Genomic DNA, 57,956 nt, shown 5'->3' on the forward strand with positions numbered 1-57,956 from the left:
ATAACATATCAAGAAACACCTGGAGGGGAAGACTGCAATTTGTACCCAAGAGGTTTTAAGAACGCAAATACAAAAATAAAAAAAATAAAAACTAAAAAGAGGGGTGCCAGGGTGGCTGAGTCAGTTAAGCATATGCCTTCGGCTCAGATTGTGATCTCAAATTTGGTGAGTTTGCCGCTGTCCTCTTCAGATCCTCTGTTCCCCTCTCTCTCTGCACCCCCCCTCAAAAATAATAAATAAAATAACTAAATAAATAGAATGCAAACACACACTCTCACATACTTAAGCGGCAGAGGGTGGGGGGAAGTCTTGGGAATAACACACCAGTTACCACTAAGACATTAAGATAAAGTAATTAACCAGGTGAAGGTCCTGTTTCCATGTTATTTTTCTGTGCCATGAATTGTATCCTGGCTAGTTCACTGAGAAAGGCAAGAACTCCCCCTGCTTTTAATTACTCTTCTGCTATTCTCCTTTTGAATTATAAAAGATTTATCATCTCCTGTAAGATGTACCCTTGTCCCCCAGCTATGTTTGTTTTACACGTTTGTTGTATGAAATAGAATTTATCAGACTGCATTTGCGGTGGAAAATTGTTTTTGTTAGACTGTGTTTGTGGCTGGAAATTGGGTTTTTACATCTAAATTGTAATGTACCTTACAATTGGATAATCTTATCCAAGACCTCATTCATTTTAAATTTTTTTTTCAACGTTTATTTATTTTTGGGACAGAGAGAGACAGAGCATGAACGGGGGAGGGGCAGAGAGAGAGGGAGACACAGAATCGGAAACAGGCTCCAGGCTCTGAGCCATCAGCCCAGAGCCCGACGCGGGGCTCGAACTCACGAACCGCGAGATCGTGACCTGGCTGAAGTCGGACGCTTAACCGACTGCGCCACCCAGGCGCCCCGACCTCATTCATTTTATACCATCACCAGTATGTAGAAGTCCTTCCCCTTTTTGTTAGGATCTCTTTTTTTGTTTTTAAGTAATCTCTACACCCAGCATGGGGCTCGAGCTCATGACCCTGAGATCAAGAGTCACACGCTCCACCAACTGAGCCAGCCAGGTGCCCCCTGAAGATTTATTTCTAAAACACAATATGGAGCATGCTTTTTTGACAGATAACATTTGAATACTTACATGTGCCACATGCTAACATGAATCAGCTCATTTTACCCTTGCAGCAACCCTGTTATCGTTCCCATTTTACAGAAGAGCAAACTGAGGCTTCAAGGTGTTGAACCACATGCCTGATGACACAGCGGTAGCTGTTGGTGGAGGGGGAGCTAGGGTCCAAACAGCCTGACCTAGAGTCTGCACTCTAAGGCATTATTCTGTACTGAACTGCCCTCTCTGGTGTGGAAATATGTAATTAAAGGGTTGTCATTGCTATCGTCATTCTGATGAGATGTTAAGTATAGGACAGTGACACAAGCATATCTCACCCCGTGTCCCCAGGAAGTGGAGCCGAAGACCTACTCCATCCTATTTCTGCTTCCAGGCTTCTAGAGTTTTCTTTGAGAAATGCCTTCAAAACCAATTTATTAAAGGCTCATGGATCGAGCACTCCTGAGTTCCGGATGCTTACACATTTCACCCCGTCGATCCTACGATGCATTTTTATCCTCGTGTTTTAGATGAGGACATTGACTAGCACAGAGAGAAGTCATTTTCCTAAGATAATACAGCTATTCAGTAGTAGAGTCAGTGACGGTTGACATGGGGTTGGCCTGACCCCGTGGTGATACTCCCGTGTGGCAGCTGCCGCTGCTTGTCCCTCAAAATCCACTCTCCTTTCTTCCTTCGGCAACAGAACCCCGGAGTTTTATGTGGCCACACGGCTGCCCGGCTACACACTACATTTTCCAGTCTCCCTTGCAGCAGCCGGGCACGTACATGTGACTAAACTCTGACCAATGAGGTCCGAGCAGAAATGACTTGAAACTGCCAGATGGCACCTTGGAAAAAACGCAGGTTTTCCTCCACTTCCTTTTTCCTTCTTACCGGCAGGAATGAAGGTGCTATGCCGCGGGTGGGGCAGCCAGTTTAGGACATGGCATGGGAATGCTGTGTTGGGGACGGCAGAGCGTCCTGCCTGACTCCCTGAGCTCCAGGAAGCCACCGCCTCCATGGGGACTGCTTACGTGAGACAGGAGTAAAGTTCTCTCTGTTTAAAGGCACAGTTACGGGGCTCCTGGGTGGCTCGGTCGGTTAAGCGTCCTGCTCTCGATTTCAGCTCAGGTCATGATCTCACAGTTCGTGGGTCGAGCCCCGTGGCTGGCCTTGCAGAGCCTGCTTGGGATTTTCTCTCTCTCTCTCTCTCTCTCTCTCTCTCTCTCTCTCTCCCCATCTCTCTCTGCCCCTCCCTCTCTCTCCAAATAAATAAACTTTAGGGGCGCCTGGGTGGCGCAGTCGGTTGGGCGTCCGACTTCAGCCAGGTCACGATCTCGCGGTCCGTGAGTTCGAGCCCCGCGTCAGGCTCTGGGCTGATGGCTCAGAGCCTGGAGCCTGTTTCCGATTCTGTGTCTCCCTCTCTCTCTGCCCCTCCCCCGTTCATGCTCTGTCTCTCTCTGTCCCAAAAATAAATAAACGTTGAAAAAAAAATAAATAAATAAACTTTAAAGAAAATAAATAAATAAATGGTAGATTACATTGGACTCTGTTACAGCTGGTGAACCTGCATCCAAATCAAGACACCCCCAACACCTGACGGGACAATAAGAAAGGTGAGCGGCCGTGTCCCCAGTGTCCTCAGCAGCTCGTGGCATGCTGGGCATATGGTAGGCCCTCGGCAGATATTTTAATGAATCCTCAAAATCTCACGGTGTAGTGGAAACCCTCTTCTCTGACACGACCTGAAATGGGTTCTTTTATTTCAACTTAAAACAAAAAAATACATTCATCTGCCGTCTGTCAAAGTGTGGCCAGGGTCTCTTCTTGGAGAACAGGCCGCGGCTGACTTCTTCATCCTTCGCGCATAAATGGACCACCTGCGATTTCCAGTTTGCTCACGGGGGGCGGAACAGCGAGTGGCGTGGTTGAAGCAATCTAAGTGCAAAACTCATCTAGACTTTTATTATTTTGCAGCCAAATGTGATAATTGTCTTGGTCCCATCTAATTCAATAGTAGTTTTTGAATTGAGTCACCTTAATCAAGACTTCTAAGGATTCGACTTAGTTTTCATAGAAACGGTGCTTGTTTTCACACTTGGTTCACCAGTTTGCATGATATTTAATTAAATGACAAACTGCAATAACACATACGCCAGCATAAGCACATTTGGTACCAACACGGTCAGCTCTTGGTAAGCACCAGCACGACCGGGGCGGGGGTGGAGGTGCGGAACTGCACCGCGTTCTAGAAGGTGTTGACGGCCTGGGTTTGAGTCCCGGCTTCCCCACTGCCTAGTGGTGTAGCCTGAGAGGACAAACCCATTAACCCTGGTGCTGTCTTTTCCGCATCTGGGAAAGGGGGTCATCCACTGTGAGGACTGCAGGAGGAAGCACCGTGTGGTTTGTGCCCTGTGTGACCGCCGTGTGACCGCTCATCGCGGCTGTCCCACAGGCCTGCGGGGCTGCCTCCCAAACCCGCGACGGTGCAGCAGTGCATTCAGAGGTGTCCTCTCTCGGGCTATATCCCCATTTCCCCTTTCGAGAAAATAGACGTCTGGAGACGTCAGGGACTGCAAAGCCTCTTGGCCAACATGTCACAGCTTTTGGAACTGGCAAGGGCCTTAGCAATCATGAGGTTTGGATCCAGAAGGAAATTCACTGTCCATGTTCCTCCTTCCTTTAGCCCCCTGAGCCCCAAACTTCCAGCGAGGAGCAAACTGGACATCTCAGTGCCGAGACCGCCAAGCCCTTGTTCAATGTGCACAACAGCCCATCTGTCGATGGTGGCACATCACGTGTCCATGCAGCGCTGAATCCCCGGGAAGAGGCTTGGTCCCAGAAACCCGGAACGTTTGAGTGTTGCGGAGGAAGCACAGAGGCCGCGTTCCGGGCCAGCAGAGTGGAGTCACATGATCGTACAGAAGCCAGACTTGGTGAGTCTCCTCTGAGGGTTCCTGCTTGGGGTTTCCCTGGGCCATCCGGGCGACCTGCGAGAGTCAGGGAGGGCTTGCCAGGGGCAGCGGCCGGGGACAGAGCAGAGGGCAGCCTTCACCTTGGCCACTGGGCCCCAGGGCAGGAGGGGGCAAGCTTGAGCTTCACGCCCCCCCCATTCAGTGGGACTCTCCCTCTCTGGGAGGCCTACGGTCAGGCTGTGCAAGAGACAGGGGACGCCCAGGGCTCCAGAGTTGCGTGAGTGTTAAGAGTGTTTGAGGGCTTACAGAGAACAAACTGAGGGTGGACGGGGTGGGGTGGGGGAGAGGGGAAAGTGGGTGACGGGCATGGAGGAGGGCATCTGTTGGGATGAGCACTGGGTGTTGTATGTAGGTGATGAACCATGGGAATCTACCCCCAAAACCAAGCCTGTATGTTAGCCAATTTGACAATAAATTGTATTTAAAAAAACAAAAAAAAGATTGCTCGAGGGCAGACAGAGAGGGTCCAAGCACTATGCCCCCAAGTACTGGGGGCGTATCTCCCCCACCCCCCTTAACACCATCCAAAGCCACATCCTCTCCTACTCCTTTCATCCATTCCCCAGGCCTCTTCCCCTCCCCCGGGGACCCACCTATCGACTTGGGGGCCACTGGGGACCAGAATGCCAGGATGCTCCATTCGGAGGGGGCCTTGGCCTCCAAGCGGGAGATGGGCCCCGGATCCTGGACCTAGATGGAGAGGGATGGGCACGCTCATCACAGGCCTCTCTGTGCCAAGAACCACATGGTGCAAAGAGAAAACTTTGGGAGAAGAACAAGGAGGGTGCGTGTCGGGGTGCGTTCACCGGGCGCTGGCACGGGGCGCACGAAAGACTACCCTCCGTACGGGGCAGGCGCTTGGCAAAGCTGGGCCGCCCACCGCCCACTGCTGCCCGGAGGACGACACACTGAATGGAAGGCAAGGAGTTCAAGTGTGAATAGCAAGTAGCAAACAGCTCTGGCCCCAGAGGTTGAAGCCTTTGGGGGACGAGGCTGCTATACGGTGAGCTAGGGCAAGAAAATCACTCGGTCTCCGTACCTGGCACGTGGTAGGCTTTCAGTAAAACTTGGTGTTCTAAGATGCAAAGTTCTAGAAGTTAGGAAAGCCAAGGAAGTGGCCAGGAAGAGGTGACTGAGAAAGGGGTCAGGGAGACTGGGCCAGGGCCTTGAGAGGTGAGCAGGAAGGGGAGGGGGCTGGTCAGGCCTCAGCGGCAGACCCAGGGGGAGGAGGGGGCATCCAGGAAACCAACGTGGGGGAGAGACTGCTCCCGTGTCCAGGTAGGAGATGCACAGCTAGGGACAGCCTGCTGCCACTCACACTCCAGCCTCTGTGCCCAAGACGCGGGGGGGACATCCGGTGGGGCCTGGTCCTCTCTCTCCTCCTGGCCCTCCTCCAATTCCTCTTCCTCCCACCCGCCCGAAGACCTGGAGGGGTGGGGAACAGGGGGCAGAGCAGCACCAGGGACACGTCCCCCCCCCTCCCCGGGGTGCCTGCGTGGCCGCGGCCCCGACCCCACCAGCGTCCGCACCCCCGTGGAGCCCCGGAGCCCCGGCCCCACTCCACTCACCTGTGCCTCACTTCCACTCTGCCCCTTCCCGGCCCTCCTGGAGCCTGGGGCCTCCCTGGAGCCGAAGTCTGGGGATGGCGGGGAGTAAAGGGAACCCGCTGTGACATATCCGCGAGCGTATGTTCCCTCCACACGCAGCGGCCCCACACAGAGCGGTGCTAGATGCTAACTGGGATGGGCCACGCCTCTGAGAGTGGAAATCCGTGACGAGGTCCGTGCTAGTAACGCTCAAGTTAGAACTCGGGCTCACGGACGATCAGACATGGCCAGAGCCTGGCCTCCACCTCATCCTGCCTGGGGCCTCCAGGGGCAAAGTCACAGGAAGTCGGTGGCTGCCTTCAGACGGACCCCAGCTCTTCCCCAGTCCAGTCCTCTGCCCGGACCAGGCTAATTTAGTTTCACTTGCAAATGATAAATACAGTGTCCTAGTCTTTAAGAGAAGACATGAATCCCATTAAATAAATATAATAAATAGTCGAGTATAATTTTAATTCCTGGGTGGGAGGTTCCCCGAGGTTATCTGGAGGGGTGAGAGGCAGGGAGGCCGAGAGAGGGTCGGGGGAGCCAGAGAGCCAGGGGGTGGTGGAGACGCAGGGAGAGCCGCCCCGACCGGGAACCGCAGTACCGCCCCCACCGTGTGGCCTGTTGGAGAACTGCAGCCCGGGACTTGGTTTCCAGCTCCTCTGGGTAGGGCTCAGCCTCCGGGCTAGTGACCACCCAGGCAAAGGCCTGGCACTGCCCAGCGCTGGGAGACGGGCCACCCTCCCCCCCCGCCCACCTCCCTACCTGCAGGTGTCCTCGGAAAAGCGACACGTGTCCACTCTGCGGGCTCTGGGGCAGGTGAACACACACACACGAGCAGCCCGGGGCAGCAGCCCTGAGGGCCTCAGCTCTGCTTTGCCACCACCCCCTTCTCTGGGCCACCTGTCCCCGCCCCCACTCCTTGTCTCAGGTGTCACCTCACCAGGGCGTGCGTGGGGACGAGCCCGGCCCGGGCCAGGTGGGTCCTCATGGCGTCTGCCAGCTTGGCCACCAGCCGGTCCCGCACAGAGCCTGGCTCCTTCTGGAGGGAGGGTGGATAACGGGGGTGGTGGGGGTCCTCTGGGGATTGGGGAGGAAAGAGACAGGAGGCGGAGGAGGGAAGGGGGCTCGTCTTCCTTCTCTTCTACCGCAGCCCCGGGCCTCTGCCGGGATCCTGTCACCGCCTGTGCACAGTTGTGGACAGACGAACCCCTCCTGCCAGCAGTGTCCCGGGGCCCAGCACACTGTGCCCAGTGTGTCTGGTGGGTGACGAGTGGTGGGGGAGACAAGGCGAAGGCAGGAGTGTCAGCAGAGGAGGGGAGCAGGGAGAGTTGGGTTCTGGGGCGCGGGGTCTCACCTGACTCCGAGCCAGCGCCTCCTTATAGTACGTCAAGGCCTGGTCGTGCTGCCCCAGTCTGGCTGCGGCAGCCCCCAGCCCCTCGCAGGCCTGCCATTGGCCCTTCGTGTCCCCTGGGGAGAGAGGGGCTCTCTCTCTCTCCCCGGGGGTCCTCTGGCGGCTCCCCACGCGACTGACCCTCCCCAGCAGCCCCGGGGACCCTCCGCCCGTCCCCCTGCCACTCACCAGTGTCCCGGGCCGCCTGCAGGGCGTGTAGGTAGTTGTCTCTGGCCGCCCTGTGGTCCCCCAGCTGGCTCAGTACAAACGCCAGGCTGCCAAAGCTCCGGCCCTGCTCCCGCCGCTGCCCCCCAGAGCCTGACGACAGAGCCACCCCATCGTAAGCGGGGGCCTTGGCCTCTGAGGCGTATCCCCTGGCGGCCAAGGCCGGGCCCCCGGGAGTCCCGGCGCTCAGCCCCCGCGCGCCTCCAGCTGCACCGCGGAGGCCTCTCCTCAGGCCTGCTTTTCGGTCTGAATGCACCCCACCCCCCACCCCCGCTGGCCACCTTGAGCTGGGCAACGACCCTGCGACCTGACCCTGCGAAGCGGCAAAGTTCCCTTCCTGCACGTGCAGCAACCGAAGCTCGGAGAGCGACGGGGACTCACTTGCACACAACCACTTAATCAGAGAGGCACTGGCTTCCACGTCAGGCTCCTCTCCCGCCCGGGGCTCTGCCCTCTGCCCCCCCCCCCCGCCACGTGTCCCCCCAGCCCCAGGCCTCATCTCCGGGCCCTCAACCCACCGTCCTGTCTGGCCATCCCATCTCCTGCTCCCCCAGCCCTCACCTCCTGGCTCTGGACTTCCTGGCCCCATAACCAGTCCCAAAGGTCCGTCCACGCTCCAGCCTCGGGCCCCGGCTGGAGCCCCCCCTTAGTCCCTCGGTCCCAACGCAGCCCCCAGCCCCTGGTGCCCACCATGCAGGTCAGCAGCCTTCTGGTGACACTCCAGGGCTTGCCGGTAGTTGCCGAGGGCACCGTGGGCCGTCCCGAGGTTTCTCAGCACCGTGGCCTCCTCTCCCGGCCCGCGACACAGGGGCAGGGCCCGCAGGAAGGCCTCCGCTGCAAGCGGGAACAGCTGGAGCTGGCAGTAGCTCAGGCCTAGGTCGTTATAGAGATGCCCTGGAGGGCGTGGCCAGGGTCACGGGCAGCCAGGTCAGCTGCAGCTGTCCCGGTGCGGCCCCTGTCCCCCTCTCCTGGGGTCCTCCGGCCCTTTCCCCAGCCCTCGGAAAAGCCTCCGCTTGCACCCCACGTCTCAGAGCATCGCCTGGTCTGATCTCCCCAGACCCCGCTTCTCCTCTGCCCGCAGGCCTCACCCAGCAGTCTGTGCTCAGGGCTCCTCTCAGCGAGCCTCCGGCTCTCCTCCAGCACCCGCGTCACCGCGCCCACCCCATGCCGCCGGCTCTTCAGCATACACCCCGCCGCAGCCCCCAAGGCCAAGGCCGCAGCCTGGGGCTGCCCTGCTTGGGCGTAGGCCCGGCTTGCCTCCTGCAGACAGTGGGCTGCCAGCTCAGACTGTCCCAGAGCCTGGTAGCAGGCTCCCATTTTTGCGTGGACTTGCCCACGGTCGCCTAGTGGCTGGTAGTGACCCAGGGCCCTGTGGTACCAGGCCAAAGCTTGAGGCGGGTCGCCCAGGGCGTGGTAGGCCAAAGCCACGTTGAAACACTGGTCGCCGTGACGCCTGCCCTGCGCCTTCTCCTCAGGTCGGGCTCTCAGGAGCAGCTCGAGGCCCCGGGCTGGGTCCCCGGTCTCCACGTAGGCAGCCCCCAGGTTGAAGGCACAGGCCCGGAGAACAGGGGTGTCGCGAGTCTGCGGGGCCTCCGAGGCCAGGACGAAGGCCCTCTGGAAGCTGGTCAGGGCTTCGTGGTTCCGGCCAGCCAGGAGCGCCCCGTGGCCAGCCCTGGTGAGGGCGTGGACGCTGGCCGCTTGCCGTGGCCGCTTTCCCCTCTGTTTCTGCTTGGAGGTTGAGGGTTCAGGCTCAGACTCAGGCTCTCGGGGGGTATCCTCAGGGCTGGAGGAAGACATCGCGCTGACACTGGGGAGCAGGGGGGTCAATATGTCACCCTGGGCTTCCTCCAAAGCAGGCTCCCTCTCGGGTGATTCAGCTCTAACCCCGCCCCCAGGGCCGTAAGGACTCCTCGCTGCCGCCACCGAAGTCCGCTTCCGCACCCCTACTGGGCGCCACATCAGCCCTTACTCCACCGTCCCAACTGCGTTCTCTGTCCTCCTTCAGGACCCAGTTCAAGTAACAGAAAGCCTCCTCCCTCAGCCATGTGGGTCCTTCCGGACCCCACGGCACCTTGTGCCCGTGTCTTTTCCAGTGTTTATCACACCGGGTGAAAGTTGCTGACTTTCTTGTCTACCTCTCCTACCAGATTTGGAACGACGTTAGGGTCTGGCACGTAGTAGGTCCTCAATAAACGTCCATCGAATGAGATGGAGGTGGCTGGAGGCGATGGCTAATGCGTTAATGCGTGTGTACCCGCTGCCACTGGGCTGTGCGCTTAGAAACGGCTTGATGGGATAAAAAGGTATGTGTACCTTACCACAACACAAAAAACATTCACTGAACGAGCAAACGAAAGGGCAGCTGAACGGAGCACGCGCGGGGCCTCCCCTCCATCATCTGTTCTCCTCCACCATCACTGTTCCCCACGGACACCCTCGCACTCACAATCTAGGCGCTCCTGGGTGTGGGTCGGGTCAGCTCAACAGATGCTCGGTGAGCACCTGCTGCACCCCGGGAGCCATACAGGGCGCCGGGGACGCGGAGCTGAGAGGGCTATTGAATCGGCAAGGAGTCAGCTTTCAGGACGGACGATGCCGTCCGGCCATTCATGCCCACGCCCCACTTCGGGGTCTCTTGTTCCACAACCGGCTGGTTCTGGGCCCCCAGCCCCCTGCTCCAGTCATCACATGTGCTTCCCTGTTAGGATCTCTCTCCTAGAAAGGCAAAGCCTTTTCCTGAACTCTCTTCCCAGGAGACCGGGGGGAGGGTGGTAAAGACTGGGGCCTGCACGCTCAGCACCCTCTCCCCCCCCCATTTCTTTCCTTCTTTCCCCTCTTTCTTGGAAGAGGCAGGCAGAGATGTCTCTCTTTTCAAAGAAATTCCCCCTGCAACTAAGAACACCTATGAATCCTGCCTTCAAGGCCCTCATCCCTGGGACATTCCGCGTTAACCCCACCAGGTCTCGGGGCCCCAGCCACAGGATACCTTACCTCCCTCGATCCTCTCTGCGGCCGGCTCTCTGGAATGGTCCCTCTGGCTTGGGTTACCTCTCCAAGCCCTTAGCTCAAAGCCCCAGGGTTACCAGACAACCAGGCACCGCCCTCCACTCCTAGGGAATCTTTTGATGGACAGTTCAGACGACCTATCCCAGTGCTGAATCACTGATGGCACTTGGGCAGTTACCTGGATTCCATCGCCCCTCCTGCCCCACCACTGCCCACCTCTGCACACACCCCTCAAGTCCCTCACTTTAAGCAAGGAGCCAAAGCGTGACGGGCCTGTGCCTGGTTACAACCTCAGAGATCATCTGTGCCAAACTCTCATTCCGCAGAGGAGGGGACCAGGCTCAGAAAGCAGGTAGGACTTGCCTGAGGTCACAGAACCATGCAGCTGGGGTTAGAGCCCAGGTTTTCTGATTCTGGGCTGATTAGCCCAGGGTCCCTTCCACTGCACTGGGATTGCAAGCTTTAATGAGGCCTGGGCTGTCCTAGAAGTGAGCCCTTTCACACACGCACACACACACACACACACATACACTGTGCTCCTGTGTGGGTACATTCCACATTTGGGAACGAGGGGAAAGGTGATGGTCAGGAAAGGCCTGGAGATCAGAAGAGTCTCTCTGCCCCCGCTCTGATCTGCAACATCCATGTTCTGCTTAATGAGAGGACAGCAGGCCAGTGACAGCGGCCCCTACTGTGCTAACTCGCTGAGGGTGGCTGGCATTAGAAAGCAAGTGTCCTCATTTACCTGGGGCAGAAGCCTTTTTATTTTTTTTTAATTTTTAATGTTTATTTATTTTTGAGAGAGAAAGAGCATGAGCAGGGAAGAGGCAGAGAGAGGGAGACACAGAATCCGAAGCAGGCTCCGGGCTGTCAGCACAGAGCCCAATGCGGGGCTCGAACTCCCAAACTGCGAGATCATGACCTGAGCTGAAGTCAGACGCTTAACGAACCGAGCTACCCAGGTGCCCCCAGAAGCCTCTTTTAAAGTAGAGAGGCCTTGGGGCGCCTGGGTGGCGCAGTCGGTTAAGCGGCCGACTTCAGCCAGGTCACGATCTCGCGGTCCGTGAGTTCGAGCCCTGCGTCGGGCTCTGGGCTGATGGCTCAGAGCCTGGAGCCTGTTTCCGATTCTGTGTCTCCCTCTCTCTCTGCCCCTCCCCCGTTCATGCTCTGTCTCTCTCTGTCCCAAAAATAAATAAACGTTGAAAAAAAAAATTAAAATAAAGTAGAGAGGCCTTCGCCAGAAACCAAGTTACCAGGAAGTAGTCGGGCTCCCCCGAAATGGCTGGACAGTGTTTGCTGAACGCCTGCGGGGTGCACAGTGCCTTGGGCCACAGACGGGGCCCGTGCCCGCAGGCTTTCCCAGCTGCCTGCAGCTCCCACCCGTGGGCTGGCCTCCAGGACGCTCCCACAGCCTGGCCAGGGCCTGCCAGGCAGCTCCTCTGTGCCCAGTCAGCAGCCTTCCCTTAAGGGGAGAGGTTTTAGGGAGGTACAGGGACTCAAACTACTCTCGCCGAGGTTCCAACGACCTCTCAATGACCCAGTGATCATTTCCGAATCATTTTCTTGTTTGACCCCCCACTTTATCCGACATCTCCTTGCAACTCCGTCCTCACTAGGGCTTCCAGGACCCGTGTCCTGGCTCTTTCTTTTCTCTGGACAGTTCCTTCTCTGTCTCCTTTGCTGGGCCCTCTGTCCACCTCTTAAATGCTAACGGTCCCCCGTGCTCTGCCCTCTGCCCTTTTCTTACCTTACGCACACTTCCACGAACACTGCATCCATACCTCTGATTTTCACACCACTGATAAGCCAATAATTTCTTTTATTGTTTATTTATTTATTTTGAGAGAGAGAGAGAGAGAGGGTGAGTGAGCACCAGCTGGGGAGGGGCAGAGAGAGAGGAGAGAGAGAATCCCAGGCAGACTGCGATGTCAGCTCAAAGCTCCATGCAGGGCTTGATCTCATCACTATGAGATCATGACCTGAGGGGAAATCAAGACTCAGACGCTTAAGCTTAACCGACTGAGCCACCCAGGCGTGCCCCCGCCTCCCGCCAATAATTTCTACATGCCTATCTCTAGACTTACTTCGTCCAAGCAAAATTCCTGTTTCCTCCCATCTACTGACCCCATGTTCCCAGTGTTAGCTGCGCCACCACCAACCCAGTCCGTGAGCTGGGAACGCGGGGGGCATCCGTGACCCCTCTCCTCCGCTCTGGGTCATACGGTTCTACCTCTGAAACCTCTCCCCAGCGCGCCCTCCTCCGCTGTTTGATAGCCACGGCCATGGAGGCGGCTTAGCGCACAGCGGTGGAGAATTCAAGCTTGGGGCTGCACTTGTGTCTTGGTGCCACCAGTTTTAGCTGTGTGACATTTCTAAGCCTCGGTTCCCTCATCCCTCTTGTGAAGATTAAACAAGATAATGCTAAATATAGTACCAGGAGGCAAGAACACCGGATGCGTGTCATTCTTGTGTGTTGGTCCCTAACCCTGGTATGCGAGAAATACCTCTCTGCTCAGCCCCTGTTTCAAGCCCCTGTTGCACTGGGATGGTGGAGACAATATGAGTCGGGATCTCTGTCCCCTCCTTTCTCCCAGGATGCAGGGAGTATGGGACGCTAAGACTTGAGAGGGAAGGCCCGTTGGGTCCTCAGCCATTTACTTACTATCCACCGACACCTCCTTTCATCTCACGGACCTGGCTCTGACGGGGCCAGGGGCCCTCGTCCCAAAGCGGAAGTGAGGGTAACCCATCCGGGTACTTCCTTTCTGGCTCAGCTGGGGAGTTTCTGCACAACCTCATTATGCAACTGCTCCTTGTCAGGGTCCTGTGCTGCCCGGAAAGCAGGGAGTGCGACCTCCATTACCAGGAGCCTAGATTCTCTGTGCTTTCCTGCTGGTGGAGAGCAAAGGGGATCCCTTCTGATCTCAGGGAGCACCCCCTGTCTTCAAACCCCACATCTCCCAGTTTTGTCTCCGCCCTGAGTCTCTTCTGTCCCTCTGAAGGTTTGGATGTTTTCTGTTTCGTACCCCTTCACATCCCTCCCCTGAGGCTATGAACCTAGGCTGCCTCCTTGCTTGAATGAGGCATGGGAGTGGGGAGGGGGGGAGGGCAAAAGGAGAAACACCAGATGGGGAAGCCTGCTAGTTAATATAGGAAAAAAATTAAAAAAAAAATTCAGGACAGGTGTCAGAATTATTTTTACGAGTTCAGACTTTACTATCTCCACCTGTGTTACTGCCTTGCAGTCTCCACGGCCTCTGCCCCTAGCCTCCCCCCGCTCCACGCCCGGCTGCAGAAGGAGTCTTTATAAATTCGGAATCTGGCGCTGCCCTGGGTCCGAAGTATTCCTTGGCTCGTGACAGCCCCCCAGAGCACCTCCAGGCACGTCAGCGCCGCGCGAGGTACCGCAGCGCCGGCCGTGCCCCTGCCCCTCCAGGCTCTCTTCCCGCGTCTCCCCGACCGAGCGTTGTTCTCCGATAAAACCGAACCGCTTATTTCCTGAACTCACCTCCGGGCTCTTGCACATGCTGTTTCCACGGACTGAAATTCCTCTTTCAGTCTGATGAATTCTTGTTCCCTTTCCAACCCAGATCAGCTGCCGCCTCCACTAGGAAGTCTTCCTGACCTTCCCTGCCCTTAGCTTCGCGGCAGCAGTGACCTCGTCCCTCTGAGTATCACTGACCTCTAATTTCTTTGACTTTAGGTCTGTCACCAATTCCAGAACAGCGGCTTTTAAGGCACTAAGCATGTTGATTTACCTCTGCATCCGCACCATCTAGTTCAGTACAAGCTGGCCCGCAAGTTAGCAGGAACCAAGACTGCTACAGGAAGCGGAGCGGGGTCCGTGGGGACACCGGGGAGAAATGACGGCGGCAAAGGCAGAGGCTGCCTTAGCAGCGGAGGAGCCCTAGAGGAACAGGGGCCCACGGCGGGGCGGAGAAGGGAGGGCGGCTCCCCCCGCCCTTCCCCCACCCGCGGCGGCCTCCGCCTCCGCACCTGGCGGCGCTCCTGCGCCTGCGCGCGCGCGGCCTGGAACTACAAATCCCAGCGCCCCCCGCGGCCTGGCCGGAAGTGCGCTCCGGCCGCGGCGTCGGTGAGGGCGGTGGCCGGGCGGCGGGAGATTCAAACCTGGAAAGAGGAGGAACATGGAGCGGCGGAGAGCGGGCGCGGGCCCGGCGCCGTGTGAGTGCGGAGGGGACCGAGGAGGGCGGCGGGCCTGCGCTGCGCGGGGAGGGAGCCCCCAGTCGCGTCTCCGGCGGGCCGCAGTGGCACCGGGAGCGGCGAAACGCCGGACCCCGCCGCGCTTCCAAGCTTACCGACCTTTCTGCCGCATCCCCACGTTCCGGGGCCCTGGGGCTGAGCGGGTGTAGGTGGTCTGGGTGGCCGCGTAGAAAGGCAGCAGTTACGGATGGCAGGCTTGCACGCCCAGCGCTACGCGGGGAAAGGGGGGGGGGCGGGACGCCCAGAGACCTCGGCTTTTGATGCCGCTTTGAGATCAGGCCTCTCAAAGGTTAGGGTCAGAATTACCCAGGAGGCTTGTTTCGAATCCGCATTCCGCAGCCCTCTCCCAGAGCTTCAGCTCCAGCAGGTCTGGACTGGGGCCCTTCTCTGCGTTTGTAGCAAGCCCGCTGCGCTGCTTCCCGCACCCCACGTAATCGGGCAGGTAGTCCGTGGGCCGCGCTTGCAAATACACTGCTTGAGAAAGAGACCGGGGTCAGGAGGTGTGGTAGCAGAAAGGTTTCTGTTTGACCTCCTGAATGAAAGGCGAAATCTCCTTCTTCCGCCTCTTCCCCTTCCTTGCCGTTAGCGTTTAAAAAACAAAGTCCCCGTTCTCCGTTCTGTTGAAGGGAAGCTAGTTTCAGACCTTGGAAGGGCAGGAAGACTGTTTTTAAGACTCGGGAGTGTACAAAGCCCCGCCCATCTCACACAGCCCTCAGCTCGGGGCTCTGAGGTGATGTCATTCGCTTACTGGTTGATTTTCCGTGCTTAGCAGCCAACACTTGTTCCTTGTACACTCCCTGGAGGGAACCGATGGATTTCCTATGATTGGCTGGGCCTTTCGGATCTGAACGTGGAGGTTTTGTGCGTGTGTGTGTGTGTGTGTGTGTGTTTTAACTTGCTCAACTGCCGGTTCCAATAAGCCCTGCCCCTCCTCCAAATCATGTTGCAGGATATGCACGATAAGGAAATGAGGTAAAGAGTAGGATTGGCATGAAGTGTTGAGTCAAAGACAGACTGATTCAGCTCTGTCTCTTTTCAGGCCCTCTGTGTTTATTTCTTGTGTGTGTGTGTGTGTGTGTGCAACTTTGTCTCACCGCGTCTGGTTTTGTATTGTCTTCCCTAAGGAGACTCCAGAGGTGGGGGACAGGAGGAGGGGGGCTGTGGGAGGGCACAATACGTGTGCTCTCTCACTTAAGGGACCCCAGTTCTCAAGTTTGGGGTCAGAGTATTATCTGCATTTTATTGAGCTTGGAGATTATTCTCCTCCTCAAGTGACTTATACCAGAAAGGAGAGTAAAGATAGCTTTGTGATCTTTTAAGACTCTCTCTCTTTCCACTTAGTCCTAAGTGATTGCCCTTTTCCACATGATTCCCTTTGTTGAACTACCTCCCCCTCTGCCCCTTTCTGCCTGTTTGTTCTTAAAAAATTTTTTAATGTTTATTTTTTGAGAGAGAGAGAGAGAGGGAGACACAGAATCCGAAGCAGGCTCCAGGCTCCCAGCTGTCAGCACAGAGCCTGATGTGGGGCTTGAACTCACGAAGCATGAGATCATGAGCTGAGTCGAAGTTGGACACTTAACCGACTGAGCCATCCAGGCGCCCCTGTTTCTTTGTTTTTTTAAAGTTTATTTATTTTGAGAGAGAGAGAGCGCGTGTGAGCACGCATGTATATGAGCAGGGGAGGGGTAGGAGAGAGGAAGAGAGAGAATCCCAAGCAGGCTCCTCGCTATCAGCCTGGAGGGCTCGATCTCACAAATAGTGAGATCATGACCTGAGCCGAAATCAAGAGTGGGACTCTTAACCTACTGAGCCACCCAGGCGCCCTGAGAATCTGTTTCTTGAGAGTAAGGGTCTGCTAGCCCAGGGCCTGACATGCAGAAGGTAGCACGTGAATGAGTGGCTGTGGGATGGTGAGTCCCGTTGGTCCTGTTAGCCTAAGTCTCTGGGAGGGTCCTTGGGGAGGATGACATGGGCCCAGGTCTTAGAGAACTCAGAGGCTATTAGGGATAGAATAAGGAGCTAAGTTCCCAGCCACGGAGGGGTCTGGACATCCGTGTGGGGAGACCTCGAGGGAAGGGCTTGAAATGGAGGGGAAGGAGGGGTCAGGAGCCGGCTGGAGAGGAACAGGAGGGAGCACCTCTGACACAGGGGAGCCCCCTGTTGCAGGTGCTGACCAGAGCGGCTTTACGGGGTGGGGGCTGGAGATGGGAGGCAGAGCTGTCGGGAAGAGGGGCACCGACGTGTGAGGTGATCCAGGTCACTGGGCAGAGTTGCCTAAGAAAGTCTGTTAAGAAGCAGCTTCAGTGCTATGGCCCTTTGTCCTACACTCCCCGCCTTGACCTTATCCCCCTGACTCCTCAGATGAACGCCTCACAGCCGAGGAAATGGACGAGCAGAGGCGGCAGAACGTGGCCTATCAGTACCTGTGCCGGCTGGAGGAGGCCAAGCGGTAAGCGGAGGGGCTGCCTCCTTCTGGAGCCCCGTCCCCTCCCTGCCCGCCCCAGGCACCTGCCCCCTAGCCGATGCAAAAGGAGTCCATTCTGTGGGAGAGGGAGAGTTGAAATAGCACCTCTCTCTCTCTCTTTTTTAAGTTTATTTTTTTATTTAGAGAGAGAGCAGGTTAGCGGGGGAGGAACAGAGAGAGAGTAGCCTACTCACTGACAGTTCATAGCCCGACGCAGGGATCGAATTCACGAACCCGTGAGATCATGACCTGAGCCAAGATCAAGAGTCAGATGCTTCACGGACGAGCCCCCCAGGCACCCCATCTTTTTTTTTTCTTCTTCTTTTTTTTTTTTTTAACGTTTTTATTTATTTTTGAGACAGAGACAGAGCATGAACGGGGGAGGGGCAGAGAGAGAGGGAGACACAGAATCGGACGCAGGCTCCAGGCTCCGAGTCATCAGCCCAGAGCCTGACGCGGGGCTCGAACTCACGGACCGCGAGATCGTGACCTGAGCCGAAGTCGGATGCTTAACCGACTGAGCCACCCAGGCGCCCCTTTTTCTTCTTGTTTTAAGACTTTATCTTGCTAGAGCAGTTTCAGGCTCAAAGTTAAGAGGAGGATAGAGATTTCCCATATGCCCCCTGCTCCCACACATACACAGCCTCCTCCACTATCAGCATCTCCAAGAGTGGTACGTTGGTTGCACGTGATGAACTCACCTTGACACATGAGCCCCCAAAGCCCGCAGCTTACCTTGGAGTTCACTCTTGGTGTCGCACACCCTGTGGAATGCGTCACAAACGTAGAATGACGTTATCCGTCAGTGTGGTGTGTTGGAGTAAGTTCACCGCCCTAAACATCCTCTGTGCTTTGCCTCTTTGTCCCCGCATCCCGCCCCCTGGCAACCACTTCTCTTTTTTACGGTCTCCATCGTTTCTCCGTAGTTGGAACCATAAGGTACGTAGCCTTTGCAGAGTAGCTTCTTTCACTTAGCGACGTGCGTTTGAGATTCCTCCGTGTCTTTTCAGGGCTTGACTGCTCATTCCTTTTTTTTCTTTTAAGTTTATTTTTGAGAGCGAGAGAGACACAGAGAAAGCGTGATCAGGGGAAAGGCAGAGAGGGATCACCTACTGAAGGACTTCTTGGTTGCTTCCAAGCTGTGCCATTTACCATCAAAGCTGCTATAAACATCTGCCTGCAGGGTTTTTATCTATCTATCTATCCATCCATCCATCCATCCATCCCTCTATAGGGAGCACAAGCGGGGGGGGGCGGGCAGAGGAAGATAGAGAATCTTAAGCAGGCTCCATGCTCAGCACGGAGCCCAATGCAGGGTTTGACCCCAGGACCCCTGGGATCATGACCTGAGCCAAGATCGAGAGTTGGATGCTCAACCAACTGAGCCACCTAGGCACCCCTGCATGCAGGTTGTTCTGTGGTCGTATGTTTCGACTCCTGTGGGCAATTACCCAGGGTGAGGCAGCTGGGTTGTACGATAGGAAAATTCTGGGTTTGTAAGAAAGCACCAAGCCGTGTCCCAAGGCGGCTGCACCATTTTGCTTTCCCAGCAGCAGTGAGCGAGGGCTCCTGGTGCTGCACCTCCTTGCGGCACCGGGTGTAGACGGTGTGCAGACTGCGGTCATTCCAACAGGTGCAGTGGTATCTCATTGCTTCTATTTCATTTTTTCCCGGATGACATACGGTGTGGGGCAACTCCCCCGTGCTTCTTTCCCATCTGTGTGTCTTTGGTGAGGTGTTCGTTAATGGGTATCTGTGGCCCATATTTTATTCAACGTTTATTTATTTTTTGGGGACAGAGAGAGACAGAGCATGAACGGGGGAGGGGCAGAGAGAGAGGGAGGCACAGAATGGGAAACAGGCTCCAGGCTCTGAGCCATCAGCCCAGAGCCCGACGCGGGGCTCGAACTCCCGGACCGCGAGATCGTGACCTGGCTGAAGTCGGACGCTTAACCGACTGCGCCACCCAGGCGCTCCTGTGGCCCATATTTTAATCAGCTGTTCTTTTATTGTTGAGTTTTAAGAGTCCTTGCTTTCATTCATTCATTCATTCATTCATTCATTCATTCATTCATTCTTAATAAGCTCCACACCCAACACAGGACTCAAACTCACAACCCTGAGATCAGGAGCCACATGCTCTACGGACTGAGCCCGCCAGGCATCCCGCTCTTTGTGTATTTCGGATACTGGTCTTTTATCAGATGTGTGTTTTGCAAATATTTTCTCCCGGAGCGTGTCTCATCTTCTCATTCTCTTGACATTGTCTTTTCTGGAGCAGAAGTTTTTCATTTTAATTAAGTCCAGCTGGCCAATTATTTTTTTTTCAACGACTGTGCCTTTGGCATTATATTTAAAAAGTCATTGCCAGGGGTGCCTGGCTGGCTCAGTCGGTGGAGCATGTGACCTTTGATCTCGGGGTCGTGAGTTTGAGCCCCACGTCGGGTACGAAGATTACTTAAGAAAAAAAAAAAAGTTATCGCCACACCCAGGGTCCCCTAGGCTTCCCCCGTGTTATCTTCGAGGGGTTTTATAGTTCTGCATTTTACATTTAAGCTGATGATCCCTTTTGAGTTGATTTTTTTTTTTTTTTTAATTTTTTTTTTCAACGTTTATTTATTTTTGAGACAGGGAGAGACAGAGCATGAACGGGGGAGGGGCAGAGAGAGAGGGAGACACAGCATCAGAAACAGGCTCCAGGCTCCGAGCCATCAGCCCAGAGCCCGACGCGGGGCTCGAACTCCCGGACCGCGAGATCGTGACCTGGCTGAAGTCGGACGCTTAACCGACTGCGCCACCCAGGCGCCCCTTTTGAGTTGATTTTTGCGAAGGGTGTGAAGTCAGCCTCTGGATGGATTTCTTTTGCGTGTGGACGTCCCGCTGTTCCAGTGCCGTTTGTTGAGGAGATGATCTCTGCTCCGTCGGATCGCCTTTGCTCCTGTGTTTACGTGGGTCTGTTTCTGGGCTCTGTCCTTCTCCTGCGATGTCGTGTTGGCTCTCCTGGTCCTTCGGGCTCCACATACAGGCTTTGGGATCAGGGTCTTGCTCTCCACAGCGTAACTGGCTGGCAGTTCGTTCGGGATGGCTCCGAGCGGGTGGATCTAGCTGGGAAGCGCTGGCGTCCTCACGGTACAGGACGTGGGGCGCCTTCCACGTAGTGTGGTTTTCCGTTGATTCTGTTCATCAGAGTTTCGTAGTTTTCCTCAGAGATCTTGTACGTATTTTGTTAGACTTAGACCTAAGTATTTCATTTTGGGGGTGCTAATGGGAACCGTGTGTGTTTTTCAAACCCCACTGGTCGCTGCAGTATATGGGACAGTGGTTGACTTCAGCGTATTAAGCCCGCGTCCCGCAGCTTTGCTGCGCTCCTTACTGGGTCCCGGAGGCTTTGTGTCGCCTTCTTTCCGATTTTCCACGGAGACGGTCACCCTGCGGACAAAGACAACACCCCGTCCTCTTATCCCCCTACACACGTCCTTGCCTATCTCTAAAGTGTGTGGACATCTGCTTACATACTAACCACGATGCCATTATAATAGCCAAAGAAGTCATCCATCGATCCCGGGAAGGTCCATACCCAGGCCATTTTCAAATTTTCCTGATTGTCTGAAAAAATAGCCTATTTTTCAGCTGACTTATTCAAATAAGGATCTGAAACGCTCACGTATTGTATCCGACGTTGTGTCTCTTACATCTTCTTTAATCCAGGCTGACCCACCTCCCCTTTTCAGTTCTTTACGTCACGGACTTGGTGAAGAAACCGGCTCATGTGCCCCGTAGCTCATCTCCCCTCCTGGATTCGTCTGTTTTTTGTTTTTGTTTTTTTTTTTTTTTTTAAATTTTTTTTCAACGTTTATTTATTTTTTGGGGGACAGAGAGAGACAGAGAATGAACGGGGGAGGGGCAGAGAGAGAGGGAGACACAGAATCGGAAACAGGCTCCAGGCTCTGAGCCATCAGCCCAGAGCCTGACGCGGGGCTCGAACTCCCGGACCGCGAGATCGTGACCTGGCTGAAGTCGGACGCTTAACCGACTGCGCCACCCAGGCGCCCCTCGTCTGTTTTCTTCCTTGCTTCAGCCAGCTTGTTCCTCTGTACCCGTGTTTCCTGTAAATGGATGTGGGCTCTAAGGCAGCAGAAAATGCTTCATTCTGTCCTTTTAATAAATAGCGTATTTTTAATCTTCTCCAGGAAAACAGATAGCATGAGTGGACAGGAAAGCAGGCGTCTGTGGCAGGGAAGGCACGGAGTGCAGCGCAGTGTGACTGGCTCGCTCTGGAAACAGACACTTTCCTGTAGACGTCGTACAGGGAGAAGCCTGGAAAGCCCATCTGAAGAACGCTTACGCTCTCCCTTGGGCCCCTCGCGCGGCCATCAGTGATAAGGATGCTTTACGTTTCTGTCCCCAGCACGTTCGCTCTCGTTAGCTCACTTACTGCCAAGGCAGAGACCATACAGGTCGCGTTCTCTTCATTTTGCAAGTTGTACGAGTGAGGCTCTGAAGGCGAAGTGGGGGATGGTGTGGAAAGCAGGACTTCTGACTCGGAGGGCTGTGGCCTTCCCGGCCCTGTGTGCTGCTCCCCTCCCACCAAGCCTGGGGGTTCCCCACTACCCTCGTCGTCCTCCAAGCTGGGCTATGAGCTGTGTAGGTCGCTGGGGCGGACAGAACCCTTCAGTACCTGGGTTCCCAGAAAACATGCAGAATGACAGATGCGAGCAGGTTCGGTGTGGTCAGCAGGCCTGCGTGACCGGACCGAGTGGGAGGTTCTGGCCCGTCTGAACCACACTGGGGATGCGCGGGTTCAGGATCTGACCGGGAGGAGTTTCAGGGGTGGAGGGGGCTGAGGACTGGCCATCCCAGTGTCCGGGGCGGCTTGGGGTGAGGTGGGAGCACCCAGACAGTGGGCAGAGAGGGGAGCTGGGGGAGGGGCGGGAACGGGAGGCGGGAGCTGGGCCAGGGTGGGTGGCAGGCACAGTCCTGCTCTGGTGCTTTCAGCTGGATGGAGGCCTGCCTGAAGGAGGAGCTTCCTCCCCCCGTGGAGCTGGAGGAGAGCCTCCGGAACGGGGTGCTGCTGGCCAAGCTGGGCCACTGTTTTGCACCCGCCGTGGTCCCCTTGAAGAAGATCTATGATGTGGAGCAGCTGCGGTACCAGGTGGGGCGGGAGGCCTCTCCCTTCTACCTGCTTCCTCTTAGCTTGCCCTTCTCCTTAGCAACAAGGGACTCTTGCTAGGTGGGCCCTGGGCTGCCCCTGCTATGAGGCTTCTGAGCAAACTGGTCTACCCAAGTCTACGCTCAGAGGCCTGGGGGCTTTGCCGCCGTGAAGTTACTTCCTGGACGCGCTGCCCCTTCGCCACGCTCTGGCCGGCACAGCCCTGTCTCCTTCCCGCCTCACCTCTGGACTCCCCTTTACTAGGAAGCCTTACTAGGTTGTTGATCCCCCGTCTGCCGTCCTTTCCAAATGTCCTGTTGGGTGGCATTCCTGGTGGCTTCCATCTATGACTCTCTCCTGGAGGGTCGGGGGACGGAGTATGGGAAATCTGCAGGGCAGGGTCCGCTGGCTCCCCACCCCCCACCCCGCCCTTCAGATCTCCAAGCCGCGGTCTGGGCTGTGCCCATGGGGAGCTCTGAGAACTGTAGAAATAGATTCTCTTGTCTTTCCTTCCCTTTCAGGCAACTGGCTTGCATTTCCGCCACACAGACAACATCAACTTCTGGCTGTCGGCCATAGCCCACATCGGCTTGCCTTCGGTAACGCTGGGCCTCGAGACTGGGGTGCATCTTTACTCTCCACCGGCCCCCCACCCCCACCACGCACGCTTTGTCTCCCTGGATCCTTCAGCCCTCGTCATCATGTGTCTCCTTAGCTAACTTAACCTGAGGGTTTAAATTATCTGCAGGTGTCTGTCTTTGAACCACGTTACTTGGTCTCTGCCTCTACTTCCTGTGGGTGAGGGAAGTGGAGGGAGGTGAAGGCCCCCTGACCTAAGCTGCACTGTCCCCATTAGTGAGCGAGGCCCCCGTGCAACACAGGGGATGCATATTTAGCCAGCCTTCCACCAGAATTTCGTGGCGTGATGTGGGCTTGCTACGGGCCATATCCCTTGGTGGTGGACTTGGAGGCCCGGGCCCGGGTCCCCTGCTGGCCACACACGGCACGTCCCCTTGCCCTTTGGATCTCAGCGTGTTACTTGACTGTAAAATGGGGATGGTGATCCCTGCCCTGTGTACCCCGTGAGGCTGTCAGGAGGACCGGATGATGTGCGTGAGTTCCCTTTATGAATCCTAAGGAACTGTACCAATTAAGGCATGATAGGACTCTGCAGGGTTCTTCCTACAGGCAACTGTGCAACAAGGAAGCAGCGGTAAGGGGACTTTGGTGGGAGGCAGGAGTAATAGGGGCCAGCTGTCCTCAGTGAGGCTGGAACGCTGTTAAGTCTCTAGATTGGGTCCTTCCTGTGAATCTGAAGTAACCAAGAGGTTTTGAGCTTCGACCTCATGGGAGTCGCCAGGCGGAATGGGACGCCGTGTCTTGGAGGGAGGACTCAGTTCTTCGAGGGGACCCCACTGATCAGAGGCCTGTGGCCCAGAGACAGGGATGAACGCCCTGTGCCCTCGGTGGTCCTGGACAGCGTGTGCCTCTTTGGGCCTTCCGAGGGAGCACGGCCGGCCCCCCAGCATGCCGCCTGCCTGGCGAGAGTCCACAGGGGCACAGGCTCGCTGTGTCTACGGGATGCATAGGGGGCCTCTTTCTCCTGGCGGACACGGCCTGCATCCTCTAACCGCAATAGTCTTGCCTGTGTCCCGTGAATCTGGCGATGTGCGTCTGCGCCTGGGCCTCGGCTCACTTTCTTTAACACTTGGTGTGTGTGGCCACAGAGCTGGCTGTCAGAGGTTGGGGAGACTGACTTCGAAGCCCCAGGCAACAAAGGAGTATCTCCCCGGGTCAGAGAGGAAGACCCATGCCTCAGCCCCTCTCTCCATAGCTGGTGCTGCTTCACGTTTCCAGCGGCAGTAACCAGCTGCTTCCCCCTCCAGACCTTCTTCCCGGAGACCACAGACATCTATGACAAGAAGAACATGCCCCGGGTGGTCTACTGCATCCATGCCCTCAGGTGAGAGGCCCCAGACTTCCGTCCTCCAGGTGGATACAGGAAACATGGCCGCAGGAAGGAAGGCAGGCACTGCTCAGGAGAGTGAGACGTCAGAGTTTTGCAGTTGTGCGTAGATTTATGCGCACGTTTGTGTGTGACCTGCAGGGGTGAAGGAAAAGGGCAGGAGGGAAGGGTCTTCAGTTTGTGCCTGGGGCCCAAAGGAATCAAAAGAGGAGCCGTCAAGAGCGTCACATGCAGCTCACCTAGCGGGAATGTTCCGGCTGTTTGGTTCTTCTCAGAACCGGCCATCAGCATCCGGCTGGCTAGATCTTAAAGTGGCCCACCAGTTCCCGCGTCCGCTGTATCGTCTCGTCCTGACTTCATTTCCCGCGTCCTTTCAAGCCCGCCCGGCTCTGTGGGTCTCTGCTTGCCTTACCCTCTGTGTCCATCTGGTAATTGCAGCGTGCCCTTCTCTGTGAAGTCCCGATGCCCCCTGGCCTCTCGAGCATCGTACCTATCTTCTGTAGCGCTTGCCTCGGCCTGACTTCCAGTAACATCGCTCCCCGTGGACTGGGGGGACTTGGGAGCAGGTGTGGTGGGCTCCCTGTCCAGGTCCCTGTGGCATCTCCTGCAGACCGTGTCAAAATAAATAGGCCCCAACGCCTTCCATTCTTTTCCAGTCTCTTCCTCTTCCGGCTGGGACTGGCCCCTCAGATACATGATCTCTACGGGAAAGTGAAATTCTCAGGTGAGCCCAGCTCCTTCCCCAGCCGCTCGTGCGGGCAGGGTCTTGGGGGGCTCTGGCCCTGAGGAAAGGCACCTGTGGTGTCATTGCAGCCGAGGAACTTAGCAACATGGCCTCTGAACTGGCCAAATACGGCCTCCAGCTGCCGGCCTTCAGCAAGATCGGGGGCATTCTGGCCAATGAGCTGTCGGTGGATGAAGCTGCAGGTAGGGGTGTGGCTCTGCCCTGCTGGGGGGTGGGCTCCGCGTGAAAGGGCACACTCCAAGCCTCCAATGCATTCTGGCTGTCCTCTGTGAGGTGACCTGGTTTGCCCGGCCCTCTGGATGGAAAAAGGGGATGGTGTCAGGGTGGCCTGTGGCTGGTCGCGCTGCGGCGGTCTGGGGTTTGGCCTGGCCTCCTGACCTTGTCTCCATGCCCCCCCCAGTCCACGCGGCGGTCCTCGCCATCAATGAGGCGGTGGAGCGAGGGGTGGTTGAGGACACCCTGGCTGCCTTGCGGAATCCCAGTGCTCTGCTGGAGAATCTTCGAGAGGCTCTGGCAGCCATCTACCAGGAGCTGCTGGCCCAGGCCAAGGCCGAGAAGACTGCCAGCGCCCAGACCCGAGTAAGGAGGAGCCTTTGCTGTGCAGGCGTGCAGAGTGGGGTGGCCCAGAAGGCCTCCGGCGGACAGGACTCCGGCACATCCTGTCTCCACGCCCCAGAGTTGCTGAGACAAACGCTTGTTGGTTGTTGCAGAGAAGCAGAGGAGCCACCCAGGGATGAGGATTCAGGAGAGAAGGCGGGAGACGGGTTCTGGGGACTGGATCTTCTGGCCGGGCTGAGGTGGGGACGCAGAACCGGCCAAGACTGCACGGGAGATTTGACTTAACCGTGTCCATGCCGAGGCTTGAACCCAGGGGTTCTCCAGATTCCTCCTTCTTCTTCTTCTTTTTTTAATGTTTATATATTTTTAAAAAAAATTTTTTTTTCAACGTTTTTTTATTTTTATTTTTGGGACAGAGAGAGACAGAGCATGAACGGGGGAGGGGCAGAGAGAGAGGGAGACACAGAATGGGAAACAGGCTCCAGGCTCTGAGCCATCAGCCCAGAGCCCGACGCGGGGCTCGAACTCACGGACCGCGAGATCGTGACCTGGCTGAAGTCGGACGCTTAACCGACTGCGCCACCCAGGCGCCCCTTCTTCTTCTTTTTTTAATGTTTATATATTTTTGAGAGACAGAGTGCAAGCAGGGGAGGGACAGAGAGAGAGGGAGACACCGAATCCGAAGCAGGCTCCAGGCTCTGAGCTGTCAGCACAGAGCCCGACGCGGGGCTCGAACTCACGGACCGTGAGATCATGACCTGAGCCGAAGTTGGACGCTCAACCGACTGAGCCCCCCAGGCAGCCCCAGATTCCTCCTGACCAGGCTGACCTTTGGCCTGGGAAGGCGCCCAGGGGAGGGAAGAATTGGAGACAGGGAGGGGGGAGCAGGAGAGGACTGAGCTGGTTTCCCAGGTCTCCCTTTCGGCATGGTCCTTGCAGGATGGTGGAGAAAGCTGGGACATATATGACTGCTACCTGACTCAGGCTGAAATCCAGGGGCACATCAACCACGTCAACGGTAAGAGACCGGGGCCAGGAGGGCTTCGGGGTGCTCCCAGGGCAAGCCCCCGCATCGGGAGGTTCAGGGATAGCTCTCAGGCCAGAGGCCCTGTAGCCTCACTTGGGCCAACCCTGGTCTCAGGGAAAGACCACAGTCAAACAGCAGGGTGTGTGCTGCTTTTTGGCTCTCGCTGTCCAGAGAAGTGACCCTGTCCGGGGGGTTTCTGTTTGAATGGAGATCCATGGACAGGGCAGAGGCAAAGGACAGGGCCTTCCAGCTCTTGCTGCTAGAAGGGCAGCTGGCCCGGGGTCCTGGGAGAAGGAGCTGCGAGGAATGGATGGGGTGGGGCGGACACGAGGGCAGGAGGGGCTGTTTGGAGGCCCAGGACGGAGTGGGCATCTGCCTGTTGGGGTCAGGATGTCCTCCCGGTCTGGGGTGGGGAGGAGGGGAGGCTGCCAAGATCAAGGTTTAGGGCGGGGGGTCATGCTGGGCAGGAAGAACAGGGCAGGTCTGGGGTGGTACCGGCTGGGCTTCTGCACATCGTTCATTGTGGGGTCTTGGTCTTTGCAGTCCATGGGGCTCTAGAAGTTGTTGATGATGCCCTGGAGAGACAGAGCCCTGGGGCCTTGCTCGAGGCCCTTCATGACCCTGCCCTGGCCCTGCGCGGAGTGAGGAGAGACTTTGCTGACTGGTACCTGGAACAGCTGAGCTCAGACAGAGAACAGAAGGCACAGGTCAGCTGATTACCTGCTCCCTGCTCTGTCTGTCTGCTGTGGGATGGGGACCGCCTCTTCCTTAGGCATCCCCTCCGTCCCCTCCTTGTATTCAGTAAGTGCTGACTATGTGTGTAAATGGTTACATCACCCCAAAGCCTAATGGCCCAGACTGACCAAGGAGTCCCCGGGGGCAGCCGGCGAGCAGTGACGTGCTCCCCCATGGCTGAATGGGGGCCTCAGCGACGAGAGATCTCGTCCTCGCTGCCATTGGCTTTCTCTATGACACGCTCCTCGTGCTGCCTGTGTTGTTAGTTCAGTGCCTGCTGCGTAAGAAAGAGCCAGACTTAGAGGCAGGGAGGTGGGGGTGGGTGGGCCTGGGAGCCCGTGAGGGCAGCTCCTGTGAGAGCTCTCTCCTACGCCACCTCTTCCCCTCCCCAGGAGTTGGGCCTGGTGGATCTTCTGGAAAAGGAGGAGGTCCAAGCTGGTGTGGCTGCAGCCAACGTGAAGGGTTATCAGGAGCAAGCCAGTAAGTCACTTCTAGGCTGAGGCCTGGCCCCGGGCCCATCACTGCGGCATCTAACCCTCGGTTGGCTTCTGTGTAGGGGTGTGTAGGGCGATGCAAACTGCTGCCCACGTTTCCAGCGGGACCTCTCCCCTCCGTGGTGTGCCCGGGCCCAGGCTGCCTGCATGCACACTACAGACGGGTTCCTTAAGGCCTTAGGGGTAACGACAGTCAGTCCTGCATCAGGCCGGCTCCTGGGGCAGACAGTTTTCTTCAGGGCACTTGCCCTGTATCTGGACGGTTTCAACCTGCTTGAGTCCTTGCCTCTCGACTGTAGTGAGAAACTCATGATCAGCTCACTTTCCCTTAAAAACATTATCTACAGGGACACCTAGGTGACTCAGTCGGTTAAGTGTCCAGCTCCTGATCTCAGCTCAGGTCTTGATCTTGGGGTCGTGAGTTCAAGCCCCCCACTGGGCGCCACGCTGGGCGTGAAGCCAACTGAAAAACAAAACATCACATACGAATACAATTTTTTATTAGAGGAGTGTGGCCTGGTGATCGTGTCCCTCCCGGGAGGTCAGTGTGTGTCAGGAGTGAAGTGAAGCAGAGTTGGGGGGGGGGGTGGTGCCACAGCCTGTGGCCACCAGCTCTGTTTCAGCCGTGTAACTCCGTCCTGACCTGCCGTTAGAAGTCGCGTACGGGTGTGAGACGCTCACCTCTGTGTCGCGTGTCTTCGGGCCTTCCTGGCCTCTTCCCTGACTCGGCCTGGACTTCGGTCCCATATGCTCCGTGAGGCAGATGAGGCCTCCGGTGCCCCCTCCTCGTGTCACACGCCCATTCCGCCCGGCCGGACAGCCTGTCCTTCCCTCGCTCTCCCGCTGCCAGCCCTTCGGTCGTCCAGGCTGCTTTCCTTGTGCACTTTCACCCGTGGAAAGCGGGTGATGGCATCCGTCAGCGCCGCCTCTGCCCCTTCCGTCCCCCGTCTCCCACCAGGACCCCTCCTTCCCCGGCTGCCAGAGCTCTGGGGGCGGGAGGCGGTGCTGGCATGGAGTGGCCGGTGTCTTTGGACCCTTACTTCTCCCCAGGGGATGCATCCTGATAGCAGGGCCTGCATCTGCTCGGCACTTCCCAAGCCCCGGTGTTTGAGATCGGAAACCCCGCTGGTGCCCCGTGGCCCCCTCCAAGCTCGCTCCTGCCCCTTGTGGCCCAAGCGGCTCCACCTACCCCTCTGTGCTGTCGGCCAGATGTGGCCCCTGGAGCCCTCGACTGACCTCTTCTTAGCCGTGCCCGTAGCCTCCTGCCGGTCTGTGTCCACCGCCCCTGCGCCTCCCCCCGCCAAGGCGGCCGCTCTGCCGCCCGCCAAGCTGCTCCATCTCTGGGCCTGACGCACTGCTTCTTTCGCTGCCTCGCAAAGTGACTCAGCACCCCTCCCTCACAAACACTCAGAAGCTCGTTCTGGACCTAGCAGAAGGCAGAGCGGTTTGGAAGAGGCGTTTCCCCCTCGGATACCCCAGCAGAAGCCAGTTAGCCGGGAGACTAGGACGGGCCCTGGACGCCCGGCCCGTACAGCCCTCTCCCTCCTCCCCTGCAGCGCTCCAGGCCGTGTGCAGGATCAACGGAGCCATCCGGAGGGGAGTGGCGGCTGACACGGTGGCGGAGCTGATGTGCCCAGAAGCCCGGCTGCCTCCGGTGTGCCCCCGCGCCCCGGCTGTGTACCAGCAGGAGCTGGCAGTGCTCCAGCAGCAGCAGGGAGGGGTGAGCCCCAGAAATGAGGGTCCTGCCCCCGCATCCTAAGCAGTGGGGGGGGGCCCGGGGTGGCCCGTGCAGAGCACCCTCGGAGGGATCCTGAGCTCTCATAGTAGCTAGCACTCTTGAGCAGACGCTGCTCTACACGGTCATTGATCCTTGCTAGAACCCTGGCGGGTGAGGAAGATTTCCATTTAGAGGTGAGGGAACTGAGGCGCAGAGGTGGATACGGTTCCTGACGGCCGTGGCCGGGAGTGCTGAGAAGGCATGCTAAGCCGGCTGCGTGGAAGTCTGTGCCTGTCACCTCTCTGTGTGCCCCCTCACCCCTGTCCAGACGGCTCCCGAGACATGGAGGTGACAGAGCCCTCCTGCAGGGAAGTCCCAGTCCCTGCAGGAGTTGGAACACACCTGAGGGTCCAGATAGTCACGGGGAGGGAGAAACGGATGGTGTCAGTGGCAGAGGACTTCAGACTAGGAAATGGAGGGAGCAGAGCTGGGGGTAAGTCCGGGAAGGCTTCCCGGAAGAGAGGAGACCCGTGGAGAATCATACCCACGGAGGGAAGCTTAGAGCACGACCCCAGTCATGGCCTTCGGGAAGGGCACGGTCTCCGTACCGGTGACTGCAGTACGAGGCAGAGAAGACGAGCCCTAGGAGGTGACGCACGGTGACCCGGGCCACGGACGGCAGAGCGGGAGTCAGCTTCTGGCTCTGCTGTGTCCTCACTGTGCGACCTTGGGCGTTAGTTCCTTGTCTGCCCCTCAGTTCATGTGTGAAACGGGAACAATAACATAATTCCCCACAGGATTGTTGTGAGGGCTACACGCGTCACCGCGCGCGCTTAGAAGTGACCCCGGTATGTGAGCTCAGCTGCTGTGGCCCTTATCTGCGGTACTCCTTCTGTACGGGACAGGGAGGTGCTCTAGAAGGAGGGAACAGCACGCGCAGGTGTTTGGAAGGGAGGAGAAAGCTGGGCCGGGAAGTGGGGCGTGTGGTGCCGTGTGGAGGGGCCCTGTGTCCCCCTCTCTGTCTCCCGGGGCCTTGCGCCCTCCCTGGCGTGTGCCAGGAATCAGAAAGGAGTCGGTGCGGCTCTCTGGCTGAGCGTGGGCTCTGGAACCAGGCGGCTAGCTTCAACTTACGCTGTGTGCTCATCTGCAAAGTGGGGACATTAATGGTACCTCCCTCGCTGGCCCGTTACGAGGACAGAGTGAGTGTGTGTGGAGCATTTACCCACTGAGCACACGGTGAGCACACTCAGTGTTGGGCACAGTGAATTAGCGAATGAGTTGGGGCTTGGGATAGAGACTGGGATGTGGGAGGGCCTTGGGGGCAGGATGGCAGTGGCCCCAAGCCCTTGACCCGCCCCACGGAATCGGTGCTCCCCTGTTGTAGGAGCTCGGCCACGAGGAGCTCTTTGTGGCCGTGGAGATGCTGTCAGCCGTGGTCCTGATTGACCAGGCCCTGGAGGCCAGGGATGTCGGCGGCTTCTGGAGCAGTCTGGTGAACCCCGCCACGGGCCTGGCCGAGGTGCAAGGAGAGAACGCTCAGCGGTGAGAAGGTTTAGCAGGTGTGAGCGGGAGGGGGCGGAGCCAGGACTCCACCCTCTGCTTGGGACCCAGCCTTCTGCGCGGTTCCCTCCGTGACTCGTCCTGGGAGTGGGGCTCAAGCATCCCCCCTTCCTCCATTCCTTGTGCTTTCGTAGAGGTTTGAGTCCCGCCCCGTGCCAGATACTATCCCGGGTGGTGGGAAATGGCAGCGAACAGAGCCAAGTTCCGGCTCTCATCCAACCCACGTGCTCGTAGAGGGGACAGGCAAAGCCAGCGTGCCGGATGACTGGCAGGGAGGAAGAGCCATGGCAGAACCAGAAGGGGCCGAGGGGGTAAAGGCTGGGGACAGGCGGGGGGTTAGGGAAGGCCCCGTCGGTAAGGGGGCGTTGAGAGGGACCTCGGGGCATCTGTGGTTGCGGGGAGCTGCGTGGGGCACAGGCCCAGAGCAGGACATTGCTCGGTGCGTGCAGGGAGTGCCGTGGAAGCCGGCGTGGCCAGGCAGAGAGGGCCGAGCGGTGGCTGTGAAGCAGTGGGGGCCACGCCGTAGCTTGGGAAGGGAGCCACAGGAGGGTTTCAGTGAGGAGGGGGCGATGTGACCTTTTGCCAGGCTCTCGGTGGCTGCTGCACTGGGGATGGCTCCAGGGTCGATCAGGACGGGCAGGCAGCCTCCAGGCCAGGCGCGAGGAAGTCCTGGCCGAGGGCAGCGGACGTGGGTGGTGGCGAAGGGGAGTCTGCTCCCGGGTCTGTTCCCCAAGTGGATCTGACGGGACTTGGTTGCGTGTGGATGTGGCTGTGAGGGGGAGAGCGTGGTCACCTGTGGCTCCAAGATTTTCTCCCTTAGAGATTGGAGTGTGTGTTGACAGGAGTGGGAAGGACTGGGGCACACAGGCCAAATGGAGGTGCAGAGCTCAGGTGTGAGCGGCAGGCGTGTGATCACATCCGGCATCCGTGGAAGGAGCGAGGAGGCCGCTGGCGTTCACGCACGGGTGGCGGGTTGGGGAGACCTTAAGGTTTCGGCGTCCCGAGCCGTGAGGTCAGAGTATGAGTCTGGAGACCGAGCGGTGGGAGGCTGGGGCCCGCGGGGCTCGGGCAGGACGGGGAGCCAGCACAGGGGCCTCGGAAGAACAGTGGACAAGGGGAGAAGAGGAGGAGGAGAGTGCGGCGAGCCCCCTGACTTCCCGCTGGCGGGGCCCCCGCTGCCCACCCTCTCTCCCTCTGCTGCCAGTTACTTTGATGCGCTGGTGGCGCTGCGGCAGGGGCGTGCGCCAGACGGCGTCTTGAGCTGGAATGACCTGCAGGCCACCGTGAACCAGGTCAACGCTCAGGTGCAGGAAGAAACCGATCGTGAGTGGAGTCCAGGGCGGGCAGAGGCAGCCCATCCCCTACCTAGTCCCTCTGCCCACCGACGTGTGTCTTGCCCAGAGGTGCTGGCGGTCAGCCTCATCAACGAGGCTCTGGACCAGGGCAGCCCCGAGAAGACCCTGTCGGCCCTCCTGCTCCCCTCGGCTGGCCTGGACGACGTGCACCTGCCTGTGGCCCCTCGGTACCATCTCCTCCTTGTGGCGGCCAAAAGGCAGAAGGCCCAGGTGAGGTCTGCGTCGGTCGCTAGAGCAGAAAGAGCATCCGCCGTGGGCAGAGCTGTGCCCAGGATGCACCTGGGGCCAGCCCAGTGTGATGAGAGTCCCCTCTGGGGGTGGAGGGCAGGGGGGGCCGTGGGGGTAGGTGGCCCCACGGCCAGGGCGCTGGACCGAGCTCCGGATGCCAGCACGCAGAGAGTGGTGGGGGCTTGTGCGTGGGTAGAGCACAGGCCTGGGGGCCAGAGAACGGGGCTGGACTTCCTGCTCTGACACTCAGCGACGTTGTGACCTCCAGCAAATCCCGTGTCTCTGAGCTCTGCCAACGCGTCCGTAACATGCTGCATGCGCTGGTTCTACGTGCCTTCTGGAATGGGGGAAATCACACGATCGGAGAGCGTGGTGGGGTCCTAAGCCTGTAGCGCCCTGAGCCCACGGTGGCGCGGGGGGTTGGGGGCTAGACCTGCTGGGCCAGACGCCTCAATGTGCATCCTGGTGGGCTGACCCTGCCCACGTCCTGCTGTTTCCTCACCTGCAGACACGACATGACAGTCGACGTGTCTCACGGTCAGGGGTTCGGTGACATGGCGTGCTGGTAAAGCTGCCTGGGTTCTTCCTGGGCCGAGCATCGTTTGTGGGCTTTACAAAAGCCGGTTCCAAAGAAAGTGCTTTAGAGCGCTGCCTGGAGCACAGTGGCCCGTCACGTTTTGTTTAGAAAGTTTCTCCCGCGGGGCGTCTGGGTGGCTCAGTCGGTTAAGCATCCGACTTCGGCTCAGGTCATGATCCCACAGTTCGTGGGTTCGAGCCCCGCATCGGGCTCTGTGCTGACAGCTCAGAACCTGGAGCCTGCTTCGGATTCTGTGTCCACCCCCCCCCCGCCCCTCCCCCGCTCACGCTCTGTCTCTCTCTCAGAAATAAGCACGTTAAAAAATTTAAAAAAAAAAAAAAAAAAGAAAGTTCCTCCTGTCTGTGAGGAGGGTTGGCAGGGAGCAGAGTCTGGGGTTGGGGGTGGGTGAAGGGGGGTGGGGCAGTGGGGAACCAGCCTGACCCCGTGGCCTGCACAGACTCTCTCAGCCTGTGGTCACACATAGCCTGCCACGCCTGGTGGTGTAGAAAGTTCGGAGCAGGGATGGGAAGGACAGAGGGGAGGCCAGGGTCAGGATCGGCCCGAGAAGGTGCACAGTGAGGCACAGGGGCGCAGGAGCAGGGCAGGTGCAGGGAGACTTTGGTGCAGGCTCTCCTGGGACGTGGCTGAGGCACAAGGGCAGGGAGGTGAGCTGCCTGGAGGGCGGAGGCTCTGGGGGTGCTGCGGCCAAGCTGAGTGGGTGCTTGGCCAGCCTGAGAGCAGGCCCGGACCGAGCCTTCTGAGCCTGGCAGCAGCCCACCGGAGCAGGTGACAAGGCCGTGTCTGCACGTGGGTCCTCGCACAGCTGAGCTTGGGGCCTGCCTGGCCCGGCTCTCATCTCTCCCACATCTCTTGACATCCCAGGCAACGGGGGACCCCGGAGCGGTGCTGTGGCTGGAAGAGATCCGCCGGGAGGTGGTTCGAGCCAACCAGGACACGAACGCCGCACAACAGAGTACGTGGGCCTGGGGGCCCTGCAGGAGTCTGGTGGCCGGGGGGGGGGGGGGGGCTGGGGGAGGGAAAGAGGTGAGGGCTCCCCACCCAGGGAGATGGGCCAGAACCAGAGCAGGGCCTTGCTGCTCGGACTAGAGGGTAGGCTTCCAGCAGCCGGGCTGGCAAGTCTCAGGGGCTGAGAGCCCACAGCCCACCTGTGCCTCCGTCCACACCTTCCGGTGGGTACTTGACCCCGAAGCCTGAGCGTGTGAAATTGGATGGTGGCCGAAGGTCCATCCCATACCGCCCGCTCTGGCTGGGGGGTGTTCAGGCGTGGGCGGCGGGGGTCAGTACACAGAGACACTTGCGTTGCAGAGCGCGTGCTGGTGGTGTCGGTCCGTACTGTCTGGAGTCCCTCTGTCTGTCTGTCTGTCTGTCTGCGTGACGGAAGGCAGGTGCTGCACTTCTCGGACTTTATTCCCTCCCTAAGAAACTGTCCTGAGCTTCTCTGCCCGTATCCTGCCCTTGAGCTTCTGTACGAGAGAGATTGGAGCTGTCTTCTTACCCCGCCCCAGCCAGCCCCATGCTGCCTCCCTCCAGGAAGCCTTCCTTGACTGCTACCTTTTCCTCCAGGCACAGCCGCATGCTCTGTTTTCATCTATGTCTATATCCATGCTGGGAGGTTCCCTGTCCCCTCCTTTAGATGGGCCTTTTGTGTCCTGTGAATCCCACCCCCGTAGGCAGGACAGGGCGCTTGGGAGGGACTTGGGGGAGGGGGAAGGACCAACCCCTGCCTCCTGATGCCCCTGTCAGTGGCTCTCGGTGTGGCCGCCATCAACCAGGCCATCAAGGAGGGCAAGGCGGCCCAGACAGAGCGGGTGTTAAGGAACCCCTCCGTGGCCCTCCGAGGGGTGGTTCCCAACTGCGCCGACAGCTACCAGCGAGTCCTGGAAGGAGCCATGGCAAACAAGCGGCGTCCAGGTAATGGCCCCAGCCCCTCCCGCCGCCTCGCCTGGCCCAGCCGCCCGCTGCCTCCTCTGAGCCTCGCGTCCTTACCTGGCTTCTGCTCAGGGGACGCGGCTCTCTGGGTCCAACACGACATGAAGGATGGCTCCGCCTACTACTTGCACCTGCAGACCTTCCGGGGAACTTGGGAGCCGCCCACCGGCTGCCGCCTGAACACGTCCCACCTGACTCGGGAGGAGATCCAGGTTGGCAGAGCCCCTGTGCAGGAGGGGCCGGGGAGGGCCTTCCCTGTAGCTGAGGCTCCGCCTGCCAGGGTGCCACAGGCTCTCTCCTGCCTCCACAGTCCGCCATCACCAAGGTCACGGCTGCCCGTGACCGCCAACAGCTCTGGAAGGCCAACGTCGGCTTAGTCATCCAGCTCCAGGCCCGCATGCGCGGCTTCCTGGTTCGGCGGAAGTTCGCTGAGCGCTCCCGCTTTCTGAGGACCTGGCTGCCGGCGGTCATCAAGATCCAGGTGGCGGGCGCTGGCCTTGGAGGTCCAGGGCCTGGGGTCTGGGCTTTGGGGTTTCCTTCCCGCCTGCTCTCTGCTGAGTGGGAGGCGGATGATCTTCCGCCCCCCGAGCGGTGGGGTTTGAGAGCAGCATGCGTTCCAGAGCCTGGGTTTGGGTCCCATCTCCGCCACTTAGTCACCACGTGACCCCGCCAGGCACGTACTCTGGACCGGCTTCCCCGTCTGCAGAATGGAAATGTGAATGTCGTAGCACGCCCCCCCCCCCCCGCCCCGTGCAGGGCTGTCGTGAGGGCTAAGCGAGGTGACATCCAACGGGCATCTGAACAGTGCCAGTCACTGTCATCACCGTCACTGTCCCCAGCACATGAGCTGCTTCGTTGCCTCCCCGTGGGGAAGAGGGAGTGAGGTTTAGTGAGCCATTGGGGTTCGGACGTGAGGGGGGCGTCCCGGGTCGGGGGTAAACAGGAAAGGGTGGACCAGCCCCAAGGGGAACTTTTGTCTCCAGCCAGCCCTTTCTACTTGTTTTCTTCCGACCTGCGGATGGTCCCACGAGTAACTGGGGACAGGGGCAACTCGGAAGGTGGGCCTCGGGCCTGACCACCTTACGAGCCAGGAAAGATGGGAGTCGAGCACAGAGACTCCCCAGGTAGATGTGACCTGCAGGTGTCACGGGCACGTGTGCACCGTGAAGATACTTTACATAATGAACGTGCGTACACCCGGTATCTGCAAGGACGCCCGCTGGCCCGGGGCAAGGGCAGGAGACGGACGGGAGACACACAGAGGAGTGACCACATCTCCCCTGGCGGGGCCAGGAACACAGCTGACATTAGATGCTGTGCTGATAGGGACGCAGAGCAACCCAGAAGGGTCCCCCGGGGCGGGGGGGGGGGGGTGGTGAGTGGTCCCTGAGTATGCGCTAGCCCGTGTGGGGGGTGGTAACGGAAGGCTTGGGCTTTAGAGTTAGAGGCTGGAGTTCGCCTCCCGGTCCTGCCATTTCTGGGTCGTACGAGGACCTTGGGCGCCTTCCCTAAGCCCTCTCCAGCACCGTCCCCTCATTCACGACGATGGTCCTGACCTCATGTGTGGATTGTGAGGGTTGAGCAGGAAAGTTTCACGTAGCACTGAGCTGGTGAGCACTCCACTGGTGGTGGCCGTGATACCAGGTTACCTGGCAGGGCGCTGGTCCCAAAAGTCAATGCAGAACCTTAGCAGTTAGCACTGAGTGGTCTGATCGCAGGGATTCCCCCCGCCTGAGCCTGGACTGGAATTTCACCCCAAAACTACAGAGCTGAGAAGCCTTGGCAGCAGCGGCAGAGGGGATGGGGTCAGGGCGCATTTGCCACCAGCCCTGGAGCTGTGCGGGTTCCGGCCCAGGTCCTGGGAGGCGGGGGAAGGGAGAGGTGGCCCAGAGCCTCTCGGGCCACCTGTCCTCCAGCCGTAGAGAAGTAGTAAGGGTCAGCAATGGTGTTGGTGGGGCGTACGGAGACCTCCCTGTCTCCCGAAGGCTCTGAGCCTGGCTGAGAGCCAGTCCCTGTCCTGCCTTTCGACCAATCCAGACTGGGGGGGGGGGGGGCTCTTTAGGAAGGAGCTGTGTGTGGGTGGGCGGAGGAAGAGAGGAGAGGGGTCCCCTCTGCTTTTCACGGCAGCAGGTATCCAGAGGGACAGTCTGTACCTGTAGAAGGAGAGGATGCAGCACCTGGAAAAGGCCTGGGCTGGGGGCTTCCTGGGCCTGCAGGCTCCAGGGTGGACAGCTGCTGTCCTGGGGCCACCCTGCCTCTTTTACACCCCATCCCACCAGGGTGACACGGTCAGCCTCAGGAGGGAGCCCGGCCCGGAGGACTGGCTCTGGGGAGGGCTGGGAGGGCTGTTAGTCGAGAAGGGATACTCCAAACGCACCAGCCCCAGTGTCAGCGATGGGGTATCGCCCAGGGCCTGAGCGCCCAGGACATGTTCCATGTGAGCCCTAAAAGACAGGAAGGGTTTTGGGGGTAGGTGGGGCTGGGGGTCGGGATGGGGGGCGTAAACAAAGGGTCGGGGCAGAAAGTCACCAGGCATGTTTAGAGGAAAGTGAATCGTCTGGTGTGGCTGGAATCACGAAGGAAGGAGCCGGTGGGGAGACGTGTGTGTGTCAGATGGTCAAGAACTTCTGGAAATTTGGGGCCGAGAGAGACACAGTCCGAGAAGTACGTTAGGAAACTAATCTACACAGGCTTGGCGTGAAAGGGGAGAGGCCCCTGAGAGGGAAGGGGGCCGTGAGGTTTGCTTTTAGAGACCAAAGAGGGCCTGACTTACAGCCAGGGCCGGGTGCCCTGAATCGCTGTGCAGGGGAGGCTGGCACAGGGTTGGGTGCGAGCGGGGTGGGGTCGTTGGAACAGGAGTGTGACTAGGGGAGCGTGAGCGGCCCGCGGCCCACACGGCTCTGCCTGTGTACCTGTGTCTCTGTGCGCCTCCCCAGACTGGGCGTGGGGGATGGCGGAGCACGTACGTGTGTTTGGGGGACACGGCACATGCTCTGGTGATGGGGTGTAGACTGTATTACTACTGTCTTTTAAGCTCGTTGCCTTACAGTAGTGTCCCTGCGAGGAGGTGTTGGTTGGCCTGGGTGTGTGCGTGTGCATATGCGTGTGCCGGGACCAGGGAGGGCGGCAGGCGTTTGGTCTCCCCATGTGGATGGAAGTTCTCTGACACCAGGGCTGGCTTTCCCTCCCCCCTCCCCCCCCCCCCCTCCCTGCCTCCCTCCTGCTTCCCTGGAGGGCCTCTCAGGCTAGCGGGGACCAGCCGGGCTCTTCTCCTTTCCTGTCCTGACGCCCAGGCTCACTGGCGGGGTTACAGGCAGCGGAAGACCTACCTGGGACGGCTGCAGTATTTAAAAGCAAACTCGGACGCCGTAATCAAGGTAGCTGTCACGGTTTGGGTGGGTTCCTGTCTCTTGAAGGGCCCTCTGAGAACAGTTGTTTAGTCCTCTTGCCTCGTGGCCTCTGGGGACAGCTGGACTGGCCCGGGCCGGAGGGTGACCCCCGAGCCTGGAGCTCTGACGCAGTGCGCATCCTCAGATCCAGGCCTGGGTCCGGATGTGGGCAGCTCGGAGGCGGTACCGGAGGCGTCTGGGATACTTCCAGAAGAATGTGAGTGTCGTCCTGCTGTCCCCGTGCCCGGCCTTCACGCATGAGACCAGGGCAGGGGTGGCCAGCAGCCCTTTTGCGCCTGTGTTCACCGCAGGTTAACTCCATTGTGAAGATCCAGGCGTTTTTCCGAGCCCGGAAAGCCCGGGATGACTACAGAATGTTAGGTACGCGGCTTGGTCTCCTCTCTGTCGTGAGTACACGGCCTGCCCTCCCCTGTCTGCGCGAGCCCATGGCCCCTGAGAGTCAGCAAGGCAGAGGGTCACGCCCTCCCCCCCCCCCGCCCCAAGCTTGCAGCCTGGGCTCTGGAGACGCCGTTGGCCCTTCTTGAGCCCCTGCCCTCGTCGCCAGCTGATGTCCCCGACCTTGAGCATATGGCTCAGGACCCGGGGTGCGTGTGGGAGTGAAGACATGTGCTCTGCCTTTGGGGATCCCCCAGTCTGGTGGTAGAGACAGGAAATCCCCCAGGCTCAGACAGGTCCAGATGTCCCTCCTGGGGCCGCACAGCAGGGAGAGAGTAGGAGACGTCTGTGCAGAACGTCCGATAGGGGTTGTAGCAGAAGCTCCTGCCCGCCAGGTAACATGGCCCGGTCCCCTGGAGGAGTCCCCCGAGCATGTTCTTTCTGTGCCAGGCCTCCATTATCTCCCCGTCGCTACCAGCAAAGTAATCAAGGGAAGGGGCTTCTCCCCACACTCTTGCGTGACCCGTGGCTCCCCCAGCTCCGGCCTCTGGGCCGTGCATGAAGCCTTCTGCAGTGTCAGGACTGAGTGCCAGCACCTAGGGGTGCTCTGTCATCCTGCCCCTTGTCCCCTCAGCGGGGCACGCACCTAAAGCCTCAAAGGGGTCCTTCTGGGCCGTTCTTGGCTCCTGTCCTGAAAGTCCAGAAGCCCAGCCTTGGATGCCCTGCTCTTTGTGAAGTAGACCCAGGGTCCATTTCCAAGTTTCCTCCAGTCCTTGGGTTCTGGAACAGGTGGGCCCCTTTCCCTTCCAGGCCTGAGGCAGCATTCCTGGGCATCAGGTGGCCTGCACTGCCCTGGGATTCCCTCTTACCCCACTCTGCCCGTCCTGCCCGCAGGGGTGCCGCCTGCCCATCTCTGACTCTGGGCACTCAGCCGATCAGAAGAACAAATTGGAGTAGGGGGTTCGTGGAGGCAGCTAGGGCTCTGACTTGGGGGCGGGAGAGGTCCCTGGCCTGGGCCCAGGGGCGAGGAGAGCAAGGGAAGGACGGTTCTTCCGTCATAGCCGCCCATAAGAGACAAGGAGCTCGGGGACAGGACAGGCCTGGAGGCGGCCTGCTGGCCTCAAGCAGGCTGGGGACCAGGAGGTGGTAAGAGGCAGGGAGCTGCTGAGAAAGCCCCCGCGAGGGCTCGGCTCGTCCTGACGCCTCTTCCCTTCCCGCCAGTGCGCGTGCCCCATCCCCCTCTCAGCGTGGTGTGCAGATTTGCCCACCTCTTGAATCAAAGCCAGGAGGACTTCCTGGCCGAGGCAGAGCTGCTGAAGCTTCAGGAAGAGGTGGTCAGGAAGATCCGGTCCAACCAGCAGCTGCAGCAGGACCTCAACCTCATGGACATCAAGATCGGCCTGCTGGTGAAGAACCAGATCACCCTGCAGGTGAGGGGCCGGGCCGCCCACCGCCAGACCCAGCTGCTTCCAGGGAGGTGGCTACCCGAGCACGTGTTACGCGTCGGGTTTCATCACCTGGCTCAGGTCCTCGCTCCCGCGGCGCTTCGGGGGGCAGGTGACGGTGGGACTAGGATGCCTGCTTCTGCCGCTTCCCAGTGAGGGGGCCGCCAGCCGCCTCTTTCATCTCTGAGTCTGTTTCCTCCTCGGAGGCGGGAATAATCAGAGCGCCCACCTCACCAGGCCCGTGTAGACAGATAGGAAAGTACCTCAAACCGCAAATTACGAGGCCGCGCCGTGTGGGTAGAAGCGGCAGTGATGGCCCCAGCCCGGGCGCGCGACGTGAGAAATGAGCAAAATCCCACAGACGCGACGCCCGGGCTGCTGGCCGGCCCTCTCTGGGGACGGGACGCACCCTGTGGAAGCAGAGGTGCCAGACGGAGTGGCAGGGCGGGGGGCGGGGGGGCGCGCACCCTGGAACCGCAGAAAGGCCCGGATCCTCGAGGCCTGATTCTGACCCCGCGCCGTGCCCCCCGGCACCTGCAGGAGGTGATCTCCCACTGCAAGAAGCTGACCAATAAGAACAAAGAGCAGCTGTCGGGTATGATGGTTCTGGACAAGCAGAAGGGCCTGAAGTCGCTGAGCAGAGAGAAAAGGCAGAAACTAGAAGCTTACCAGCACCTCTTCTACCTGCTGCAGGTGAGCAGGAGCCTTTGGAACGAGAGGACCCCACCGTCCCCGAAGGGTCTGGGGCCCGGAGGCCTCTCTGTGCCCGTAACCCTCATGCCTTGACCCCGGAGACTGCCCCCCACTGCTGCTTGTCTGAAGGTTCCTCGCACCTCCCAGGAAGCGGGCCGGTGCCTTCTCCTGTCCGGTCCCCATCGGGAGAGCCTCTAATGCATCACGGGCCCTCGAGGCCCATCACACGCCTCCTGTTTCCCCCGTTGCTTGCAGACTCAGCCTCTCTACCTGGCCAAGCTGATCTTTCACATGCCACAGAACAGAACCACCAAGTTCATGGAGTCCGTGATTTTCAGCCTGTACAACTATGCCTCCAACCGCCGCGAGGCCTACCTCCTGCTCCAGCTCTTCAAGACAGCGCTCCAGGAGGAGATCAGGTAGGCTTTCCACGCCCAGACGAGCGGGAAGGGAACGGGTTGAGAGACGCCACCGTCGGGCCCTTCACAAGGGGGCGGTTTGTTGAGGTTTGAGGGCCGAAATGGAATCACGAGACCTCTTCTCAGCCTCACGTGGAGCGTCCGTAAGAGCCTCCGGGGACAGTACGGAGGGAGGATGTGGGCGGGCAAGTTAGCGCACAGGCCGTCAGGACAGGCCTTGAGAGGGGCCGTAGCAGAGCAGGCTTTGAAGGGCCACAGTCTCGGAGAGGAGCAGCTCTTTGTCCTACACAGAGACAGGAGACCAGCTCCGGTGACCTCTCGAACCACAGGTCAAAGGTGGAGCAGCCCCAGGACATGGTGACAGGCAACCCCGCGGTAGTGGGGCTCGTGGTGAGGTTCTACCGTAACGGGCGGGGCCAGAGCGCCCTGCGCGAGATCCTGGGCAGAGTCGTCCAGGACGTGCTGGAGGACAAGACGCTGAGCGTCCACATCGACCCCGTTCACCTCTACAAGAGCTGGGTCAACCAGAGCGAGGCCCAGACCGGCCAGCGCAGGTGAGGGGCGGTGCAGGTGAGCAGCAGCAGAGGGAGAGCTCCTTCGACCAGCTCCGAAGGTGGCATAGAAATGAGCTGCTGATTTATGCAGATGCGACGCCGGCCCCGCGGGATGAAATAAAGTAGCTTTTAGCGCCCCCTCTGGTGGTTAACGTGGAACTGATGTAAATGACACGGACCCGGGTGTAGAATGAACACAGGTGAACGTGCAAACGTGTTTAATTGGCGTGTCGGTGCTTGCTTGAGAGCGGCCCGTCCGACCTGCCGGGAGTTGGGGTACGGACGCCTCCTCGATGGGGGATAGCTGAGCACCCAGATTTGCAGGCGGATAGACAAGCGAGGTGGCAGGAGAGCTGGTCGGCCTTGTAGACTGGGGGTGCTACTCGGGGGCACGGTCCTTGGGAAGGGGGCCGCCGAGGAGCCGCCCGCGCTGGCGGCCTCTCCAGTGGCACACGGGCCTGCGTGTTGGGGCTGCAAGGCCGAGGCCGTTTCCCGATCGCCCCAACCGCCAAAGACTAGCTGAGGGATGGCCCTGCCTCCGGCCCCGCTGAGGAGTCCACGCAGACTGTGGTCGTCCGCTCGTCCCTCCTCGTCCGTCCCGTGGGCCCTCAGCTTCTCCTCCTTCGCCTTCCACCCACCTCGCTCCATTCCCTCTGAGTCCTTTCTCTTATTCCGACCTGGTCCCCTCCAGCACGCGGGGCCGCCCTTAGCGCGTGTGTAGGTATACGCACGCGCAATCCTGTTAGATGGAGGGTTCAAAGGGTGGAACTCGGGAGGGGAGGCCATGGGAGGGGCTCTGGCTGATACCTTGTCTCTCTCTGCCCACAGCCACCTCCCCTATGACGTCACTCCAGAGCAGGCCTTGAGCCACCCCGAGGTCCAGAGACGGCTGGACATCTCCCTCCGCAGCCTCCTCGCCGTGACGGACAAGTTCCTTGCAGCCATCGTCTCCTCTGTGGACCAGATTCCGTAAGTGCATCACCGCGCCCCAGCCCGGGCACGGGACCTCAAGAGGGCCAGGCCAGGCGAGCTGTAAACGTCTGTGTCCAGCACTCTAGGAGGCGGGAATAGGTTAAATTAGTAGGTGGCACATCTGTGGTAGGAACAGTGACGATAATAGAATCTAACACATTTGAACACTGTTCTGTCATCGTACGTTACCTCCACGACATAGTTTCACTTGATCCTCACAAAATCCCTGAGCTAGAGGGAGGGCAAGAATGGCCATCTCCATCTTCCAGACCAGGGAAGGAGTCGGCGAGGGGGAGGGGGTGGGGTAAGCCCCCATCTGTTGTTCTCCTCGGGCCCCGCCTCCAATCCAGCCCCTCCCGGGTGCTCGGTGATGACAGACAAGGTTGGCCTTCCCAGAGCCTCCCAGGCTGTCCTGGGACAGGGTTCTGGCTGTGAGTGCCCCACACCCCAGGTCCACGCTGAAGGTGCTTCTGTGGGGGGAGGCAAAGTGAATATCGGGACCTGGGCTGTTCCCCAGGGGAGACTGGAGCAAAGAAGAGGGTCTCGGGCCAGGCTGAAGGCCGCCTGCAAGCTTAGTGGGCGGCAGGGCCCCGGTCCTGGGCACTGACACTAGGGCAGGGGAGGGGGCGGCAGGGCCCTGGTCCTGGGCACTGACACTAGGGCAGGGGAGGGGGCGGCAGGGCCCCGGTCCTGGGCACTGACACTAGGGCAGGGGAGGGGGCGGCAGGGCCCTGGTCCTGGGCACTGACACTAAGGCAGGGGAGGGGGAGACAGGGCCCTGGTCCTTGGGCACTGACGCTAGGGCCGGGGAGGGGGCGGCAGGGAGCGGGCCGTGAGTAGCAGGGGTCACCGCCTGGAGCTCCGGCAGAGACGGGCGGACCGCGGCTCACACACACTTTGTCCGCAGGTACGGGATGCGGTACGTTGCTAAGGTCCTGAAGACAACCCTGGCAGAGAAGTTCCCCGACGCCCCAGAGAACGAGGTCTACAAGGCGAGTGTCCCCTCCCCAGACTCGCGAGCTCCCTTTTGCCCTGCTGGTGAACCCCCGACTGAGACAAATGGAGAGAAGCCCCGACGCTGTAAAAATCAAGCGGGGAAATCTCCACGCTGGCTCACCAGCAGGGCCTCTGCCGGCGGGCGGAAAGGCGCATGGTCGTGAGCTAAGAGGCCGGACAGCCCCGCACGGGCCCAGGGGATCTGGGTTCCGGTCCCAGCCCCTGCCCAGCATTTGCCGCGTGACCTTGAGCGGGTCGCCAGCCTGGGAGCTGGGGGGCGGGGCAGGGGCTGCCAGGGCGGACCCCCGGACGCTTCTGGGACGGTTTCCTCTGCCCTCAGGTGGTAGGGAACCTCCTGTTCTACCGCTTCCTGAACCCTGCCGTCGTGGCCCCTGACGCCTTCGACATCGTGGCCGTGGCGGCGGGCGGTGCCCTGGCCGCCCCCCAGCGCCACGCGCTCGGGGCCGTGGCCCAAGTCCTACAGCAGGCCGCCGCCGGCAAGGCCTTCCGCGGGGAGAGCCGGCACCTGCGGGTCTTGAACGACTACCTGGAGGAGACGCACCTCAAGTTCAGGTCTCCGTCCCGGCACCCTGTCCCTCCTGTCCCCTTCTCCTGCTCTCGTCCTCTGCCATGCCCCCCCTCCCCCGTCTGGGCCATGGGGGAAGCGCGGCACGGCGGGGGCGTGGCGGTCAGGGAGCCGGAGCGTGGGTTGTTGGAAGCATCGCCCGGTGGAGACAGAGGAGGGCCGTCCAGGGCAGTGGGCTTGAGGGGACACCGGGAGGGGGGCCGGGCGGCCCCGCGGGGGCGCACAGAACAGGTGGGGGTGCCGCCCGCCCTCTCCCACACCCTTCCTCTGGAGACAGGAGGTTCGTCTGCCGAGCCTGCCAGGTGCCGGAGCCAGAAGAGCGCTTTGCGATGGACGAGTACTCGGACATGGTGGCTGTGGCCAAACCCGTGGTGTACATCACCGTGGGGGAGCTGGTCAGCACGCACAGGGTGAGGGGCGCGGCCGGGGGTCGCGGCGGGGCGGGATGGGGGGGGCGGCGTGGGCGGCCCTCGGAGGAAGGTCTGGCTTGGATCTGTAGCTGCTCTCTCCTTCCACCTGCAGCTGTTGCTGGAGCACCAGGACTCGGTTGCCCCCGATCACTGCGACCCCCTGCACGAGCTCCTGGAGGACCTGGGGGAGCTGCCCACCATCCCTGACCTCATCGGTGCGCACCGTCCTTGGCGAGGGGGCCCGGCAGCGGGTGGGGGGGGAGGGCCTGCAGGGAGGGAGGGACGGACAGACTGAATGGCAGGCCGGCAGGCTCTCTCCGGAGTTCCATAGTCAGGGACGCGTGCCGGAAAGCCAGTCCACACAGCACCTCTCCTTTTCCTCTGGTCCGAGATGGACACAGGGACCTGGACTGATAGGAAGAAAGGGGACAGACAGTAGAGGGACCCAGTGCCAGCGTGCGAACGGCCAATCAAATCGTGGGAGAGCGGTGTGGATGAATACGGGTCCGTTTGGAGTCTCTAAGGGTTTCTCTGACAGGGCCTTGAGCCCATGGAGTGACAGGATGTGGCCCTGCAGGGGTGGAAGTTCAGGCTGGGGGTGGTGACACATCGAAAGCTGGGAGCCCCAACACCTGGGTAGAGGGTGTCGGTCAGAGGTTCATCCGCAGGAACCGGGAGGCTGGGCTCTATGGATGAGAGCCGTCCTGTGGGTGCTGCCCCCGGTGGACCCACCTCTCCTGGCATAGAGGTGCCCAGAGCGGGCACGTAGCACGGCTGTCTGCACATGGGGCACGCTCGTCTCATCCCTCCCTCCACTTCAGGGGAGGGCGTGGCCGCGGACAGGAGCCTGGACCCGAGCAAGCTGGAGGTGTCCCTGACGCTCGCCAACAAGTTTGAAGGGCTGGAGACGGACCCCGGCGATGCCAGTGCCCGGAGCCTGCTTCTGAGGTGGGTGAAGGTGGCCCCAGCCCCGGCCCCTGCTCGGATGGGGGGCGAGGCCATTCCACTGTCTTCCTGGGCTCCTGTCCTTCGGGCGGGTCCCCCTGAGGCTCACCGGCACTGCCCTCGCCGGGCCTCCGCTGTCCACCTCGGCCTCTGTTCTGTGCTGAGCTGAGGCCGAGGGAGAGCGGGGGTGTTGGTAACACCTGACGTTTGTGTGTTTCTGCGCTGTGACCGTTTGACCCGAGGGACAACCGTGAGGTCGGGGATGGTCTCCCTGCTTTAGTGTAGAGACCCGGGGTGGGTGTCCTACCGAGAGAGAAGGTCGGGAGCTTTCCACCCCCGGTCCTGTGAAAGCGAGGGGGGCGCCCCGCAGGGCTGGCCGGCCATCTGGGCAGAAGAGGAGCCAAGTCGCCGCCTCGGTCCCGCGCTGGCAGGGCGGCCCCTCCCCACCCACTTGCCCAGTGAACCAGTGAGCTGGGCCCTTGGCCTTGTCTTGCCATCGCTCTTCTAGCAGGGCGGGGCCAGGCATGAGCACGCAGCCAGAGCCACCAAGAGGAAGGTGGCCGTCAGGCACCCTGAGAGCTCAGAGAAGGGACACCTGAGCTGGGGAAGGTCTCCCACAGGAGGAGGCACATCCTTTAGCTCATGGACTCAGGACGACAGTTTGTGGGAGGGCATTGTTGGCAGGGGGCCGGGGGTGAGGGCAGGGGTGAGGCGGCCCGGTGTGTGTGCACACAGGGGGTTCCGTACTCAGGCCCTGCATCTCACCCCGGGGTCTCCCTCCTCGTTTGTTCTCCTGGCCTCCCAAGGTCCCTGGCAGCCATGACGTGGGGCAGGGTGCACCCACCCTCAGCCCCTGGCCAGCCCCGGGCCCAGACCCTTCCCTGTCCCTCCCCTCCTCCTGCAGCACCAAGCAGATGCTGGTGGACATCATGCAGTTCCAGCCTGGGGAGTCCCTCGAGGAGATGCTGTCCCTCCCGGCGTCTAGAGAGCAGGTGAGTGGCCGGGTAGCTCCAGGTCTGGTCTGTTCATCCCCCGCTCCTGGCACCGCCCGTTTCCTCCCCTAGACCCACCCAGGCTCCACAAGCAGACAGATGTGCCCCCCAGGAATGAGAACAGCACCCCCGTCCCGGCTCCCCCTGCAGCAAGAGTGAGCTCTGCAGGGACCCCAAAGGCCCTGATGTCCGTGCTGTGGGGGGGGCGGCTCAGGGGCATCGCGCAGCTACCCCAGTGGGCGCTGGAGGGTAGGCATCCTGCAGGGAGAGCGGCCGCCTGAGGCCTGGAGGCAGAGAAGGTACTGGGCGGAGGTCCGGTTGGGCCCCCGGCAGCAAAGACTAAGCTGAGGGCCTTCCAGGGAAGGTGAGGATGGCCCGTAGGGGCAGGTCCCAAAGCACAGCATGGAGGAGAGGGGCGCCCCAGATACCCTGGAGCCATCGCGGTGTTGGGAGGTGTGTGTCCAGAACCCCTTCCGCTGCGGCTTCCGCCCCGGTCTCCTTGGGCCCCTGCTCCCCTGTGGGGACCCCCGAGGCCCTCGCCCGTCTCTGACATCCCCACCGCACCCACCCCTGCCCCAGATGAGCTGGGGTCCGCCCCAGCCCGGGGGCGGAGTGGCGCGGCCCGGCGGATCCCTGCAGCTCTTTTGCCCCTCAGGAAGCGGCCCACGAGCGGCTGACGAGCTGGCGCCGGGCCCGTGAGAGCCAGACCCCGGAGCCCCTGCGACGGCACCGCTCGCTGACCGCGCAGTCCCTCCTGCCGCTGGCGGACAAGCGTCGGCGCGTCCTGCGCAACCTGCGCCGGCTGGAGGGCCTGGGGCTGGTCAGCGCCAGCGACGGCTACCAGGGGCTGGTGGACGAACTGGCCAAGGTAGCGACCCGGGGCGCCTCGGGACACGCCCCTCCCCCCCCCCCCCCCGCACGTGTCCGCCCAGATCCTCACCAGCCGGGGGAGGCCAAGGCTCGGCCAGAGGGTCCGTTTTGAAGGCGAGGTCGGAACGTTACTCAGGCCGCTCTTGTACTGAAAGACCAGGAGTCTTGAAACCGTGACTCCTCGGTGGGGGCGAGGCCCCGGCCCTGAGGGTTCGGGCTGGAATCCTCGAGACCCTCCTCCTCGTTGGAAAAGCAGCTGGGAAACCTCCCTCTTCCTGCTTCTCCCGGAGACCCTCACAGGGAGTTGTTGTGGGCCCGCCAGGCCCCGAGGCGCTCCCGTCGCAGGGGGCAACTCCACCTCCCTTGTCCCCCAACCCCAGGACATCCGCAACCAGCGCCGTTGCCGGCAGAGGCGGAAGGCGGAGCTGGTGAAGCTGGGGGCCACGCTCCGCGGCCTGGACAGTAAGGCCACCTTCTTCGAGGAGCAGGGCGACCACTACAGCCAGTACATCCGGGCCTGCCTGGACCAGCTGGCCCCCCGCCCCAAGTGGGTGCCCCCTCCCGCTCCCCGTGACCTCTCACCTCTGCCCACGTGACCCCTGAAAGGGAGGTTGCCCGGGACGGCAGGGTCCCTTTCTGATTCTGGCCTTCGGTCCCCTCACAGAGCCTCGGGGCCTGAGTCGGCCACCACAGGGAGAACTGGGGTCTTTGGTGTTGAAGACCCGGCTCCGTGAACTCCCTGGGCCCTTTTTTAAACCAGGAGCTCCGGGAAAGGGAAGAAGCCGTCGCTCCGTTACACTGCTGCCCAGCTCCTGGACAAGGGGGTCCTGCTGGAGATCGAGGGCCTTCCCACCTCTCAGTACGTGTCTTCGGAGGGCACAGTGTCAGACCCCCACCGGGCCCCAGCATGGCCCCGCCTTGGAGGGGCTGCAGGGTGATGGGGAGACGGGACACCTCCGGACAGAAAGCCAAGGGCAGCGCACGTGGTCCGGCACAGCCCCGGACACACCCAAGGGGGAGGGCACCAGGGACCCGTCCTGGAGGAGGGGACAGCCGTAAGGGCTAGGCACGCCGAAGACAGAGGCAGCCGGGGCCCCGCGAGTGCTGACGGGAAGTCTGGGCTCCGGAGGAGGGGGGCCAGGGCCCTGGAAGGAAGCACTGAGTCCGCGTTTTGAATCCTGTCCCTGAAAGCTTCAGAAATGTGATCTTTGACATCAGCCCTGGGGACGAGGCAGGGAAGTTCGAAGTCAATGCCCGGTTCCTGGGTGTGGACGTGGAGCGGTTCCAGCTTCACTACCAGGTGAGAGGCCCCCCAGGGGCCCCAAGCCGCCGGCCTGGCTCGGGTGCCCGCCTGAGGACAGTGGGCCCGCCTCGCTCCTCTCAGCCGCGGAGGACGTCAGCTCCCCGCCCCGCCCATCAGCACCTGAACAGAAGGGTGAGGGTCTTGCGGCCCGAGCGCCTCTGTCCCCAGGCCCTGGCCCAGACCCCACCGCCAAGCACAGAGCGTGCAGCTGGCGGGCACTGTCAGAGCGGATGAGTCCTGATGTCCCAGCACGTGTCTGGGACCTCGCACACGCCGCCCTGCGGCCCTCTGCACAGCCCTGAAGCGTGACCCCTGTTCTCCAGGCTCTGAGGCTGACACAAGACGCAGCCTGAGACAGGCCAGTGTTCAGGACAGCTGTGATTTTGTTTGTTTGTTTAGGTTTATTTATTTTGAGAGAGAGAGCACGAGCTATAGAGGGGCAGAGAGAGAGAGAGAGAGAGAGAGAGAGAGAGAGAGGGGATCCCAAGCAGCCTCCGCGCTGTCAGCACAGAGCCCAACGTGGGACTTGAACTCACAAGCTGTGAGATCATGACCTGTGCCGAAGTCGGACGCTCAACCGACCGAGCCACCCAGGCGCCCCAGGAAGCAGTGACTTTAAACCCACGTCTTTTTGTTCTGCCCTTTGGCCTTTTGAATGAGAGAAGGGGTTTGAAGCCCTGACTCTGCTCGAATTGACATTTGGTCAAGTCCCTGTGCCTCTCTTGGCCTTGATGTCCTCATCTGTGAACTGGGGTTTTGAGGGCCAGTGCCCCTGGGTGGGCGAGGGAGGCTCGGGGGCGTGAGGGTTGTGTAGACTGGCCGGGCCACCACCGGGAGCCCTCACGCACCCCACCCCTGCCCTCCCCCCAGGACCTCCTGCAGCTCCAGTACGAAGGTGTAGCTGTTATGAAGCTCTTCAACAAGGCCAAGGTCAACGTCAACCTTCTCATCTTCCTCCTCAACAAGAAACTGCTGCGGAAGTGACGGAGGCAGGGGCCGCTCCGCAAGCCCCTCTTCCCTGCCAGGTTGCGGTCTCAACACTAACACTAGCTCACAGCCCTGCGGGTGCCCAGGGCTCAGGGCTGGGCCGAGCTCCGGGAGCATCAGAGCATCACCCTCCCCCCACCCGGCTGGAGCAGCTGGCCCACCGGGCCACACGGAGGCTCCCTGGCGACAGTGAGCCTCGCCCAGAGGCTGGCCGTGTGGCCGATAAGCCCCAGAGCCCCTCGGTGTCCCCGCCGGACCGCAGCGCCGGGACCTGGGCCCTGCACCCTGGCCCACCGAGGCCCTTGCTCTTTGCCCGCTGCTGCCCTCCCGCGGTCACCCCGATATTTGCAAGCACTGTCCTGGCCGCCTCTGCCTCCCTGCTCCCTGCAGGCCCCAAAGCCAGCTCCCGCTCCCTCCTCCCTCCCCCCCCCCACCCCCCACCCCCCCCCCCCCCCCCCGCCTCAAGTCCCGCTCCGAGGATATTTATTCTCCCCCCCCCCCGGCACTGGGGGTCACCGTGTGGCCCTCCTCCTGGGTGTACCCCTTCATCTCTTTGAGCTCAGAGAAGGCATTGCCATCTCCCATCTCCCAACAGTCCCAACGCCCCTCCCACCGTGTGCGCAGGACGCCTTGGGTGGGGGGCAGGAAGGTCCCCGTTCGTGTTTCAGACTCATCCTGTCCCCTTCCTACGGCACGAAGAGCGTCTTTCCCTCTGTTCGCTCACCCTTCCGGGCGGTCCCAGTCCCTGCATTCTTGTCCCTGCATTCTTGTCCCTGCCACTGTCTCTCCCCCACGTCCACCGACTTCCTGTCCGTCTGCCCCTGATGTCACTTGAATAAAAGCAGCCGTCACCCGCACATGTGCAGTTCACCCCCCTGCTTCATTTCCTGCAGAGCAGGTCTCTGGGTTCTGAGACGGCTCTTGCCCGGGAGAGGAGAGCCGGGGGGCAGGGCGGGGGGGGGGGTCCTCACCGCAGCCCCCGAAGCGCCCACCTGGCCGAGCTCCTAAAGCTTAACGAGACGAGGGTTGGTTCCTCTCCCGCCTGCCCCGGGGCACGGGGACGGGGAAGGAGTGCTTGGGTTTCGGTGCTGTTTTTATCGCAGCTCTGGAGGCAGAAGCCAAGAGGAGGAGGAACCAGGCCTAGTTGCGCCCCACCCGCTCCGCACACACTTCCAGCAGCTTCTCCTCGTGTGCTCTGGCCACAGCTGCTCACGTGTGCTACAGCCCCTGTGCTCTGAGCAAAACCCCCTTTCCGCGACAAGAGCCCCCCCCTTTCCTCCTTGCTGTCCGGGAACAGGGACAAAGCCTGGGGAGGAGGGAACAGTACAGAGGCACCCGCCCTGACATCCCGCCCAGAAGCCCCTGCTGGGCACCCCCGGTTTGCCTGGCGGGTCTGTCTTCCGCTCCGTCACTCAGGATCTGTCTCGCTGTCACATCGTCTCCTTCCCGTAACGTGTCACAGCAGAGACTGGCGGTACTGCCTCACTCTGAGTGACAGTGACACACACAGTGGATCCGGGTTCCCACACACCGTCAGCCGTCACTGAAAAGCTCACACTCGCCCGACGGCTCCAGCACCGGGTGCCACCGTGATGCTCCCCGGCAGCCGCGTGGGCTCAGCCGCGTGGAGCACGCGCTGGCTCGTCACGGTGGCTACTGTCACTAGGGCCTGTGTGGCTGGGCTGTTTGCAGGCACTTCTCACAGCAACTCCACAGAGGGGAGCGCCCCGCCCCCACCCTCTGTCGGGCAGGTGACAGAGCCCAGGCTCGGAGCTCTGGGTCACAGCCGGCAAGGGGCAGAGCAGGGCTCTCAACTCGGGCCCACCCCTCGGGGCTCACCTTCCCCCACCTCGTGTCTTATCTGAGAGAAACATTTCCACTTCCTTCAGCCCACCCTCTCGTGCCGTCCTCTTTCGAGCCCACTGCTCAACCCTCCCGGTGGCCCCTGACACGCCCCGGTTCATCACTGTCTTCCTGTCAATGGCCAATGTGACACAGAGGCACGTAGGTCCTATGGGGGAGTGCGCTCTCTTCAGGGACAATTTGACAACATCAGAAATGGGGAAAGAGAGGTCTTTCTACCAAACGGTGTTGGGACAGCTGACTATCCACGTACAAAAGAATGAAGCCGGACCCCTACCTCATACCGTATACCAACCAACATTGAAACAGATCATAAACCAAAATGTAACAGCTAAAACTATAGCATTCTTAGAAGGAAACGTAAATTTGCATGACGTTGATCGGGCGATGGTTTCTGAAGACACCAGAAGCACCAGTGGCAAGAATTAGATACACTGGAGCCTCAGCAAAGTCAAAAACTTGTGCTTTAAAGGACCCCTTCAGGAAAACGCAGACAGGGGCACCTGGGTGGCTCAGTTGGTTGAGATCGGTTCAGGTCATGATCTCACGGTTCGTGGGATGGAACCCCGCGTTGCGCTCTGTGCTGACAGCACTGAGCCCGCTTGGGATTCTCTCTCTCCCTCTCTCTCTACCCCTCCCCTGCTTATGCTTTCTCTTGCCCTCAAAATAAATTATCTTAGGGGTGCCTGGGTGACACATTCGGTTAAGCATCAGACTCCGGCTCAGGTGATGATCATGCAGTTTGTGAGTTCGAGCCCTGTGTTGGGGCCCTACGCTGACGGCTCGGAGCCTGGAGCCTGCTTCGGATTCCGTGTCTCCCTCTCTCTCTGCCCCTCCCCCACTCACACTGTGTCTCTCAAAAAAAAAAAATAAACGCTAAAAAATAGTAAACTTTAAAAAAGTTGAAAAGAAAGGACAACCCACAGAAAGGGAGAGATGTTTGCAAATCATTTGTCTTTTTTTTTTAGTGCGTATTTTTGATAGAGAGGAAGCACCGGTGGGGGGGGGGGCAGAGAGAAGGGGAGACACAGAATCCGAAGCAGGCTCCAGGCTCTGCGCTGACAGCAGAGAACCTGACACGGGGCTCCAACCCACAAACCACGAGATCACGACCTGAGCCAAAGTCAGATGCTTCACCGACAGCCACCCAGGCGCCCCACAAATTGTGTTATCTTGTAAGGGACTTATTTCAAAAATAAAAAGACAACCCAATTACATGGGCAATTTTGGTGGCCATTTCTGTAAAAAAGATATGCAATTAGTTAATAAGCACATGAAAAGATGCTCATGCAAATGAATTTTTTTAAATCTTTTATTATTTATCCTTGAGAGAGAGACAGTGTGTGAGCTGAGCGGGGAAGGAGCAGAGAGAGACGCACAGAATGCGAAGCGGGCTCCAGGCTCTGAGCCGTCGGCACAGAGCCCGACGCGGGGCTCAAACCCACGAACCTTGAGATCGTGACCTGAGCCAAAGTCGGACGCTCAACCGACTGAACCACCCAGACGCCCCTAAAGGCTGCAATTCTGACCATAGTGAAACCACTTGATTTCATAACTTCAAAGGGTACATTTTATGGTATGTGAGTTATATTTCAATAAAGCTGTACTTTTTTTTTTTAGTGTTTACTTATTTTTGAGAGAGAGAGAGAGAGAGAGCAGGAGCAGGGGAGGGGCAGAGAGAGAAGGAGACAGAGAATCCAAAGCAGGCTCTGAGCTGACAGCGCAAAGCCTGATGTGGGGCTCGAACCCCTCAACCGTGAGCCGGCCTGAGCTAACGTCACTCAACCAATGGAGCCACCCAGGCGCCCCCAAGCGGTTACTTTTTAAGGCTGTAATTGCACACACCCAGCAGGGGATGCTTCCCGCGAACACACCTGGATGGGGCAAGGATTGTGCGTGGGGGCAGAGCAGCCCCACGACGGGACATGGCACGGCCAACGGCGACGACGAGTACACACGAGCGGACTGGTGTGAAAAGCGGCCCCCGTGTGTGCTGTTCCGGACGATGCCCGGGGAACTCGGCGGCGGCCGTCTTCGGGGACTAGAATGGGGGGGGGGGGGGGAGTGTCTGTGCTGCTACTTTGATGAGCTTCCGTCCCTCTCAGGAAGGGGAGAGCCAGCACACGCTGAGGACGAGCGTCCCTTGTTCCAGAGCGGCAGCTCCCCGCGGGCCCCACGAGCTGTTCCTTCTTGGCCCCCAGCCGCACGCAGAACCTGAGACCAAGCGCTCGGAAACTTACAGCCGGCCGGCAGGGGCCTAACCCCCGAATCTACCGAGCAAAGATGGAGCTTGTATTTCACGGGACTTTTTCGCTGCATTTTTCTAGTAACTAGCGTTTGTGGTGTTTCACAAAAATGTCGGCCCGACGGCGCTGGGCTGGCTCAGCCGGTGGAGGTGCGGCTCTTGGTCTCGGGGTTGTGAGTTTGAGCCCCACGTGGGTGTGGAGCCTGCTTAAATAAGAAAAATAAAAATAAATCCAAAAGTTAAAAAAAAAAAAAAATATGGGCGCCCGAGGAGCTCAGTCGGTTGGGCCTCCGACTTCAGATCTAGAGGCTCAGGTCACGATCTCACGGTTCCTGAGGTCGAGCCCCGCGTCGGGCTCTGTGCGGATGGCTCGGAGCCTGGAGCCCGCTTCGGATTCTGGGTCTCCCTCTCTCTCTGCCCCTCCCCTGCTCACGCTCTGTGTCTCTCTGTCTCAAAAAGAAACAAACATTTAAAAATAAATAAATGAAATTATTGTCGCTGTTTCCCAATTACATATTCATTGTAGAAAGTTTGGGAAATATTTACAAAGCAAAAAAGGGCCCATAACAATTCATGACACTGTCACAAAATGATAACCGCTTGTAACATTTTGATGTCTCTTCTCCCAATCGTGTTTGCAATTAGAACCACCCTATGCATCTTATTTTATAACCTGCTTTTTCTATTTACATTGTAAACAGCCTCCCGTATATTTTTCTTAATGTTTATTTTTGAGACCCAGAGAGAGACAGAGCGCAAGCAGGGGAGGGGCAGAGAGAGAGGGAGGCACAGAATCCGAAACAGGCTCCAGGCTCCGAGCTGTCCGCACAGAGCCCGACGCGGGGCGCAAACCCACCAACCGAGAGATCAGGACCTGAGCCGGAGTTGGGCACTTAACCCACGGAGCCAGCCAGGTGCCCCCGCGCCTCCCACATTCAATGAGACAAAGCAGGGGTGCCCGGCTGGTTCGGTAGGTGGAGCGTGTGACTCTGGATCCCAGGGTCGTGCGTTCAAGCCCCACACTGGGCGCAGAGATTACTTAAAAAGAAACCACAACCATCTAGATGCTTTATGTTCTGGCAGACGAATGCTGTGTTACAAACCCTTTGCCTGTCGGCGTCGGTCTCTCTGGGTCTCCTCCTTTGGGGAGCTGATCCCCCTCCCTCCGCGCAGCCGTGGGGCTGACAGCGGAACTGCCTCCCACCAGGACGTTGGGCTCAGGACTCCAGAGCAGACACTCAGACTTCCTTCCCCTCGGCCGTGGGAACTTGAATTCTGAACTCTGAGGGCGGCACCCAGGAAGCGAAGCCGGATGGGGCTGAGTCACCGGCTGGCAGCACCCTGCAGAGACGGCCACCAGCTTCTGGCACCGGGGTCCCGGGGCGGGGGGGGGGGGGGGTGTCAGACCGTCACCTCTCCCGGGTCAAGTCGCTCCGCCCCAGACAAGCCTGGAAGCCTCTCGTCACGTCTTGCTTGACGTTCCTCTCTTGCTGCTAACCAAGACCGCTCTCCCGACTCGTCCTGGCACCTAGATCCGCGTGCCGTGTGTATCGCCTTGGACTGTTGCTGCTTCGCAGGGTGTGCACTTTATAAAGGCTCTCCTTACCTGCAGCCAAGCGTCCAGGAAACCTGCACCAACTCACAGAAAGAGGGCACAGGAGGCGAGAGGAAGGGGTGCGCGCCGGGGTCAGCCGTCCAGAGTCCGGAAAGGAGCCCAGCCTGACTCCTGCGAATCAACAGAACCCGCCCTCGCCGGGTCTTGTGAAACCCGTCCACCGCCTTTCCGCCAGGGAGGCATAAGAGGACTGCTTTCTCTGCGGGGAACACACACGTTTAAGAAGGACGGCTTGCCAGATGCAGTGTGGGACCCTGGACTGGATCCTGGGACGGGAAGAAAGGGCCGTTAACGGGAACACCGGTGACACTGAGCGCTGGAGTTGAGTTGGTCAATACTGGTCTCCTCGTGTTGACAGATGGACCGCAGCAACGCGGGGCGCTAACCTCGGGGAGACCGGGGAGCGCTGTCCGGGAACTCTCTGTCCTGCTTTTGCAACCTTTCTGTAAATGTGACGCTGCGCCCAAATTGAAAGTTGACTTAAAACGACAGTTTGCACCAATTTGTAGTTCCGCCGAAAGGGCACAGAAGTGCTGGTCTTACCGCAGCCTTGCCAGCGGCAAGTATTTTTAAGAAATTCAGTCCTTCAACAAATATTTAGTAAGTGCCTGAGACGGCGAGGCCACGTGGCACGCTACACTGCCACGCGCTCCGTGGCCTCGCGATCTCAGGCACTTGGGACGCACGGTAAACAAAGCCAACCTGAATCAGTGTCCTCACGGAGCGGACGGTGGCGGGGGGGGGGGGGAAGATACTCCGGTATGTCCAAAGCAGTAAGTACTCAGGAAAACGGAAAGAGCAGAACAAGGGACATCCCGGGTGACGCACGGGGGTGGGGTGGGGGGGCGGCTGCAATTTTAAATAGCGTGATCAGGAGGGGCTTCCCAGCGGAAAAGACATCTCAGCACTGACAAGGAGGGAGAGGTAAGCCGTGGGGACGCCTGGAGGAAAGGTGGTGACACAGACCACGTGTGGCCTTCCAAGTGCCAAACAGGTTGGGGCAGAGCCCCCCCCCCCCCCACTTACTCTGCTTCGTCTCCCAGCCTGGTGCAGTTAGGCGGGGCCGTGCCACCGGCCCGGCCACGGAAACGGGAGTGGAAACGCAGCAAGTTACCTCCGGGCTCAGGCAACAGAAGTCCCGCTTGTGATTCTCTAGCCTTCCTTTCCCTGGTGTGGTATCTGTGCTCCAGGGGGAGCAGCGACGACAGCCCTGGAGCCTCCATCAGCCTGGGACCCGCCGTGTGACCCGTGTCCTGAGCCCAGTCACCGGCCGGTAGCACCCTACAGAGACAGCCACTGTCTGGCACTGAGACTTTTTTTTCTTTTCGTTTGTTTATTAATTAATCAATCAATTAATTAATAGTAATCTCTGTGCCCAGTAATCTCTGGCTCAAACCCACGACCCTGAGATTAAGAGTCGCACACTCCTGGGGCGCTCAGCAGGTGAAGCATCCGACTTCGGCTCCGGTCATGATCTCACGGTCCGTGAGTTCGAGCCCCGCGTCGGGCTGTGTGTGGACAGCTCGGAGCCTGGAGCCCGCTTCGGATTCTGTGTCTCCCTCTCTCTCTGCTTCTCCCCTGCTCACATGCTGTCTCTCTCTCTCAAAAATATAACAAAAACATTAAAAAAAAAAAAAAAAAAGAGTCGCACAGTCCCCTGCCTGGGTCAGCCGGGTGCCCCCGGGCACTGAGGCTCTTGCTCTGGGATTGGGGCGCCTCTCACTGGAGCACAGCTTAGCTCATGGCCTGACACAGAAGGCCCAGCTTTTACTGCATCAACTGAGTCCACTGTTCGTTTGAAAAACACAAGCATCGCTGTTTACCTTTAATTTCCTTGATAATTACTGAACGTAGGAGACTGTATTTTCTGTCTTAAAAAAAAAAATTTTTTTTAATGTTTATTTATTTCTGAGACAGAGAGAGACATGAGTCGGGGAGGGGCAGAGAGAGAGGGAGACACAGAATCGGAAGCAGGCTCCAGGCTCCGAGCTGTCGGCACAGAGCCCGACGCGGGGCTCGAACCCACAGACCGTGAGATCATGACCTGAGCCGAAGTCGGACGCTCAACCGACTGAGCCACCCGGGCGCCCCGACGGACTGTATCTTCTAAGGTGGACAGGACAGAATCCCCGTGCCCGTGCGCTTGCTGTGACAGCAGCACGGCTGCCACTGAGAGGCGACATCGGTGCTCCCTCCCCTCGAATCTATATTCACCCTGAGAGCGAGGT

The 57,956-nt window shown here is 59.6% G+C and overlaps 3 protein-coding genes across 6 annotated transcripts; 1 reads left to right on the forward strand and 2 right to left on the reverse strand.

The window, feature by feature from the left end:
• Positions 1-3,053: 3,053 nt before the first annotated feature.
• On the reverse strand, positions 3,054-5,764 carry LOC124521806 (tetratricopeptide repeat protein 24-like). Of its 2 annotated transcripts, none has more exons than XM_047092926.1 (4): positions 5,658-5,764; positions 5,408-5,514; positions 4,683-4,779; positions 3,054-4,104 (listed from the first exon to the last, which is right to left on the reverse strand). In XM_047092926.1, exons 1-4 carry the CDS (start codon positions 5,762-5,764, stop codon positions 4,023-4,025), a joined length of 393 nt encoding a protein of 130 aa, XP_046948882.1. In that variant the 3' UTR covers positions 3,054-4,022. The 2 variants fall into 2 exon arrangements, with proteins under 2 accessions (XP_046948882.1, XP_046948881.1); XM_047092925.1 differs by having other exon boundaries at positions 4,683-4,851.
• A 241-nt stretch (positions 5,765-6,005) lies between these two features.
• Positions 6,006-14,012, reverse strand: LOC124521805 (tetratricopeptide repeat protein 24-like). Of its 3 annotated transcripts, XM_047092924.1 has the most exons (7): positions 12,965-14,012; positions 8,385-9,103; positions 7,987-8,190; positions 7,261-7,389; positions 7,036-7,148; positions 6,622-6,758; positions 6,006-6,087 (listed from the first exon to the last, which is right to left on the reverse strand). In XM_047092924.1, the coding sequence occupies exons 1-6, from the start codon at positions 13,099-13,101 to the stop codon at positions 6,666-6,668; spliced, it is 1,395 nt and encodes a 464-aa protein (XP_046948880.1). In that variant the 5' UTR covers positions 13,102-14,012; the 3' UTR covers positions 6,006-6,087; positions 6,622-6,665. The 3 variants fall into 3 exon arrangements, with proteins under 3 accessions (XP_046948880.1, XP_046948877.1, XP_046948879.1); XM_047092921.1 differs by lacking the exon at positions 6,006-6,087 and having other exon boundaries at positions 6,546-6,720; XM_047092923.1 differs by lacking the exon at positions 6,006-6,087 and having other exon boundaries at positions 6,568-6,758.
• Positions 14,013-14,363: 351 nt separating this feature from the next.
• On the forward strand, positions 14,364-50,862 carry IQGAP3 (IQ motif containing GTPase activating protein 3). Its single transcript, XM_047092980.1, has 38 exons — positions 14,364-14,484; positions 16,885-16,972; positions 21,983-22,139; positions 22,658-22,735; positions 24,023-24,099; positions 24,759-24,826; positions 24,916-25,029; positions 25,248-25,426; positions 26,345-26,423; positions 26,976-27,139; positions 27,560-27,647; positions 29,218-29,381; positions 30,763-30,920; positions 32,143-32,261; positions 32,340-32,503; positions 33,981-34,071; positions 34,863-35,030; positions 35,121-35,260; positions 35,359-35,529; positions 38,342-38,425; positions 38,583-38,654; positions 38,749-38,818; positions 40,055-40,263; positions 40,819-40,971; positions 41,227-41,390; positions 41,720-41,944; positions 42,773-42,913; positions 43,824-43,908; positions 44,253-44,485; positions 44,776-44,908; positions 45,021-45,123; positions 45,730-45,856; positions 46,758-46,845; positions 47,501-47,713; positions 48,096-48,262; positions 48,476-48,574; positions 48,907-49,015; positions 49,889-50,862. The coding sequence occupies exons 1-38, from the start codon at positions 14,448-14,450 to the stop codon at positions 50,000-50,002; spliced, it is 4,893 nt and encodes a 1,630-aa protein (XP_046948936.1). The 5' UTR covers positions 14,364-14,447; the 3' UTR covers positions 50,003-50,862.
• The last annotated feature ends 7,094 nt before the right edge of the window (positions 50,863-57,956 follow it).

This window comes from Lynx rufus, unplaced genomic scaffold (assembly GCF_022079265.1).
Source record: "Lynx rufus isolate CCGP_SWC_20201006 ecotype Redwood Valley unplaced genomic scaffold, mLynRuf1.p SCAF_31, whole genome shotgun sequence".
NCBI lineage: Eukaryota > Metazoa > Chordata > Mammalia > Carnivora > Felidae > Lynx > Lynx rufus.

Bases quoted from the DNA above. Each gene is read 5' to 3' on its own strand.
- LOC124521806 (XM_047092925.1), bottom strand. From the start codon at position 5,764: ATGTCACAGCGGGTTCCCTTTACTCCCCGCCATCCCCAGACTTCGGCT. The intron at 5,515-5,657 runs GTGAGTGGAGTG...CCACCCCTCCAG, and splicing joins AGAGTGGAAGTGAGGCACAG to GTCTTCGGGCGGGTGGGAGG. The intron at 4,105-4,682 runs GTGGGTCCCCGG...TGACTCTCGCAG, and splicing joins AGTGGCCCCCAAGTCGATAG to GTCGCCCGGATGGCCCAGGG.
- LOC124521805 (XM_047092921.1), bottom strand. From the start codon at position 13,101: ATGAGGTTGTGCAGAAACTCCCCAGCTGAGCCAGAAAGGAAGTACCCG. The intron at 9,104-12,964 runs GTAAGTAAATGG...CCTGCTCCCCAG, and splicing joins AAAGGAGGTGTCGGTGGATA to TGTCAGCGCGATGTCTTCCT. The intron at 7,390-7,986 runs GTGGGCACCAGG...CTCTGTCGTCAG, and splicing joins GAAGGCTGCTGACCTGCATG to GCTCTGGGGGGCAGCGGCGG.
- IQGAP3 (XM_047092980.1), top strand. From the start codon at position 14,448: ATGGAGCGGCGGAGAGCGGGCGCGGGCCCGGCGCCGT. The intron at 44,909-45,020 runs GTGAGGGGCGCG...TTCCACCTGCAG, and splicing joins AGCTGGTCAGCACGCACAGG to CTGTTGCTGGAGCACCAGGA. The intron at 45,124-45,729 runs GTGCGCACCGTC...CCTCCACTTCAG, and splicing joins CACCATCCCTGACCTCATCG to GGGAGGGCGTGGCCGCGGAC.